Below are 72,089 nucleotides of genomic sequence, written 5' to 3'. Positions count from 1 at the left end.
ATCAGTTCCTAGCTGACCATCCAATTGCACAATATCCATTTCTTTCCACTATGCCATGGTTTGGTCCCTGGCATCCCTGCACTACCGATTGGTGCAAAAATACCAACAATTGAACTCTGGCTTAAATCTGCCTTCTTTCATGATTTGAGGCATTTTGTTCAAAACGGGCCACTCCTGCAAACTTTGGAAGCCAATTGTAGCCAATCAGGATGAAATCAAGTCTTGATCACATGACTACAACTATACAGATACTGTGTACCGATTTGCGTGATGTTTGGACAACATTTGTAGGAGTAACATCAAAACAGGCTAATGCGAACATTTTGTGGCAGAGGTTCTGGCCTCCAAGGAGTGTAGGCGCACAGTTTCATGTGGACCGGGCCAACGGTGCCGGAGATGATCTGTACACGGACACACACAAGAACGGACGGACGGGCGGGCGGTCAGACAGACAGGGTGCAAGACATAGTGTCTCCGCCAGGCCGAAATAAATATAATTTGGGAGAAAAAAGTCTGTCTATTGTGGCAGGAAACGACCCGGGGGATGGCCATGTGGAGACCACTCCAGGGCCTGAGAACAACACTGGAATGTCACTGTACCAATTCACAAACTACGCACATTACACAGCTGGGCCGAAAATAAACCTCAGATGGATCATAAATAAATATATAGGTTTATGTAAAGATCACTTGTTTTCCTATTTAGAAAATATACCTTATGTCCCAGGGGAATGGATATTTGAAGAACACAATGGTACTGGGGAGTCCTATTGGTCAGAGCAAAGTTCCCACAAGCTGCTATTGGCCATAGCTTCATATGGGGTGGCCACGCGATTAATCATGCTGGCGTAACGAAAGACCAGACCAGACCTTTCCAAGTTCACAATGGTCTCATGTACAGCACCCCATGCCCCCACCCCATCCCCACCCCAAGACCTCATTTCCCATTGTCTCCTCCAGCAAAAACAGCCATGTTATCTCCTGAATTGCTGATAATACTGGCCGAATAAATGCAGCATTGTTTGTTCAGCCATTACAGGCTAAAATCACTAGTAAAGCCTCTGTACACTACAGACACTATCTTGCTGAAACTTATTACACAAGTCTAAAAACAGAGCTGTTCTCCAAGAATCCATCTCAAGCCAGCAATAGTGGAGCTTGCTCCCTGCATTCATACCAAAGCCAGTTGAAAATCAGACATGCGTTGCATTTATGCTCCTGAAGTTGCATAATTCATTGACAGACATGCACGCACCACAGAAAGAGAACTTTCTCAGGGTGTCCACCCACACGGAAAGGCTACAGTATATGAGAAATCCAGAAGGATTCCTCAATGCATTATTATTTTATTTTTTTTGTGGAAATATATTCGATAGCGACAGCGGAGAGAGACAGGAAATGGCAGGAGAGGGCGAGAGAGGGGGAAAGGCATGCAGCAAAGGGCCTCGGTGGGATTCAAACCCATGCCGGATGTGACAAGGACATACTGTATAGGTATGTGCTCTACCACAGTGGTTCTCAACCTGTGTTTGGGGGTCATGTCCCCACATGACAGTGAAGTGACCATTTAAGACCCTTTTAATACCTGAAAGAAAGAAAGAAAGAAAGAAAGAAAGAAAGAAAGAAAGAAAAATAAAAGAAAGAAAAGAAAAGGGGTATTACTGCATCAAAGGTTATCAACAAACTACACTAGAAAACTGGTCAAACATTGGCCAAATTGTCAAATGAAATGATATAAGAAAGAGACAAACATTGTGAGAATAGCTAATGTACAAGCTCACAATGCCTCCCAACGCAAGGCACAATATTAATCTGTGGAACAGAATCAAATAAAGGGAGGGGGGGTCCCCAGCTCAAATATGATTAACTTGGGGGGGTCACGGCATGAAAAGGTTGAGAACCACTGCTCTACCAGGTGAGCCATCGGGGCACCCTCCACAATGCATTACTTGAGAAAAACAGCAATCAGCTAGTGCCCTTGTGACTATGACCTAATCACAGCCATACGGTATAACAGCAGTGTCTCTCATGTCAGTTCTACAATAAATATTTATCAAGTAACTGGGTTACAACCGATTTTGTCGTTTATTCGGCTCCACCAGCATATATACTGTAGTTACTTGAGGACTCCATCAACAAAACAGTCATTAAGCCACATAATAGTCAGCCCTGACTGATTGGGTAAATAAAAGGGTAAGCAGAGCGATACGTTACATCATGTTCCAGTCCTCTGCACTGGAACATTATGGAACTGGAACTGGAACTGAATCAGCACTCACTCATTACTCGAATGGAACTGTTACAATATGTACTGTATATAAATGAAAGAAATACATAATAAATCACAAGCCTGGGTTAAATGCTAAATTACTGTACTGTAAGGTATGTCATATACTGTAAGCACACATATCCTTTAAGCATGTATATAACATGAGCTTGGGGCATAGAAATCCTACTGTATTGTATGTATGCCATTCGAATTATAGCTATATCAGTGAAAATAATGTGTACTAAACACTATTCCTTTTCCTTGGCAATGAAATATAAACGTTATATAAATGTGTGCTGGTCGTCCTGACCAAAAGACAGGTGCGGAGTTTGGATGGGAATTTTGTACGCATATATACTGCATATCTGGTATATCTGGTTTGGAATGAAGGGGGGGGTCTGATGATCTGCTATGGCTATGCTATACTCTGTTCAGATTTAGAGCGGGCGCCTGACTCAAGCGGCATACCATCCCAGAGACCTAGTAGGGCACTCCCCGGGGGAGACGACACTTTACTACAAAGGAGGACCAGTGACCAGTCCGGACCCCAGACCACACAGAAAGTAGCTGCGTGCTTGCAGGAGGGAAGCGTCATCTCTCGTCTCCATCAAACAAATGCCATCTCCGCTGCACTAACATGAGGATATGTTACGCTGGATTGTATTACTAAATTCAAACAACAAGGCTCCAAGTTCCAAACAATAAAGTGGTTGTAATGGGAAGTGATATGTTTTTGTTAAAATAGCTCTATATACAGTGTACCAATAACAATCATTGCTATAGTATAGAGTGTTTGCTTAGTAACAGTGGGCTCTTTAGTAAACAGAAAATATATTTGCAGGTCAGGATACCAATTTTATCCAATCAGTATACAGGACGAACAATTGAAATTGGAAGTGATAAAAAAAAAGCTAGCAAAATTGTAAATAGAACACTATAAAATTGAAGACGATGAATGTTCTTTGTTCCATTTTCTCTCCAGATTAGATAATATTCGTAACTTCACCACCTATAACCATGTTCCAGTATTATTTTTTGAGCAGTGCTCCTAAAAGGAACTAAGCTCCAACACCTGGCTTTGTCCGGGCTCTGAAGTGTGGCCTACATCTGGCCTACATCTTGGCACAAAGCACTCAAAGTTTATTGTACGCACAAAAACATTTACAGGCTCTGAAGTGTGGCCTACATCTTGGCACAAAGCGCTCAACGTTTGTTGTACAACCAACCATACAGGGTCACATTGGCCAAGCCTCTCGGGACGCTTAATGAATTAACTCATATTAGCACCCCTCACATCACACTAGGTGTGATTTGTTATTTCTCCATCGCATAATGATGAAGCAGATCTACAAGCTCACAAATAGCGGCTATCTTCGGCACGTGGCACTGTCGTACGGCCAAGTATAATCGGGCATTTGACGTCAATGCAGAGAAAGCTTTTAGCTGACATTAAATGATTCGCTAGAATCAATCACTGTATTGTGTGGGTGTCTCGTTAGGCTGTTTTCGGGGGGTTATACATTGTTGAGGGTGTGAGGTTCCTGTTACGGAGAGAGGGGAGCAGGAGGCAGAGCTGTGACTGTTTGTTCAAGGCCCGCAGGGAAAAAGAGAGGCTAGTGTCTGCAGGGGTGTCACACCACATTCTGGGCCCTGGGTACAAGGATTCACTCACATTTTGTGCTTTAACTATTGAAAAATAGCAGATATACAAGCTCACAGCGTGGCACCGAGTGCCGCGCTGCGAGCTTGTAGATCTGCTATTTTTATTTTTGAGGAATCATTAAAATCTTTGCAAGTCTTTGAATATTTCAAATCCTTCCAAGTTTTTTTTTTAAAAAACCTATGTTTCTATGTCAGTGGTGCTCAAACCTTTTCATGTGAAGGACCCCCAAAATGATATGTATTTGGCCACGGACCACCATCTCTAAATATTTAGTTCCAGGGACCCCCCAGAAGCAAAATTTGAGTTACAAATGTATACACATTATATAAGATTTGCACACATTTTCACGACTTTTCAAAAATAGCAGATCTACGAGCTCGCAGCGCGGCACTCGGTGCCGCGCTGTGAGCTTGTATATCTGCTATTTTTCAATAGTTAAAGCATTAAATAATGAAGGGCCCTACTAACTCAGTCCCACTCTCCCCCCCCTTGTGACGCCCCTGAGTGTCTGGACGGCTTAGCAGCACTCCTATGCCAGGCTGAATGACTCACAGGCACTTACCTGCTCTCTTCCCAGCGTGTCAAACAAACATGAAGAATGTAATACACACAGTCAATCACGTCTCTTTAATGAAGCTTTCATGCCCATTGAAACCCATTTTCTGGGGGCAGGTTGAGGTTGTGTGGTGCAGTGGTTCTCAAAGTGGGGTCCTGGGGCCCCCAGGGGTCCTTGGGGGGGGTCCCCCAGCAAAATGTGTTAATATACTGTAGCATCATGGGCAGTTATACGCATACTGTAGGTTATTTGGAAATAGTCACCTACAAGCTCACAACGCTCAAATTATTTGGAAATAGCCATCTACTGTACAAGCTCACAAAGCTCACGATATGCCCCTTGTAGATTTTGTAGATCTGCTATTTGCAAAGAAACCTTGGAAAAATAGGATTTATGAAACATTCAACAATACAATAATTCTATGAGGGTTTGAGAATTACTAACTTAACAGTTTGGTGGTTTTGGTGGTCTGGGACATTGTGGTGATGGTGGGGGTGGGGGCTGTAGAGGGTCAAAGTGTGGTCAGTTGTAATGTCGCCATCTGTGCTGTACCTGCTACGACACCCACAGACGAAAGCCCAGTTTACACAGCACACACATAAAGGCATTCATTCAGCAGGTACATGTAGAGCACTGGAAATTTCCTTTGTGTCATGATCACACTAACGATGAAAAAACTGTGAGGAAACCTGATTTGCTGAACTTGTCAGACGGAAAAGGCTGAGAGTGAGTATACACCTCTAGCTTGTTTCATGATGTAGTAGCATTATTTAGCATTCATATATACAACTTTAGTCACTTTAAATCTGATCAGATCTTTTGGAGGATACCGGAATATTTGTTCCATCTCACTAAGCTTTCACAAAGTACAAGACTTGTGTACAAAGTGTGACACTGTTCTCAAACAAGGAGGAAGCCAGATAGAAGATAACACAAATGGCACAATATAGCACAAAGAATTAAGAGACATGTCCCCGCCTCCCATTAAATGTAATGCAACCTAGGTGAAAAAGCTAAAACCCAAAGACAACTAGAAAAAGTGCTCCTCGGAGCACAGGTCTCTGCTCTGCCAGGTCAGGTAGGTTATTGTGGTCCAGCAATGTTCGGAATTTGCCCATCAGGATGGAATATGAAAAATTGGACGGATCAGTCTTGATTACTTGACTATAGAGATTATGTGTACTACTAATATGGCTGTTCTTTTATAACACTACACTGAATGAGAAATAAGCAATGAGAAAGCAATGTCCTCTAGAGTTTTTATTGTTAATATGTGTGCATATGATGTGATACCAACTCATGCTTGGAACTGGGAATCATCCTTATAATATTCCCTGACTGAACCAGGTGAACTTGTCCTTGGTCACACGACACACGGATAAAACAACACACAACGGTCAGCACTCAGCAGGCAGAATTCACTGTTATACAGTACAGAAATACTTATAAACAGAATTATATACCTTAATACAAAGAGTGCTAACATCTTATGTCCCCAGCTCCTACCAGAGCGAGGGGGGGCCATAACAATGACGCATGGACGCTAAATGTACGTATATGCATTCGCCTTAAACCTGAAACAGTAGCTATAGCCTACAGTAGATGTCGCATCATGTGGTCAGAGTACCTCTTTACAAAGTCACAAAGAAGAACACATGAACAACGGCAGACTGTCTCACAAATAGATGTTCATACTTCACGTACACAAATCAAACTTCATGAAAGGTCCAGATAGAGATCTCTATATAAGAACTAGATGATATTGTTCCTGAGGAAACGACAACAAGGGGGGGGGGGGGGGGGGCGGAATAGCAGATATACAAGCTCTCAACGCATCACATTGTAGATCCGCTGTACAGTATGTGGTTACTGTAGGTTTTGTATTAATAATAAAATCTGCAAAGTAACTAAAGCTGTCAAATGCTGTAATTGTAGTGGAGTACCTCAAAATTGTACAGTGCATTGTAAGCACTTGTATAGTACTTGAGTAAATGTACTTAGTTATTTTGCAGGACCACTTAGCAGCCAATGACTGAGAGGGACATGGGTTAATAATATTAATGGTCTTAACTCAAAATGTATACATCACACAGCTTAGATTTTAGGATTAAATCGGAGAGCAGACCTGTGCGGGTGATGTAAAAAGAATATCTCTAAAAATGTAAAAACATGGGTCATTCATTATGTGTTCTCTCCTTTCTCCCCACTAGCAAAACCCTTTGGAAATGCATTGGGTGCTTAAAGTTAAATATTTAGAAAACTGTGAAACAAGTTTCTAGGTGAAAGTATGAAGGAATAGGAAGGGTCCAAAGTTTTATCAATTAAGGTTTAAAAGTTAAATACCGGTATATAAAAAAACAACAAAACATTTCTTGTACATGCGCACGATTCCACAGTAAGCTGAACATATTAAAGTGTGAATAGAAACTAGAAAATACTGTTCCTGAAGAATTCTGTCTTATATTATATATTGTGATGTCACGTGAAGCTTGACCGATCCTCCAATCCATTATATTTTCCAATCAGAACAGGGACATACGGATAGGGATGTACATACGCTTGAGTGTGTGCTGCCAAAACTGTGGCTATACAGCTTGAGAAACGTAATAATAATAATAATAGTTACCTACTTCCTCCCGAGGGGGAAATTCTGTATTTTCAGCCCAACCCAGCTGATTCGCTGCCCACAAGTAGCGCATGAGCAATTATAGAACAGGGCACCACTCGATGAACTTTTGGGGTTGCTCTAGAAACAACTAGAACTGCACTCTGCCGAGGTGCCAACTTCGTGTCTGCTGGCCTCATTGGCTGTTAATGAAGACATTACCAAGAATGCTCTTATATACCAAACTCTGCTGACATCACCAGTGGCATCATCAGGAATGCTGGTCACTCATTGGCTGTTAATGATGACGTTGCCAGGGATGCTGGTCCTTGATTGGGCTAAGGTCTTCAACAAGAGAAACCGACATACATACATACCTACCCAGTTGGTATAATATACTGGTCTCGCCTTTCAGCGAGCCCACAATCATACTGGTCTTGAGCCAACGTGTTGTTATTTATATCAGGTCGCACTTGTTGGTGATGATGTCACCTAGAACGCTGCTCTTCATTGGCCAAGGGCCCTGCCTTTGTACCGTCAGTATTTCTTTTGTGGAGAATAGACTTAACTAGAAATACTGTTCCTACGAAACAGCGTGGGCTCGCATGTAACACCATGTATGAGCACAAAGATCTACCCTTTGGCTGCACCTCATTGGCTAAGGGCCCTGCCTTTGTACTGTCAGTACAAAGGCAGTGTCTTACGTCATTTTGAGGAGAAGTTGACTGATAGATTACATCATTTTGAGGAGAACTTGACTGATAGCGAGCCCACAATAATAGCCGGTTCCATTCGGATCGGTGCTCGGTTCTCATATATTTCCAATAATAGACGGTGGACCCGTCTATTATTTGGGTCCGGGGCCATTTTCCCCAGGTACATTTGGGTTCGGGTAGTTAAAATTAGACCCGTGAAGACCTCTACTATTGACGACATCAGGATCTCCATATTTGAGTTACACAGACAGAAGGAAATACAGATAGATTTATGCCCGTACATGGGCCTGAAAGGGACACAGACAGTCGGACAGATATGGAGTATTTCGGTCAGCCGCCGATCTGACCTGCTGCCCACTCAGCACATCACTCACTCACTCCCACACTTTGGGGATTGCATTTCATGCAAGAGTGAAATCATCCACTGCACGTGATTAACCTAGTTTTACCAGAGCCCTGTTAGTTTGCAGTACCTGCTTCCACCTCTCACGGCGAGGACGTAGGGTTGGATATTGAGAGGCAATTTTTGGGGTATTATTGTTATTATTGGGCAGTGGGCCCCTTTTTATTTGCTTCTTTTCATATATATTTTTTATTTCATTTCATGTTTTAGAATTCACTTGGATCTAAAATCTCCTAACCAGATTTACTGCCCTCCCCTCAGACGCAGCACAAGATGGAGGGTGGATTCTTTCTGGATGTTGTAGTCAGAAAGGGTACGACCATCTTCGAGTTGCTTGCCAGCAAAGATCAGCCTTTGCTGGTCAGGAGGAATTCCTTCTTTATCTTGTATCTTCGCCTTGACATTCTCGATGTTATCACTTGGTTCAACCTCCAGGGTTATAGTCTTCCCTGTGAGGGTCTTGACGAAGATCTGCATTCCTCCCCTCAGACGCAGCACAAGATGGAGAGTGGATTCTTTCTGGATGTTGTAGTCAGAAAGGGTACGACCATCTTCAAGTTGCTTGCCAGCAAAGATCAGCCTTTGCTGGTCAGGAGGAATTCCTTCTTTATCTTGTATCTTCGCCTTGACGTTCTCGATGTTATCACTTGGTTCAACCTCCAGGGTGATAGTCTTCCCTGTGAGGGTCTTGACGAAGATCTGCATTCCTCCCCTGAGACGCAGCACAAGATGGAGGGTGGATTCTTTCTGGATGTTGTAGTCAGAAAGGGTACGACCATCTTCGAGTTGCTTGCCAGCAAAGATCAGCCTTTGCTGGTCAGGAGGAATTCCTTCTTTATCTTGTATCTTCGCCTTGACGTTCTCGATGTTATCACTTGGTTCAACCTCCAGGGTGATAGTCTTCCCTGTGAGGGTCTTGACGAAGATCTGCATTCCTCCCCTCAGACGCAGCACAAGATGGAGGGTGGATTCTTTCTGGATGTTGTAGTCAGAAAGGGTACGACCATCTTCGAGTTGCTTGCCAGCAAAGATCAGCCTTTGCTGGTCAGGAGGAATTCCTTCTTTATCTTGTATCTTCGCCTTGACGTTCTCGATGTTATCACTTGGTTCAACCTCCAGGGTGATAGTCTTCCCTGTGAGGGTCTTGACGAAGATCTGCATTCCTCCCCTCAGACGCAGCACAAGATGGAGGGTGGATTCTTTCTGGATGTTGTAGTCAGAAAGGGTACGACCATCTTCGAGTTGCTTGCCAGCAAAGATCAGCCTTTGCTGGTCAGGAGGAATTCCTTCTTTATCTTGTATCTTCGCCTTGACATTCTCGATGTTATCACTTGGTTCAACCTCCAGGGTGATAGTCTTCCCTGTGAGGGTCTTGACGAAGATCTGCATTCCTCCCCTGAGACGCAGCACAAGATGGAGGGTGGATTCTTTCTGGATGTTGTAGTCAGAAAGGGTACGACCATCTTCGAGTTGCTTGCCAGCAAAGATCAGCCTTTGCTGGTCAGGAGGAATCCCTTCTTTATCCTGTATCTTTGCCTTGACGTTCTCAATGTTATCACTTGGTTCAACCTCCAGGGTTATAGTCTTTCCGGTGAGGGTCTTCACAAAGATCTGCATGTTTGCGCAATTTGAGTTGTTACAGAGAACAGTTGAAAAAGAATATGTCTCCAAGTTATTATCAGTTCAGTTATATAACCTCAAACCTTTACTCACACGAACTGCAATTCTTGCATTTTGTCTCATTTTTATATACTGTAGGTGGTGTTGTCACAGTGATGTCAAAGTTCTTTTTGTGGTTATTGGCCGAGAGGCATTGTCAATGTTCTCCAAAATTAGAAATACTACACTGTAGCACCCACCTACTTGGGAATGATGTAAGTCTGGAACAATACAAGCCAAGAAAGCATGCCCCACTCGGTAGCCTATTGCAATACCCGTTGTATCCATTGTCAAATGACCCGCTGTACACATCTGTGTCCCATTTATGCTCTTATATAGAGATCTCTATTTTCTATCTGTCTGTCTGTCTGTCTGTCTGTCTGTCTGTCTGTCTGTCCCTTTTATGCCAATATATGGAGTGCCCTGATGTCATCAATGGAGGCCTATTGGTCGGTTTGGCTGTTCTGACCACATCCATATATGCTTATATATGGGCATATCGTCCATTTCTGGACAACGGCTCATCTGACCGACTCCCACTCCTTCGGGTTCTCACAGATTAACTAGGTTCACATACAGCTGTAAAGAAGGCTTTCATATCATACAGTTGTCAGCCTAAAGCGCCATTCCCACTGTTAACTATAAAGACTAGAGATACTGTTCCTACGAAACAGTGTGGGCTCGCTTGTAAAAAAAATGTTTTAAAAATAAATAAAATAAAAATAGAAATTCGTAATTATATAAATTGTTGTTATTCTTTTATGTTTTATGTTTAAAAGTTAAATAAATAAAAAATATGTTTATATAAGTGAGTGGTTGTTGTTGCTTTGTTGAATATAGAAAATAACATTGTTTAAAAAAGAAGGTCATTTTATAATTAATGAAAAATACTGTAAAGATAATGTATGTTGCCAACGTGACTATATTCTGCAGTGTGCTAACTGTCATGTGAAGCTCAACCAATACTCCAGCTCAACCAATACTCCAGCTCCCAGATCTTTTCCACTAATTGCGCCTCATTGGCTAAGGGTCCTGCCTTTGTACTGTCTGCGGCACAAAATATGCCAACTGTTTGCGGCGGAACTATGCGGCGGAACTCACTGTTTATAAATAATGAGGATAACATGTCCTCATTCACAGTGTCAGGTGTTACCCGTCCATCCGGACGGATACTGTCAAGCTGTGACAGTTCTGATAGTCAACTGCGACAGTCTACAGTACGGTCGCAATTAGCTCTATTTGCACTGGAAAAAGTGGGCGTTATGAGAAGACATGAGAGGTCATTCAAGCATGTCTAATAAACTCTTTATTTGAGGAGGTAACTCTAGTTGTGTTCCACTTTTAATAGGAAGACACAAGACCACCATTTGTGGATTAGTTTACAGGCCTTATCGTCCATCCTATTAAGGCTAAGTGGCCCACAACAATAGTCGCTTAATTTGATTTCCTCCACTCCACCTATGTCCATTTGGTGGGAATGAGTTCTGTTGTGGAATCACGCTACTCCAGAGACGAAAATGAAGATTGGTCCCTGAGCTCCAACAACCCCCTGCCCCCTCCTTAACAACATATCTGGTTCCTGACTTGGAAACTTGCTATGATTTCAGCAAAGCATGGAAAACCAGTCTATGGACACATCTTTTTTCACTTTGGCAGCAATTGCTTTCTTAATTTCTCTGTCTCCAGTCTCTCCACACAGAAATATTACATTGAACATCAGGGGTGTCACTACCAAACGGTTCCAGTAAAGGTGGCTTTCACAGGCATTTAAGAAAGATGCATGCATGCAAAAACCCACATGCATACATACATGTATATGCAATGTGCACATTGTCACACAAAAGATTACATCCATGGGTGCCCATTTTACCGCGGTCTGCTGTTCAGCTTAATCTTTGACCAGTAAGTACCGCAGAATGATGGATGAACCTGCAAACTGAGCACAATGGCAAGTGTTAGAGACGAAACAGACTATATTCTGACATGATTAGAAATCCAAACCCACAGTAATATTCCACATGTTGAACTTTTCCCAGTTTTCTACAGATGAACGGGTTCCACGAGGCCAATGGGGCAGAGATGGTAAAGTGCCACATTCAATTTAACCACTTGAAACCTTGCTTCCCTATTCTGGGGGCAACATTCACAGAAAATACAGAAGCAGATCTACAAGCTCACAATGTCTTGCGACGCGTTGTGAGAATACACTCCCTGCATCGTAAATTTGGTGTAGGGGGAAAGAAATAGCTGAATAATAAGAGAGCTCACCACAGTTAAGTAAATATTAGTTTATAGAGGGATTAGGTGGTTACTTCAGTATACAGTCGTACCAACCCCACTTCAAACTATTTTCACATCCTATAAACAGCACTAATTAAGTTCAGGAACACAATAACAATAATACTAGATCAGGCAAAAACAGGACAAGGCCCATATGACAGGAATGGGAAATTGCCGGCGGCATAATCTCTCAAGACAGATTTTCAATTTGCAATGACCAAATGGGTTCCCAGATTGCTGATGGCACAAAAACCTAAATTATAGATGTGGTTCATTCTTACCACAATGTTATTTCTGCAGTGCTGGAGTGGAAGAGACCTTTTTCTTTTTTCTACTTTAAAACTGTTAAGCAGTCTGATAAGCATAAGATACACAGAGGGAGTCCTAGAATCTGAAAAAAAGCAATTACCCCCATATCTCAGTAAATAACTTCCCCTTGGCTCTAAAGCAGTCATTTAGTTTGGCTCAGCTATTTGGCATCATTAGGATCAGTATACGAGGGGCTAATTCTCCTCATGACCCCTAGGCCTAATCTGTCATCACAGGCCTACAGCGGCATTGGGAAGCGGAGATGTCTGTCTGTCTGCCTGCCTGTCCACATGCATCCATGCGTGCGTGTGATGGGTGTGTATTTGGCATTTAAACTATGTCATGGTGTTAATCTGCATAAAACATCTCTTGATCTGTTTTGCTTGATTATAAATAGGTAGAGTTACAGAAGTGCTCCATCTTGTAATGAGCACTATCTATCCTATTTAGACACAATATTGTGTCAAATGTAATCATGCTGCTTTGGGATGTCACTTACATGAAACAATAGATCGCTGTTCGATGTGCATTACGAGTGATCTGATTTCTATCTTGGCGTCATCTACTATTGTACTTTATCCTCGGATCTATTTCTGAGCAATTCAGAAATACACATGATGGCCAAGTTGTGAGGTAATTTTGCCTGTGCAACTGATAGTCTACCAATGATAAGCAAGTAATTGGAGAGATAATCAGAGTCTCAGTGACATCTAATTCCATTACAACTCCTGCAGTGGCTGCTGCCCTCCATTGTAATGGACACTGACTAACCCTCGGCTGCCACAGACAATCTCCCACCTGTCCTCAACCCATTTAACTGGTGGTTGCGTCAAACTTGTCAGCCTGGGTGACCAATCTATACTATAATTTTGCGAATGTCTGAGTGAGTGTCTGAGTGAGTGTCTGAGTGAGTGTCTGAGTGAGTGTCTGAGTGAGTGTCTGTCACAGCGTTTCTCCTCAGTGGCTGGAGCAATTGATCTGAAATCGCATCACCATTAGCATATGAACATACCTGACATAACTGTGAAGCCCGTTTGTCACTTTCACAAATCATATGCTGTATATTAGCATTTTTATGGTGTATCTATATCTATTTAGCCTACAGTACCTTTTGTGACCACACATGTTAAGGGAGGGGCGCTGTTGTTCAGGCCATGCACAATCACACACAAACCCACACGCACACACACACACGGGGGGGGGGGGGGGGGGGGGGGGATTGTGTGTGTGTGTGTGTGCAGGCGGGCGGGCGGGGGGGGTTCTGGCCCTGTTACAGATGTTGTCCAAAAATCATGCAGATCGGTACACAGTATCTCTGTAGCCGTTAAATGGAACGGGTATTTCTTACATTGATGCTCCTACATATTAGCATGCAAGCACCAGTTAAAGTTACTTTCCATCCCTCATATACTGTGTGCACAGTGCACATCCCATAACCCACACACTGCACATCATTTCGGAGCTCATATCTTTGAACGGGTAAGGCTAGTTAGTTTAATAGATGAGCTGAATAAATCCTGTTTTACCCCAGTTTAAATCTCTGTGGTAGTTCTTGAATATGAGAGGATGTTGAGGACGATATACAATAGATCAGTGGTTCTCAACCTGTGGGTGGGGACCCCCCAAATTATTTTGGGGGGTCCCCAGATTATTAACTTAACGTTCAACATTGTTTTCTCTCTCAACAGTAAACAAACCAACATAACGTTTAAGTCTATAGAGGGTATCTGCACATTTCTAGAGTGACAATTTAAGGACTTTTTAATACCTCTAAAATGACATTGGCCAAATTGTCAAATATTAGGGGCAGAAATTGTGAAAATAGCCAATCTACAACGCGAGGCGTTGTGAGCATGTAGATCTGCTATTTTCACAATAAAACCGTGTTATACAAAATGTAATGCATAAACTCTTAGTGCTCGTCAGGGTGGAGGGGTCCCCAGTTAAAATATGATTATTTTGGGGGTCGCGGGCTGAAAAGGTTGAGAACCAGTGCAGTAGATGGGGGGTGGGGGGTGGGGGGAGTGAAACATGAGCCACCGAATCTGTCCTCAAGTGCTTTTAATTGATATCTAAAGATGGAGCTGGAGATGTGTTCCGTGCTCAGCATTATACAGCCTTCTTAGTGTCAGTAAAACATGGCAGCATGGACTTTGCCTGCGTCGACGCTCAGCGACAAAGCCGTTACGCTGCAATTGCTGATGGATGGCATGTCTTTCCAGGCCTGTTGTTTTCTTTTCCACGCGCGGATTGGTTTCCTCTGTACAACACGAGATGTCCTGTTTGCATTTTTTGAGCTGGCATTTTTTTTTACTGCTGGCCTCCCTGTAAAAGGCAGATCGAGTCAAGCACAGGCGCGGGCTGTTCTATTTTAGAAGTCAGGGGAACAGGTCTGAGCTCGCCGCCCAGCCTACATATACCATTAGCAATGTGAGCAATGTTCCAAAGCAGAAAGGAAGCGGGCCATAGCGATGCTATCACACGCCAAGCTCTCGAGCTTTCACAGCACCTCTCTCACCCATGGGTGTCGCACCAAATTCTGGGCCCTGGGTACAAGGATTCACTGCGGGCCGCCCATGAATGTTCTTCATAGCGGGAGGGGTTTTAACCCATTTAGACTGGGAACGTATTATTACGCATTATGTTGTGCTTTAACTATTGAAAAATAGCAGATCTACAAGCTCACCGCGCGGCACAGAGTGCCACGCTGCGAGCTTGTAGAACTGCAACAAAATCTATGTTTCTATGTCAGTGGTGCTCAAACTTTTTCATGTGAAGGACCCCCAAAATGATATGTATTTGGCCACACCCCCATCTCAAACTATTTAGTTCCAGGGACCCCCCCCCCAGAAGCAAAATTTGAGTTACAAAATGTTCGCTTAAAAACTACATATATTGCACACATTTTCACGACTTTTCAAAAATAGCAGATCTACAAGCTCACAGCGCGTAGATCTGCTATTTTTCAATAGCTAAAGTATAGAATAATTAGGGCCCCTCCACCTTTGGGCCCTAGTAACTCAGTCCCACTTCCCCACCCCCCTGTGACGCCCCTGCCTCTCTCACCCAGTCCTGTCTCAACCTAGAGACTAAAATCCCTCAGACCTATCTTCTCCTTAATATTACCTGGCTATCCCTCCTCCGCCCACCTGAGATATTTTGCATTCTGACATGCTCTCTTGCCCTCTGTCGCCTTTTGTAGCATCCGTCTCCCCAGTTTAGCTCAAGCGTGAACTGGCCAGTCCAGATTCTTTGCGAACGTGCAGGTAAACAAGCCGTGTTTGTTCAATACAAAAACGGCACTGAGGTGTGCCTTTCTGTCGAAATCCGAAAGGGGTGATTTACAAGCTCACGACATGTTGCCTTGCAACGCCTTGGGAGCTTGTAAATCGGCTATTTTCGGTGTGCGACCCGGCGCACGACCAAGTATAAATCAGTTTTAGTTTGACCGGCACGGGGGAGGTGAGCATGTCAAGGGAGTTGCGTGCAGTACAAGTATTTAGGAACAAAGAACGGCAGATGCCTCATGTCTCATTTGGCCCTCTTGTTATCTCTACAGCCCCCTGGGATCACCAAAAGGGCAATAAGAAAGGCTGGGGCTTTCCCAGGGACCTGCATAGACCCCTGCTTTTATTCTATGGAGTATTTCATTAAAGCTTTATTTAAACCTTTCGAAACATTATGAGACAGAACCCTCATTTTCAATGGTGCGGAGAAACAACAAAGATAAGAAATATATATTAAATGTATAGTGCTGTGTGTGTGTGTGTGTGTGTGTGTGTGTGTGTGTGTGTGTGTGTGTGTGTGTGTTTGTGTGTGTTGTACACGCGTGTTGTACACACACACACACACACACACACACACACACACACACACACACACACACACACACACACACACACACACACACACACACACACACACACACACACACACACACACACACACACACACACACACACACACACACACACACACACACACAATGCCCCAGTAGAGAGGGTACATTAGATTTTCCTAATTCAATATAACGTGATCTTTGCCGAAAATGCCAGTCATGTGTGTGAGAGAGTTAGAGAGTTTGTAAGTTAGATATATATGTAGATAGTTTGTTCCAGACCAACAGAGATGAGAGATAGGAACCCAATTTCTTAAGCAAATATGAAATATGAAAAACAAATGTAAATGAATAAATTAATACAGACAGTATGCCCAAAATATATAGGCACATAGGCATAATATGGGCACGATACTACAGTATGTCATGTCATGTTGTTCACCTGAAGGAGAGATAATTTTGTAATAGATTACATAATTCAATCTCCCTCCCTCTACATTTCCTACTCTCAAAGCCTTATCTCCAATCAGCATGTTAAGCCTTATTACAATTATGCAATGCTTGGCGCCAGAGGCAGAGAGACGTCAAACGCTCTCTTTTAGAAGAGCTGAGAGCAAAAACTCCATCGGCGCAATCAGCGAAGACAGCGGAAACAATGGGGGAGGAAGACTACATTATGGGCAAACCAGAACAATGCTCAATTAACCAGTGTTGTAAAGTAACTAAGTACATTTACTTAGTACAATTTTGAGGTATTTGTAGTTTACTTGAGTATTTCCAATTTTACTTCTACTCCACAACATCTCGGATCCGAATACTTTTACTCCACTTCATTTATTTGAAACTTTAGTTATTAGTTACTTTGCAGATATAAAATATTATATTATAAAACATACATGAACCACTTTAACTCTATTTTATACCTATAGGCTGTTAGAAAATAGCCGATCTACAAGCTCACAACTCGTCGCATCACGACACGTTGTGAGCTTGTAGATCTGCTATTTTCAAACATTTACAACATTTCAAACATTTACTTTTGGTACTTTAAGTACATTTTGATGCTAATACTTTCGTAGATTGAATTCGTACATTTTGAATTCCAGACTTTTACTACAGAGTATTTCTACATTGCAGTATTGGTACTATTACTTGAGTATTTTTTCCACCACTGCAATTAACAGACCACCTTTTCTCACTTCCCTCCACTGTAAATGTTCAATTTAACCTGTGTAGGTCAATTCTTTTTACAAACTTTTTTTTAGGATCTGATATGCAGAAACTATAATGACGACTCACTCTCCAGGTCAATCATTATTGTGATTTAACAAATACACAGAGGCCAAGGCCACGTTGTTGTGGTTTCTCAGCCTAGCTAGTAATAATATGCTTTGTAGTAAGCTAATGTTGTTTGATGGGCCACTGATAGGCCAAGGGTACGAGTGATTAGAGCTCAATACGGACCATAAAAGGAGTACATTATGGGTCTGCAAATGATAATTGTGAGACCAAAATAAAAAGTTTATGTAGGTAGAAAATAACAATGACCAAAAAGGAAGCTTGCACTCCATAATAGAATGAGAAGCAAATTCCGAAATATACACTATAAATCCTTTAACAACACAGCAGGCTCAATTCCAGGCAACCAGCCAGCACGTTGCTACATTCAAACTCTATCCTCCAAAGACACAAGTGTACCCCATAAGGGTGTAGTATACCACCACTGTAACAATATTTCTCAACAATGCTGCGCAGTAAAATCCTTTATTACATTTGCACACTCGCAAGTTAAATCCCTCAGAATCTTACTGTGAATGAGTGTTTGAGTTTGCAGCCTACACGTTTTGTTCAGAAAAAGAAGACCTACAGCACAGATTGGATCTGACTCTCTTCTCTCCAGCACCTTATACTGTAGGTACTAGGTAGCCTCTCCCTTACATAATGACTGTGACCCCCTGTATCGCAATTTCATAGGAAAGGCACCAAGGCGGTGAAGGCGCAGTTGGTTCTTTATCGTGGCCGAGCAAGAAGCTCTGGTGGTGAGAAAGATAAGACACCTCTGTCCACTCTCTGCTCCACTTGAGGCTTCTAGAAAGAACATGATAACATGTGTTCTGAGAGGCCCAATTTCTCCAGTAAGAATATTTTTGTAGTGTATTGCAGGGGTTTTCAAAGTGGGTGACGGGGCACCCTGGGGTGCCGCGACGGAAGTCCAGTGGTGCCGCGAGATCATTTGATAGTATTTGGAATTTATTTGGACACTTGAAAAAATATTTAGTATCATTTTAAACTTGAAGTACAAAGTTATTTTCAGTCAGTTCCAAACCAAAATGGCTATTATCTCAACATTTTCCTCGCAACATAATCACTAAAATATCGTCACTGTCGGGCAGAAACCTTGTATCTCCAAGTTTCAAATGTGTACGTCTTTTGGTAAAGCAAAGCCCTGCTTCATCATACAAGACTGTCGCACAAAACTAGTGAAAACAGCCGATCTACAAGCACACGAGGCGTTGTGTGCTTGTAGATCTGCTGTTTTCACTAGATTAGTACATTTTATAGATGAAAAATGCAAAACGAAAGGTTTTGGACATACAGGGTTTCCACCCGACAGCGACAATATGCTATAAATATAAGATGCTGGGAGTGAAAATTATAATGTAGGGGTGCCTCGGATTACAACAATATTTATGGGGTGCCCAGAGACAAAAAAGTTTGGGAACCCCTGGTGTATTGTAATATTCTTTTGGACCTAGAGGAAAAGTTCTGAAGATCTTTATGCAATGTTTTGCCTCTGTCTATCTACCTCTGCATCAGTTCCTTCCTGAACGCTCATACCGCTCCAGGGATAGGCTCAACTTTTGATACTTTGCTGTGAAACCAGTCCAGTGTCAACAGTTTGCCCTCTTGAAACACAATGACACTTTGTCGGAGGATTGGGTTGTGTAGTTACCATGCCATGATGTAATTCCAAGTATTGGGGAGAATCTTCAATAGTTCCTCTGTTTATTAGAAATTGATAATTCAAAAGATGCTCCCCATTGACTTTGCACAGTGAAACAGCTAGGTCTCAAAGTCTTTTAGCATGCAAATTAATGCAAACAAAAGCGATTCTGTTAATATATAACAATACAAAACCTGGCTCCGTAATTTGTAAATACAAATTTAGATTTTACAATTTCAAGTTCTAAATCCAGATCTGCATATCCAGTCTGGATCGTCGTCCTAATTCAAATGGTAAAAACAACTGGAAGTTGCCTTTTTTTGTTGTTAAACGAGACAGGTTTTATAATGCTATACATGGGTGAAATTAGCAATGTCAGCCAATGTAGTTTGGATTGGAATTTCTAGAATCAAGTATGCTATATTAAAATGGGCTAATAATGACCACTGCCACGTTACTCTGACATCACCATAAACAAACCCGATACGCCCATAAACAGGCATGTCACTCTATGACTCAGACATACTGTAACTACAAACAAATCCGATACGTTGCACATCAGAAAGTGTAGCAGAGTGACTCACAGCCTCAGCCTGATGGCTTCAAAAGTCTAGTATCTCCCTCGATCAATAGGGATCCCAGACGTTACATGCGGCCCGAACTTTAGATTTGGGGGCCATGCGGCCCGAACCTCTAGTTAAAGAGCAACTATTGAACTATGAAGCTAGAGTTACAGTACAGTACATCACTATGACTACACAATCCAAACCTTAATTTAGTTTAGTTTTACAAATAAAACAATGAAGTTCATAAACACATTTCATAGACATTTAATTTTACTGGAAAAAAAGGTATAGACTGAAGCTTATTACATCTACCATTTAGTTATTTTTAAAACATGTAATACACCTTGCCCAAGTATTCAAACAATTCATGTATCAAATGTCCACACGATAATACTATTTCATCTACCATTGTACTTCAAAATAATGTTTACATGTGGAGACATAAATGAAAGATTGCACTGTAGCACATACGGTATATTAGTGTAAGGGTAAGTGTTAAGGTTAAACAAGTTGTAGAGGGTCCCAAGAATGTGCAAGGGTGTATGATGGGTGTAAGCATGGTGGCAGTAAGATTGAAAGAGAGAGAGCAAGAGAAAGAGAGAGAGAGAGAGAGAGAACGGAACTGCTACAGATGGTTATCTGAAGTAATTGGGTACTTGTTTTACCTGAACGATATACAGTATGAAGGAGACTCCACATGCCGATCACAAGATCACAGAAGAATTTCCAGGTCACCTGAGCATGCGTGCACTTCACATTAACTCTGCTCTTACTGTACCTGATAGTCTAAATGGCATTTTTACCTGCAGAAAATTCTGTACGGAGCCAGTTGAATACAATTACTATAAATGACTTGGACTATAATTAGGCCACTTAATGTAGGTGGTGGGGTGCACAGAAGGCTACAGTACAAATCCCCACCCCAAAACACTGCGGCTTGTGCACACAAATACATATGACAAGTCAGTGGAAACATTTGGTTACTGCTGTGTGACCACTGAAAAGCCAAGCCAGTCAAAAGGGGTTCTGTGGGGCTGAATAAAGAGTTTTTATGCTCCCGTTGCAAAAAAACACGAAGTAAGCTTGATTGACGGGCCTCCCACACCTTAATTCAACTATTAGAAAGTTGGTGGTACTGCTTAGCTTATTAGGGCTGGGTCCAGGTTTCAATCCACTTGACTGTAATGTCAAGACCACACTGTTCTCTTGATGACTTGTAAGGCTTTGACAGTATAGGCCTGGTCTGGAAAAAGAGTGTCTATATCTCTTCCACTGTGACTGCTACATTTGTACGGGATCATGTCATCGTAGCAGGCTAGGTAATGTCTGCACAGTGTCTAATTCTTCACTGTAATGTTTACTGTATAAAGTAGTGTACGATCAGGAGAGGCTCAAGGACTGGACTCTGAGTGTGTCTGTACATGAAACTGCATGCTGGATCATGACAAGCCTGGATTATACGAACCCTGCCTAGAATACAAGATGGACTGAAAGGAAACACAACCAGTGGCGATGCAACATAATACCAAAGCTGCTGTATCTGACGATTGTGATCTCTGGGTGGATAAGAACGCACCGATAACAACTTAACAAGGCAATACCTCGAAATAGATTTATCTAGTCATCTCGAACATGAAATTCATAGTTAAGAATCTGCTCAAACCTGTCTTGGATTCATAAAGCACACACAGCACTGGCCCATCTCATTTCATCATTTTACAGCTAAACTGATACCAATCTATTGTAATGAACTCAACAAAGTCAGAAGTATTTGACAAGTCTTTGCTCTTTAGGGCTTTTTTTCCAATGGCAATTTTGCCTTAATTCTATGATATATTTTCATATGGCTCTGCTTTTTGGTCCACTATGCTCTTTACACAGATATGTTAGAGCCCCATTTTGCTGGAGTCCACAAGTCTATCTTTATTGTAAATTGCTTTTTGATTCACTGTAGTTAAGTGATAAGTCCTGCCATTGGCTATTTAAAAAAAAAACTATTTTAACCTTAATATTCTAGGCTTGACCTTTGAGATGTTCCTCCCTTGTTTTACCAGCATAGATGTGCCACTGCCTTTATTTTACTATTCTGCGCTCAATTAACAGAGTGCTGTTTTCAGCCTCGCTCATTTAGAGACTCATCACTCAAGCCTTTCCCTGGTAAATCCTTGTTTGTTATGAGGGGATCTCACCTTGACTTATATTGCCTCCCCATAATTCAGTTAGATCATGGATGATTATGATCTTTTATGATGATTAATGTCCAATATGGCAGCAGAGGCCCAGGCCAGCATCCTGCTGACACCAAGCCCAGTCATCTATCCCTGAGGACCAAATCCTGCAAGAAACTGTCTCCGCCACTACGCTCTCTCTCTGATGGCGCCAGACCAAGTGCACCCTGCCCTCATCCCTGTGACACATTCACTGACCTAGACTGACCTAGAGGAATAGCAGAGGCAACCTGATTCTCCTCCAAATCTTCCTGGAGCCAACCTTCAACAGACATTTGTCTCTGGACTTTAAACAGATGTGTAGAACCTGAGACAAGTGTCACGACAGTTTGGATTTATGGCTGTCTGTTGATGTATGACAGTTCGGATGTATGCCATACATGCAAACTGTCATACATCAACTCTGACAGCCATATATTGCACGGCTTTGTCTTTAATTTTGGCTGTTGGCCATAACTAACAGCCACCCCTGTGTATCATGGTTGTGACAGCCTTGGGTTATTTTGATGTTTAGATTTGGCCTCTGAGTAATACAAAGAAACAATGCATGAAACAAATTGAATGAATCTGGATCGCGCTAATCTATAATCAAGAATATAAAGTGACGTTGCTCCACATTCGGTCAATAGCTGTTTATCAACAATCAATGGAATGACCCCGCTTCCCTTCTTTTTTTTTATAAGAAAATAAAAGAGCAACATCTCCCTGACTCTGTTATCTGCACTGAGCTAAAGGCCCCTCTTGGTCATTAGAAGCTGTGAGCTTGCCCTAATGGGTACTCCCAAAGAAAACACAAGCAACGCTCCCTACATATTAAAGATTTAATTAACAGGTGGTTAAAGAAGAGAGGTTAAGGAGGAGGATTTCCGAGAAATGATTGCAGCTGGACACACTTCACATGAAGTCATCAGTCTTTGTTGCAAGCCCTCACACATGCACCCATGTACTGTATCCTGTACACACGTTTGTGTGCATGTACACAAAATATGTCCATTCAACGGAGAAGTGATGGCTGGTTACTGACTGGAAATCCCATGCAACTGTTGATGAAAAAAATTTGAACATTCATAAACTCATGTATCTAATCAAAATCTAATCAAAAAGTTGCGGGAAATAAAAAGCAACATTTAGTGGTTTCCAGTAAAATTAGGAAGTATTGAGCCAAACCATCTGTATGTATTTTATGTGGTCATCGAAAGAAAATGCTCAGATGGCCCCCAAAATGTCCCTGCTGCTTGACCTGGAAGTCTCTCTGGAGCACAGGGGCGTCACACCAAATTCTGGGCCCTGGGTACAAGGATTCACTGCGGGCCCCCCAAGAATGTTAACTATTGAAAAATAGCAGATATACAAGCTCACAGCGCGGCACCGAGTGCCGCGCTGCGAGCTTTTATATCTGCTATTTTTGAAAAATAGTTAAAATGTGTGCAAGAAACATATGTCAAGGACCCCCAAGATGATGTGTATTTGGCCACGGACCCCGATCTCAAAATATTTTGTTCCAGGGACCCCCAGAAGCAAAATTTGAGTTAGAAATGTTCGCTTAAAAATACATATATTCAAAGATTTTCACACATTTTCACAACTCGGTGCCGCGCTGTGAGCTTGTATATCTGCTATTTTTCAATAGATAAAGTTATTAGGGCCCCTCCACCTTGGGCCCCAGTAACTCAGTCCCACTTTCCTACCCCTTGTGACGCCCCTGCTGGAGCGTGCTGTGCAGAGAGAGACAGAGGGTATTAGAAGAACATCTACTGCATTGAGCCCACAGCGTTGCCTTGAAAGTCTTCTCACAAATCTTCTCACCATAAGGGTCTATAGAAAGCTCAGCATATGGTTCCACTCAGAGGATAATAAGTGTGATTTCCCCCACGATATGATAGTTGTGGAACACTGAACGCTACAGGACCACTTGTAGGCTATAATCCCCACAGGACACACACATGAGGAAAACATGCGCAGGTCATCTGCTTTTAGGTCAGGTGGACCTTTAACATCAATTGCTTCCAGAAAACTGTATCCAGAGTTGCAATGCATTATTGTGTTGTACTGTACGACTTGGCAAACCACTTGTAATTATAGTAACATGATATTAAAACTTACAGAGTTAGGTTTTGTGTTTGATATATTTAGGTGGCATCCCTTCTATAATTTAGCTTTGAGTTCTAATTAATCATGAAAGCTTCTGGCACACTCTAGTATGAGATACAGTGAGCTGTACTTTTCAAGTACAAGTAACTATTTTGCAATCACAGCCTTCCCCTCCGCTACCTCCCCACTTGATTGGCTTCTCTCACTAATGGAGAGTTTCCTGTGCAAAAGAAAAACAATACCATCAAACAAACTCATGGAGGGCATTTGTAAACTGGAGATAAAACAAAAGTCACGACAGTCCCAAAATGGAGCAGAGATTTGTGTGGAGAGAATTGCTTAGGTCATACTGTATAGAAAGTAGACAAAAACACATTGAAATAATTATCTATTCTCCGCCAGGGCGGAGATTATGTTTTTGCCCCTATTTCTGTGTGTGTGTGTGTGTGTGTGTGTGTGTGTGTGTGTGTGCGTGCATGCGTGCGTGCCTGCGTGCGTGCGTGCGCGTGCGTGTGTGTGTGTGTGAGAGAGAGAGAGCGCAGCTAATCTCTGGCACTGCTGGACTAATCAACCTCATGGTGGCACGGCGGGACCTCTAAAGTAACAACGTGGAGCCAAAAGTGATTTCTCTCTCAACCTGCATCACAAATGCTACAAATGTCAGCGTCTGTAGCAAGAATGTGATTTCCCCCCCACCTAATCAGTCACAAAATGGTCTCTCTTAGGAGTCGACAGCGACAGTCAAACAGGGAATTGCTACTCCATACGGTATGTTCGCAATTGTCTTCACAAATTAGTGGGCACACCTTTCTAGTTCTACATGTAGGCTATATAGTTAATGTGTTCTGATCTGAATCCTTCATGAGGTAAAAGTCAAAGTCACATATGGGATCACAGACATGACAGAAGGCATTGTTGGTGTTGGACTGAGGCTGTATACTGCAATACTTATAGATGGATTCCCTGACCCTTTTAGTGTTCTTATTTGCCCAAATCCATACCACTGGTATCTGTTTCCAGTTTTGTTTGACAGAACCAAGATATTACATTTCTCTCCAGGGTCCTCTTTAAAAAGCAGTCGCCGGGAATTCCCATCAAGGTCAATGCATTTAGCGCAACAGTTCATTGGTATTCTTAACTCTGTCCTAAATCTTGAAGTCACTGAGCTGAGCTTATCTTTTATATCAACTAGGTGCAGGGCTACAGACTCGGGCTCTGCCACTGACTGACTATGGATGGGAGAGTTTCTGTACTGCATGGGCCCACAGAATGCTGCGTTTCTAAGCATGGTGGCTGCATCAGGCTTTGGCCAGATGGATTGTGTTGGTGAAATGAAATGTAAGCTTTCGAAAGCCAGATGGCTCACAGAGCTGAGGCCAGTCATACAGTAAAGGAAGATGAACATGGGGGAAGTTTTGTTTCTACGAGATAAGGTTCAACTTCTCACATGTGAGCATAGCATAACATCTAAGGAGCGCTGTTCATCTAAAGTACCTTGACAGTCAAAATGAACATCAATGCTTTGCTTCTGATTAAATGCAAGCTGTGGATGATGATAAATAGTTTTCATTTCTATTGCCCCTTCATCCACAGCGTGTTTTCACATGATGTGGAGGCAACCATGAAAAGCGCCAGCCTGCACATTGAGAACAATTAGGAGATCCAGTGTCTTGCTCAAGCACACTTTCACATGAAGCCAGAGGGAGCCGGGAAATCAAACCGGGGATCAGGCAATCCCTGGCATCCCTTTTTGATGATCACATACCGTAAGAAAACCTGAAGGTGCTGGTTATAAACAGCTATGTAAAAACACTTATAAAACATGCCAGAGGTTGTTCTGGATGCAAATGAGTAATACAGCATGCAATAGAAATCAAATCACACTGAGACAGAGGCATGCCAGAGGCGTGCAGTACTTAATGTTGGCACACTGACTGAGAGTGTAACATTCATGTTGCCAACAATCTTTCTATGGTAACGGTGAGAAAGTAGGCAGGCAAATTCCTCTATCAACAGCTCAACTTGTGCCAGATGCCCATGACTACTAGACCAGGACCAGCCCCAGATCCATCAATGGCATCTTCTCACGCAAAGACAGAGGCGTCAATTGGGTATGGCAAGCTATGGCAGCTGCCATACCTTGGCTACAGGGGGAAAATAATAAAATGTACTTTTCATCGTGCCTGTTGCTAAGGTATGGCAACATGACTGGTGTCTTGCACCTCGCGCGCGTGCAAGACACCAGTCATGTTGCCATACCTTAGCTTTTGCTGAACTGACGCCACTGCGCTAAGACAAATGAGCAAGCTGTCAAACTGTCATCCCCTCTGTGATGACATAACAGTCTTTTGATGTTGTCGGCTGGGGCTTCTCTGTCGCCAATAGCACCCCCCCCCCCCCCCACACCCCAAAAAAAGGAAAGCAAGAATCCGTGGGATTTGCTTCTGTATCCCCCCTTCCTCCTCTTGAGTGGTCGCTCAATGCACGGCTTCCTTTCACATGATGGACAAAGAGACCTGGCAAGAACGTCCATTAGAGAGCCATTGAAAAGGGGAGAGAAGGCAGGTCGGGGAGACATCGGAAGCTCTCATATCTATGAATCAGTAAAGGAAAAGTACTTGTTTTAATATGTAGTTTTATTCAAATGTTGTCTTTTAGGTTGTCTCTTATAAACATTTGTAACTAACAACACTGTAATGCTCAGTGTCTCCAAAGAAATAACCATCCCCTCTGGGAAGTCCATACAGAACGTTACAGACATTATTCACTCTTTTCTTAGCACTGATACCAGTCAGTACTCCACAGATTTCGTGATATCTTCTTGCACGTATGAAGGTATGATAGCATATTGACAGATGTGTACTATATTACTACTAATATGATAGTCGTTTTTTTTTCCATATATTTTAAGATGTTGTGTGATGAGTGAGTATAATTATTGAGAAATGTAAAACTCTCCACCATGCCTCCAATTACTCTCTCTGATCAGAACAAATTGTCTTCCATAGAGTTTCTCAACAAGAATGAATTAACCACATGGACTCTAGCGTCCCTATTCTGGGGCAAACATTCGCTGGGAAATAGCAGATCTACAACCTAACAACGAGTCATATTGCAACATGTTGTGAACTTCTAGATTTGGTGTAGAGGGGAAAAAAGGGAGGGGGTTTAGAATAGACACCTGCAGGCACTCAAGTGAATGAAGTACATAGGGTTTAAGTGATTAAGCCTTGTCCACTTGTCAGCTGAAGTGAGGCTGTAATTAACTTGGGGGAAACGAAAAGACAAGTGACACGGTCAGTGCAAAAGAAAAAACATTGGCTCTCTAACAGCATTCAGCCACAGAGTGTTGGTTCAGTATTTATAAAAGCCCACAGACACACTTAACCACTTTGCAAAATGTTCACAATACCGGAAATGGCGATTACAAGCTCACACTCTGGAGGAATTGTGCACTTGTAGATCTAGTCTTTTATTGGTACTTTTGCATGACACTCTTGTACGACAACGTATAGGCATTCATAAAACATGAAATGTTGAAATATGAAGATACAAGGTTTCTTCCCTACAGCGACGATATGTTCTTCATAGCATTGATTGATCGAATACTTTATTAACAGTTAGCAAAAAAGGCAAGGTACGTGGCACAGATTTATACAAGAGAATGCTAAAAGGATAACCCAATAAGTCCAGGGCTTGTTTGGTCTTGTGTGAATACACAATTAATCGAGACATTTTAAGACAAACAATAAAATACAAATATAGCTGCAAGCAGCGATAAAGTGGCCAAGGCATAAAAAGCAGGAAAGCAAAAAGGCATCAAGGGAAAGCAAAGAAGAATATCAAAGAAAAACTAGAAGCAGTGTTCTTCCGAACAGGACTCCGGCAGGTCAGGTAGTTTTTTTTTGGCCTAGTGGTGACTCTATAATAGGCCAAAGTGAAAATGGTGCCACGTGTTCTTGGGCCTTTCACGGCAATCGGACGCTGCATGCGGGATTTGAATCTTTTTGTTCCAAAAATGTGTTTTGCAAAAATTGACCCGCTGGTGGCGCTATAACAGGCCAATGTGAGAAGGGTGGCATCTGTTCCTTGGCCTAGTGGGAATGTGTGTGCAAAATCTCACACACATAGCAGGCTGCGTTTGAGACATTGTGTTCAAAAAGGAGCAATCCTGCAAACCTTGGAATTCAATGTTAGCCAATTAGATAGAATATGATATCTGACAAATCCGTCATGATTACATCACTGTAGAGATACTGTGTACTGATTGTGATTTTCGGATAAAATCTGAAGGAGTAATATCGAAGAATGTGTTTTACATACTGTAAGTCGGCCTTCTGGTGGCGCTATAAATGGCAGATGTGAAAAATGCAGGGCACAGGTTTTTCCTTGGCCTCTGGGAAGTGTGCATACAAAGTTTTACACTAATCGGTGGTTATAGGTAAAAGCACAAATTGGCCTCTACACAACATGTATGCAAAAGACTGTAGGCCTATATGCAACAGACATAAAAAAAACTGGGATACTATGCACCTGGACAGTTTGATGATGTACATAGTAAGCTTTGCTGAGCTATGAAGACCATAAGACATAAAAAAAACTGTGATACTATGCACCTGGACAGTTTGATGATGCACATAGTAAGTGTAGCGAAGAATCCAATATGTAGGTTTAATATATTGAATATAGGCGCGCTACTCGCCTGCCAAGGTTGTAATTATTAAGAATGAGCCATGCGAATACCAATCGCGTTCAACAACATACATAAGGCTGGAGGACGGCCCAGGCCTTGATATTCCTTGAACAATCTCAGATCTAGTCTAGTCTGTAATCTCTAGTCTGATAGTCTGATGGTCTAATCCGACGTGATCTTATCTGTTCCTGATCTCGATCTGAGAAAGTAGGCCGATTCATCTATTCTTTATAGTCAATTGTGATGTCATTCCACATCGTGACATCATATTGCATTGTCTCCGAATAAGGTCGTATATTCTTTTCTACACTCCCCCCGTGACACCGTTAGGTTTCACTATCTATTCAAAAGATAATAAGACCGAATTCGTACTTGCTATCTTCCTTTCTGGAATCTTCATGATTCTCTTCTGGTGGTTGTGGTTGGTAATCTACGCTTATGCAGCCGCGCCATATATAAAGTGACTCCTACATTCTCCTCCACGGCGTCCCGTGAGAGAGGATGAAGAGACACTCCGGCGTGTACAGTAGTTTCTCTGCTTCTCTGCACGGCGTCCCGTGGAGAAAAGTAGAGAGGTACTGCTGTGACGTCGGGGGCTGACTTGAGAGCACAGTTTGTCCTGGATGGGTCCTGAGTAAGGGATCTGTCAGTTCATCTGTCATCTGTTTTTAGGGGTAGGGGGTTCCTTACGAAAGGGTCCGCCGCGCCCTACATTATCTCAATAGGTAATGTAGCTATGAGGGGATTGGGACATCGAATTCCTGGAAAGCATGTCTGGGCGCAGGGAGTATCAAGGGTCTCGAATAGAAACATGCTACCATACTGCAGGGTATTCCATATGTATGATGTATGATTTAATCCTTATCGCCTCTGCCACGCCGTGGCGATAGTGCCGTGGCGTCTTCTGTGGGGTCAGGGACCTCGCCTTAGCCAGTCAGTGGCGACTCGCTGGGTAATGGAGCTGGTTCTGTTCCATGCTATGTACATATCATCTGTACTTTGTGAGTTGTAAGTTCAGGTTTAACAGGCAACATAAGTCCACTCTCTTCTTCCAGTAACTGGGATTAGATTTACGGTGACTGGGAAAGACCTCCTCCAGTGAAAATGCCGGTGTACCTGTAGGGAGGCTGGTGGATTGTAGTTAGACTGTTGTAATGGGCAGGAAAGATCATCAGGGTAATGAGGGCTACGGTGATACTCTAATCCCCTGGTCCTAATGCCTGATGCCATTCCGGCTTAGGTCTTCGTCAGATTTATCGACGTCTTGAGTCTTGAATGATCTCTTGAATGAGAACTTTAGATTTGAAAGCTTTTGACAGGCTTTTATCTTTGCAATAACAAAGTTTCCACTTTGCTCAGTTTAGCTAGGCGATCTTTGATCGCGTACAGCTGGGATCAGTCAGGTGGCTCTTCAATAGCCATGTCTGACTGAGGTAACTTCCATTCGTAAGTACACCACGTCTTAATACACTACCATTGGCCATTGGTAGGTACGCACCACGTGGGTACACTGCGTAAACATACTAGGAAATCCTGAGTCACTAACAAGTCTAAGGATCCCTGGCGAATGCAGGAGGAATACTCACTGCTGCTATATGCGTCGAGCAAGCTTACCAAAAGCTTGTAGTCGAGGCTCACTGAGTGGATTTACTTAAAATCTCTTATCTCAATGATGGGGCACGCTGGAGTAAACTTACCAAAAGCTTACTCAGGGCAATAGGGGCACGCTGGAGTAAACTTACCAAAAGCTTACTCAGGGCAATAGGTGCGTCAGGCAAGCTTACTTAAAGCTTGTGGTCGAGGCTCACTGAGGTAGATTTACTAAAAATCTGCAACAGCGATGAAGGCTCACAGAGTTAGGCTTACTTAAAGTCTATATCTCGGTGGCAAGATACTGAGTGATTTACTTTTGCACCAGCTATCTTCTTCTCAAACACTTACTTCTCAAGCGTGGAATTGAATCGGCGAGGCATATAGTGACTTGAGGTATATTCTTCTCAAACACTTACTTCTCAAGCGTGGAATTGAATCGGCGAGGCATATAGTGACTTGAGGTATGTGACCATACAAGGCCTTGAAGATAGGCTTCTTAAGCTTCTATCTGAGTTTACACTTCGTAAACTATAAGTGAACTACGTAAGTACTTGGGATACAAACCACAAATACACTACGTGAACACTACTCTCATAGCAGACTGTAAGGTGATTCCCTTTGAATGCCGTCTTTAAGATTCCAGGTCATCTGGAATGCTGTCTCCGATGGTAGGCAGTTCTTGATAACAGCTCTACTTCTTGATTGGTTCTGCCACGTCCGGCTGAAGTTCAGTTTAGGAAGGGTAATGTTTGGACAAGGAAATCGGCTATGGCTGACCCTCGAGATTAGATTAATGGCCGCCGTCTCTCCCCCCATATCGAGGTTAGCCATCGATGTGTGGGGTATTTCCATGGTCCAGCCGATTACCACAACGCGGTTGAGGGCCTTATGTCATGAGGGCCTGCCGCAGGAGTGATGCAACATTCTACCATCTCTTCGGAGGTGGTACTGGTCCTGCGGATGGGTAGCAAGGGGAAGCTGGTCGCAGCCGGCTACAAAGTATCGTTGTGACTCAGCTTTGTCCGACACGAAGTCAGGCAGATCGGCTAAGGTAGGTTGCCGACGAGGTGGAGGTGGAGTTGGGCGGCTCGGCGTATCAGAGCTTGATCATGGTTCATCTCACGGCGCTCCTGAGCAAGGACGGATGTGAGTACCGATTGAAGGTTTGTGGTGTCCAGGTGCAGGATGGAACCACGTCTAGCATGCTCTGCTCAAACCTTAGGAGGTCGTCGTGTGTGACCGTGTCTCGCTTAAGTCCCTGGAGGTCGTTGTGGGTGACCATGCCGAGTTGGAAGGCATACATCCATCGGGTGTCCTGTTGTTGTCATTCGGTCATGGCGATCGGATGGCTCGTCGCGATTTGTACTGGCCACCAAATGTAGCGAAGAATCCAATATGTAGGTTTATTATATTGAATATAGGCGCGCTACTCGCCTGCCAAGGTTGTAATTATTAAGAATGAGCCATGCGAATACCAATCGCGTTCAACAACATACATAAGGCTGGAGGACGGCCCAGGCCTTGATATTCCTTGAACAATCTCAGATCTAGTCTAGTCTGTAATCTCTAGTCTGATAGTCTGATGGTCTAATCCGACGTGATCTTATCTGTTCCTGATCTCGATCTGAGAAAGTAGGCCGATTCATCTATTCTTTATAGTCAATTGTGATGTCATTCCACATCGTGACATCATATTGCATTGTCTCCGAATAAGGTCGTATATTCTTTTCTACAGTAAGCCTTGCTGAGCTATGAAGACCATATGAATCGGCCAGGCTATGAATCTCATAGGGCAGGAGCCTATCTCCTGTTTCTGTGGCGTAAGGTAACTTCTTGTACAAGTACACCCCCTGGACATGACGCTAGTATGTCGCAGGGAGTTACCCCCAATCCAACCCTAGATGCTGAGTTTCAAGCAGGGAGGAACTGGGTCCCATTTTTTAGAATCTTTGGTATGACGCGACCCGGGTTTGAACCCAGATCTCCCAGTCTCAGGGCAGACACTCAAACCGCTAGGCCACTGAGCTGGTACATGGTATCATTGCAATCCTTGGAAATCACAACATAGGTGTAGACATGACAGTTTGTATTATAATGCTTGTTTCAGGTTTCAGGATTTATGAAGCAAAATACATTATTTAGTAATGGCGGATATTAAAATACGCATCAAGGGGGGTTGGGGGACATTTTTAGGAAGGCTCCATATCAGACATTGTTCAAGGAACCAAACTGTAAAGTCTACCAAATGTCATGGTTTTATGCTTATACAAACCCCAGGTGGGATTCGATCCAACAAGCTTCTGCATGTAAGGCATATGCCCTGACCACTACACTAGGCAGCCACAGGATCTGTGGCTGCCTATGTATGCTGAGTGCCTTGATTTTATTGATTTCTTTTTTATATTTTGGAGGCTTGGGGTGAAATCAATCTGAGTAAATGTAATCTGAGTATTTCTGACATTTTCGAGTGATCATATTTTCTTTTACTCAGAACAGAAAAGAAACGGCCGGTAGAGAAGGGCTCATTTTAAACATGAACGTGATCTGGAGTTAGATCAGACGTGTCAACATTAAAGAGTTTGACATACGCACATGCCATGGGCATCCAGGATGTTAACATCAACTCAACCCAACGTGGGGTTCGAACTCACAACCATCCGAATATCAGGCACAGGCACTGACCACTACACTACGGCAATCACACATAATGGACCTGTCATTTAAAAAAAAAGAAAAGAAAAAAAAAAGTTTCATGTAATGTACTTGACGCCTTCTTTCAAAATGATATAGCGCCCCCCTTTGGCCAATTGGGGTAAGATTGGTTTCAGTGATATTTGGACTCTCATCATGAAATGTTACTTTGCATGTATGTTTTAGAGGCAGAAGAATAATTTGCATAAAACTTGCAATATTGATTGAATTATTAAAAAAGCATGTTTCAATTTTTAAAAGATCCGATCTGACAGATCTTTAGATATTGGTCCAAAGTTCATGTAAAAAAAGTTCTGTGCACATGACACGAAAAATGCGGAATAAAAGCGGGTTTAAGCGTTTTACGAACTGCTCAAAATGGCGGAAAATCGAAGGGCGGAGCTTACTTAACAAAGACACAGATGTCTTCCGCTTGAGTCAAGGCACGCGTGTAAGCAAGTTGCATGTCTTCAAACGAAACGAGGCATGACTTATGCCCCTTTAAAGTTTGAGTTTTCAAACGCTTTGTATAGCGCCCCCCTTTGGCCAATTGGAGTAAGATTGCTTTCAGTGATATTTGGACTAACCCTCTACATATTTGCCAAATGCCATGAACGTGTCACTTTGCATGTATGATTTAGAGGCAGAAGAATAATTTGCATGAAACTGCATTATACAGTGAATTATTAAAAAATTATGTTTCGCTTTAAAAGAAATCCGGCCGCTGTGTGATGACCGTATGGGTCCAAAGTTCATGTAAAAAAAGTTTCGCGCACGTTATGCGAAAATCCCAGGAGGAGATAGATTTTGACTGTTTGTCATATAATTCAAAATGGTGGGAGAAGTAAAGGTCAAAGGTCAAAAGTCAGAGTGTAAAAGTTGTTCGGCATGAGGAGACGCATAAGTGTATACAGGTTTCATGGCTGTACCTGAAACAGAGCATGAGCTTTACCTGTTCAAAGTTGGCATTTTTCAAAGGCTTCCTACAGCGCCACCCTTTGGCCGATTGTTGCGAGCTTCGCGTTTTAGCCGTTTGGCATAGTCCTCTGCCATACTGCTGAGTTTCGTAAAAAGCGACTGCACGGTCTAGCCGCTAGAGAAAAAGTGGCGGAAGAATAATAATAGTGCTGAAGTCCAATATCAATAAGTGGCCATTTGGCCACTTCGTGGCCTTGGCCACTAATTAAAAAAAACAAACACATACTGTATATATGAGTAGTACTACACAAATATATCATTACAAATAATTTACCCACACAGATTTCTCAAATAACAAAAAATCTAAGTATTTGCTTGAAGGGGAAGACTACCCATTTTCAATATTGAACTATGTCATTAATATACCTTAAGGAGTTGTGTGGAAATAATGTGTTGCCTAGAACTGGAGGATTGATTTTGGGGTTTGTATTGCAAAGTACACCAAGATGACATCACCACGGTGTACTTTGCAATACAAACCCCAGGGGGGGGGGGGGACTATTTTTAAATTTCCACACAACTCCTCTAAGGTATATTAATGACATAGTTCAATATTGAAAATAGGTGGTCTTCCCCTTTACAAGTATTTTTTCCCCTCAATGTTTCTTCTTGTAGATTTAAAGTTAAAGTTCTAAATCACAGGGAGGCCGCTGACTTTCTGTGCTCTATGCAGCTGAGCTGGGGGCAGTGTTGTATTGGTGATTCAATGTTTGGGGGGACGCTATTGTAATGAAGTCACACGCTTAACACCTACACTAACTGGAGTTAGCAGATCATTTATATGCATCCAGGCTTGTTCCTATGTTAATGCCGCTGGTTTGGGAAACTACAGCTTTTGTAAAAGTTGTTGAGGTGAAAACTAAGGGTTGTCGATGCATGTGTGTGCTCCTGTTCAAAAAGATTCGTCATGACGTGTACGCGGGTAACACGACCAATGCAAGACTGGCTGTGGGTATCTCATCATGTCTTGTGGTTTGTACAGCTGAGTCTGACCACAAACTGTGTTACAAATAAACCCTTAGCAATGCTCTGCACAACTTAACACAGGGACTGGGATGTGAAGGTGAATTTGAAAGTAACCACAGTCAACCCCCTGATATCTAGTTTACTAAAGAGCTGGAGAGATGGTGAAACCCTTACTGAACAAACACTCATTACAAACATGATTACAATAATATAGAGTTATAACTTTTTTAACAAGTTATCATCTATTATTTAATCTACAGCACAGTATATTCCAACGGTACATATTAAAACGGTCCTCTGTCACTCTTCTGAGAATTATGGAAATAGGTTGCATACGGTCCATTATCAGTAATAAAAAGGAAAATGTAATATGGAAATAAGTTGCCAACCTGCTGTAATGCAGTCATGGTTCCTTGACCGTGGTGACTGTAATTAGACTTTACTATATAATCATTATCCCATATTCCAATTTGGAGGTAAAATTGTGTGACTGTGTGTCTGCAATCTGCATGTGCGTGCATGTTTGTGTCTGCACATGCACGTATGTGAGTGTGTGAGTGTGTGTGTGTGTGTGTGTGTGTGTGTGTGTGTGTGTGTGTGTGTGTGTGTGTGTGTGTGTGTGTGTCTATGTGGCCATTGTTGTGCATACAGGTGTTTGAAGCTGTGTACCGGCATGTGTTTGATTATTGTGAAGATTATTTTGAAGTGTTAATATATTTATGGACTGGGAATTTTAACATGCATTCCTGGGTTGCCTGGGAATAAGGGTAGTAGTAACTCTTTATTGTGTGTGAAGAGTGTGTGTGTGAGTGATTGTGTTGTATTACGATACTTGTGAGGGACCCACAACTGCCACAATCTAACATATAATTTTCGGAATGTCTGAGTGAGTGTCTGTCTGAGACTCTGAGTGTCTGTCACAGCGTTTCTCCTCAATGGCTGGAGCAATTGATCTGAAATCGCATCACCATAAGCATATGAACACACCTGACATAACTGTGAAGCCCGTTTGTCACTTTCACAAATCATATGCTGTATATTAGCATTTTTATGGTGTATCTACTATCTATTCTGCATCTAGCATGAGGCATATCTATTCTGCATCTAGCATGGGGCAACATGTTTACACGTGTGTGTGTGTGTGTGTGTGTGTGTGTGTGTGTGTGTGTGTGTGTGTGTGTGTGTGTGTGTGTAGGCGGGTGGGGGGGGGGGGGGGGGTACACAGTATCTCTGTAGCCTTTAAACGAAACGGGTATTTCTTACATTGATGCTCCTACATATTATCATGCAAGCACCAGAAAGTGACTTTCCATCCATCATATACTGTGTGCACAGTGCACACCCCATAACCCACACACTGCACATCATTTCGGAGCTCATATCTTTGAACGGGTAAGGACTAGTTATAGTAGAATTTGAGAAACAGACATTGAGAAGACAATTTTCCTGGTCCTTGCAAGATAAATGGTTGTTTTTATGCGTGGCAGTGTTAAGGCTATTTGCTCCCTGTATGGCTTCGGTACAAAAAGCAAAAGCACACTCAACTCCTCCCCCCTCAGTCTGGGTGTGATTAGAGCCAATACATGCTGAGCGACCTGCACTTACAGAGAGAGAGAGAGAGGGAGAGAGAGAGAGAGAGAGAGAGAGAGAGAGAGAGAGAGAGAGCAAAAGGGGGAGTGGGTTGCCACTTTGTGCACTCTGGTGGTTTTTGCTGCAACGTCACTGTTGCTTGTGCTCCCACAGTGGCATCGCTACCACACAACATTCAGTGGAAAGCTTAATCCCAATGGACATATTCAACTGGACATGTTTGAAATTTCTCTTCGAAACTTTTTAATTCCTCTCGGATTTATTGAGGCAACACCATATCTATGAGCTAATATTGGTTTTGTGGACATTGGTGGATACAACTTTTTGGTTGTTGTTGAAAACAACAAAAAAACCTAAAACATGTTGCTTTTGCATACACCAGTGGGAACCTCTTAAAATGCTTCTTTTGATTTTTGGAAACGTAAGAAAAGGCCACCCAGGGACCATTGGTGGCGTCTGAACAATATACAAGTGAGGCTCCAAGGCTGTGTGAAATATGTAAGCAATTTCAACAATATACATTTAGCAGCATTTGTAGAGAGAAAATATTCAAAGATATTCTACAGACTTCTTGAGTGTTTGAGTTTGGACAAAATTATATTAAAAAAATGCTTCTAAGAAAGGCACTTCATTTTGTCAAAGTCAGCATTTAAAAACTTGACTTCATGTAACCGAGTTGAATATAATAGCTGTGCCCACTGGTGGAAGATGGACTATAATCTGACTGTTACGGCTTCCAATTTGGTCAACAGTACCTTAGAGGCCAAAAACAAGACAGGGCCCTATCACGACGCGGCTGGATCATGGATTCTGGTCATATTGGCTGTTATCATAATGACTATTGTAGTGGGCAACCTGCTTGTCATCATATCTATTGCACGGACCTCACAGCTGCAAACCATGACCAACATCTTCATTATGTCGCTGGCCTTTGCAGACCTTATCATGGGGGTCTTAGTTGTGCCCCTGGGGGCCACCATTGTGGTATCGGGCAACTGGCTGCTCGGCGACACAGCCTGCGAGCTTTGGACTTCTGTGGACGTCTTGTGTGTCACGGCGAGCATCGAGACGCTCTGCGTAATAGCAGTGGACCGCTACATAGCTATTACAAGGCCACTCAGACACAAGGTACTGATCAATAAGTGCCGTGCCAGGCTAATAGTTTGTGTGGTGTGGATTGTGTCTGCCCTAATCTCCTTTGTGCCGATCATGAACCAGTATTGGCGTGCAGCGGATGACCAGGAGGCAACTGAATGCTATCAGGACCCCACTTGCTGTGACTTTGTGACCAACAGGACCTTTGCCATCATATCGTCCGTGGTGTCTTTTTACATCCCTTTGCTCATAATGATATTTGTTTATGCCAAAGTCTTTCTAATAGCATCACGGCAGGTACAGCTTATAGATAAGAACCGGACACGCTTCCAGAATGAGTGTCCGTCAACGCTGACGCCCGGACACCTCATCACCAACATCCTGCCCACAGGCTGTGTGGGGTCCGGCAGCCCGGCCCGTAGGAAAAACTCCAAGCGGCGATCGTCGCGCATACTGGTCGTGGTCGTCAAGGAGCACAAAGCCCTCAAGACATTGGGCATCATCATGGGCACCTTCACCCTGTGTTGGCTGCCTTTCTTTGTCGCCAACATAATCAACGTGTTCGACAGACACATCCCAAGCGGTGAGATATTCCGCCTGCTCAATTGGCTGGGCTACGTCAACTCTGGACTCAACCCCATCATCTACTGCAGGAGCCCAGAGTTCCGTGCCGCTTTCAAGAAAGTGCTGGGCTGCCCCTGGGTGTCCACGCCACGGCTCAACACCTTTTACAAGGAGCTACGGATTCGCTGCCCCTGCTTTCTATGGCAGGCTGAGTCAGGCACAGCCGGCTCTTTCCAGAAGACTCCCACTGCCACGGGCGATGGGAACGACAGCCTGGGCAGCAACAAAAGTGAGGCCCCTTCCCCAGGACCTCCCCATTCCAATGGCAGCACACAGTTCAGTGACTTATCAGAGCCAGAAATGGAATTGTAAGTTTCCCCTGCCTCCTTCAATTTCCCAAACACTGACTTGGTTCATTTACCTTGAGTGATGCACATATTTAATATATTTGTTTTATCTCCAGTTTATATAAATTAATAAATTAAATAAACATATTTTTAGAAACATAAAGAGAATACGGTAGTCATTATTACTGAAATATTTATCATTTAACGGTAGAAAACGTGTCAAGAAAGCAGTAAGCACAATACATTTTAAGTGTATAGACAACATGTCTACTGCATGTTAACATAAAAGAATGCTGCTTTTTTTTTTTACATAATACATACATGCTAGCATTTATGAATTGCATGCATGAATTAAATTCCTATAAGATATAAAATACATTTCTATATAGATAACTATATCTTAATTTACAAACTCAGAAATTCAGAGAAGAAGAGGTGTTAGTCTAACCGTCTATAAGTTTGCCGGACAAAATATGTGATGTGTACTGACAATTATGTACAGTATTTAACAATTAATATACACTATGAACATGGGAGTTAAAAGAATCAAAGAGTCAAAGTCGGCACCTAAAAACTTGAATGTAATATCTATGTCCATTGGTTAACTTAAGAGTTAAAGAATCAAACCTCTGCTGAATCAAGAGACATAATACAAACTCTAGTTAAGTCAGCTTGTGTGCACATGCTGATATGAAAACAATTACACAATCTACAGCAGAATCATTTGTTCATTTGTATGCATCAATGGCATGATGATGCACTGATACAGCATTACTGTACATAAGTACATAAAAAGATGCTACACCACTCTCTACACTTTTAACACATTGACCGCCATTTTAACATACCTCCGTACTCCCACCTGCCATTCGTCTCCATAGACTTCCATGTAATTGGGTGTGCACGGATCATGCACACCCATGCCTAGATAATGCACCACGTGTGTCCACCTTGCTCACAGCTTTCAAACAAAAAAATCCGAATGGAAATCCGTTCAGGCATTCCTGAGATAACAGCCACTATGTTTAACAAAGATGGCTGCCAAAATGGCTGCCATGCTTGAAAGATGGGGTTGCTATGGGGGTTAAACATGAAATTTCGCGATTGCTATCATGCCTACTCCATTTTTTGGGGTCAAAATTTAAAAAAAAAAAAAAAAATTTTTTGAAAAAATTTTTTTTTTTTTTTTTTTTTTTTTTTTAATTCTCGGGACTATCGGGCCTGGCGGGGAAAGACATTGGAATAATCTCGGGACTATCGGGCCTGGCAGGGAATGAGTTAATGTACCATAGCAAATATCATTCATTTGACTGGAATTGAGTCCAATTACAAGGGTGACTTACTGCTACTGATTATGAACTAGTATGTACTGTAATGAAGCTGGAGTATAATGATGCTGAGGAAGAGAGAGAACAGGAATCATTTTTTATATTTATAGGCAAGACGTTATACAGCAAATTACAACAAATGAATGGTTGTAATGTCACTTATTTTAAAGGAGCTATATAACTTTTTCTTGAAAAACGGATGCTAAAATAAAAATAATGTTTCGAAAATATTTTATAAAAAAATAAGCTTCATATATGTGTTTCTATTCAAAAATGACCTAAAAAAAATGACCTCACCCCAGCTGCCTCCCCCTGGCCAGCTGGGGTGCTTGATGGAGGGGAAAGGAACTGGTTGGAATAACGTGTTCCTTCCACACGCTACGTCCATCCCGGGGAAATCCCCCCTGTCAGGTGAAAAGAAACAACTTGGACTACTCATGCATTGAAGGAAGCATGAGGTCAGTCCATTGTCTCCCCAGGTGCGGCAGAGGGAGAGCAGAGCCCAGGATTACATAGACAATTCGCACTGGGTGAAAATGGGTTGCAAAATCGTGGGATAAAAAAAAAAAAAAGACCTCAAAAAGCTTAAAATAATGATAACATAATCATTTTGGCCATTGTCAGACCGACACTTTGTTTACATTCTAGTCTATAGACTAGGATGTAAACAAAGCGTCGGCCCTACAATGAAAAAGTTGACTATAGCTCCTTTAAGTCACTCTCGATAAGAGTGTCAGCTTAATGAAATGTAATTAGGATATTTAATCCAATTCTTCCAAAAAAAAGGAAAGAAGTAAGATTTCTACCAGGCAAGAGTGAATGACTAAAGAGCTAAGTAATGTATAGCAACAAACCATCAACCCCAAACCATTCATCAGACAATTAATTTCATTGCATGCAGCACTGTATGTGACAATTTTAAAGTAGGAACTTTCTGACAGGATATAATGATTTAACGGATAGATAATACAAAAACTAAACTGATACAAAATACATTAAATGTGTAATATATGGTAGCTTATATTTGCATGATCACTTTACATATACCGGTATATAAGGAATATGGAGAACATGATTCCATATGCTACAGTGCTACATACAGTATATAGGTTTAAGTATAAACATTAGTAGTAAGTATCTTTATAGTGAGTGGTCAGGGACATGTTAAGAACTAGCGTTGGGGTCGCTACGCAGCCCTCACACCTACGATGCACTGCCGATCCAACCGACATGCCCATATATGAAGATCCCTGATGTCATCAGTAAATGCCCATATATGGGCATGCCCCCTTTTGTGCCCATATATGGATCTGATTGATTTGTTTGCGCCTCCTGCCATGGTGACACACTGGGCCTCATTCACTATGCTCGTCGTACATTTCCGAAAAAGGGTTGTGTATATTGTATAAGGCGATTCATGAAAGGGGGTGCAGAACCTTGATGTGTGTGGATCCTACGTCCATAAAAATTTAGTTTGTAAGTATCAGGCTCGCTCCCATGGGAATTATTTGCGTTGTCCCATGCCTGTTTCACACCTAAAAGGAGTGCAACGTCAAACCAACAACAACAAAATGAACAGATCTACAAGCTTACAACTCGTTGCATTGACACCTTGTAGATCAGTGCATTTTGGCCAGCCAGTGAGTCCTTCATGCGAAGTTTACAAAGTTTAACCTCACGACCAAAGGCTAATACAACTAGTCCAGTAATTTTAGGCCAAAATTAGGCTAAACCTAAGACAAATTGCAATAGTAGCAAACTCAACTGATTTTGTATCCTCAATATGTCCTTAGTGAGGGAAAAAAAGTCCCAAGGAATCCCATCAGGGGAAAGTTTTGAAAACGACCTACCTACCTTCACTCACTACACTATAAAGGAAAAAATGACTCCCGAAAAATCTGCTTTAAGTGGGATGTGAGGGGTCAAACTAGGGGTTTTTAATTATTATGAATCCATTGCAAGCATTTGTTTTGCACGAAAAATATTCCTTGGGCAAGAAATGGCCCCTCAAAACGATGGTTTAGTGATTTTCACAGTCTTTTGGGGTCCGTTTTTAGCCCAAGGAATGTTTTTCATGCAAAACAAATGCTTGCAATGGATTCAGAATAATTAAAAACCCCTAGTTTGACCCCTCACATCCCACTTAAAGGAGATTTTTTGGGAGTAATTTTTTCCTTTATAGTGTAGTGTATAGTAAGTGAAGGTAGGTAGGTCGTTTTCAAAACTTTCCCCTGATGGGATTCCTTGGGACTTTTTTTCCCTCACTAAGGACATATTGAGGATACAAAATCAGTTGAGTTTGCTACAATTGCAATTTTTTTTAGGTTTTTTCATATAACGACTGGACTAAACTGGGAAAGGATATTATACAGTATAAGCCCTTTCTAAAGAACAATTGCTCGCTAACCTTTGCTGAGTTAAAAAGATGATGCTGGAGTCTGACGATATCAGATCATTTTTTAACATTTATTGATTACTGATGGGAAATCTATCCTTTGGATGGATGCACTGCCCATTACTCCAAAATGGAGTAATGGACACAGCTACATCAGATGGTAAGACTTATTATAATGACGTGATGTGGTTATTATTAAATGAACAGCATGACATCGGAGTTGACATGAAAGTCCAGTACGCGAAACTGTTGCCACACGCAGCCACACATTAACGGCAAACACGCAAAGGGAACTAATAATTCAGCTCCAAATGCATCAACTGAAAATGAATCAAAATCAGCTGAATTTTCATCTTGTCTATAATATGCATCCAAGTAATAAATCGTTTGACATAATTTTTCTTTACTTTATGTGATGACAAATGTTGGGCACATAAATATTTGTATTTGAGGTTTGGCACTATTGTAATTTATTTTGCACGAAGAATAAGGAGCAGATGTGATCAGTGCAAGTCCAAGTGCATGTCCACTAAAGTCCACGGACAAACAGAATTGGATGAATCAGACTCAGTACGTGGAAAGGTGCGGATATGTGCATAAAGACAAATTATGCGCAAGTTTAGTGAATGAGGCCCATTGAGGTTCAACACACTCCATATTTGGAGTGTGTTGTCCTCTGTTATCCGGTCCTCCCATTAGCCAATTTAAAAAAAATTGTTTTTTTTAAACAAACCATTAGTCAATTTTAATATAGGACATATTGATTTTCTTTTAGTCCAAAACTCTTCCAATAGAAAGCACTTGTTGCATAGCTTGCTGCACGTGTCCAGCGAACAGAATTAATAACACATATTTGGATATATTCCGAACACATCGAGAGATTACGATTGATTGAGCAGAACAATGTACAAAAATAAATACTTATACTGAAACATTGGCTACTATTATGAATATTACAAAGGAACTAAACATAACCCAAAACCGAGTCTCTGCCTTCCACTCAGTGATTCAATAAACATATGGCAGATCATTTGATGAGAGAAGATCAACCAATCGCATGGTTTCTGCTACGCATTATGTTACCTGCAATCAATCTTTGCATGCAGCTGATGAACATTAAATTACTAACAGATGTCCATAGGTTTCTTCATAACCCATGACCCTGAGGTACTCTCACGGACACTATGCAGAGTCAGTATTGTATTAATAACACTGATAATAATCATAACATATTTACCTATTTTATTTTCAACATTTTTTTTTGTTTAATCATTTCATTTAATAATTTTATTTTAGATTATTGTGTGGACCTGTGATAAGATGGCAGCAACCGAACCCACAATGATAGCAATAACTAGTAATTGCAAGAACATACAGCCAATCGCCAAAGTGTAAAAGGTTATTCCAGAAGAGTGCATACAAGGTTTAAAATATCCTTCCAAATGAGTGCGGCTCAAGGAGATTCTGCCTCTTTCAGGGGCCTCTCTACACCCTCTCCAACACCTCTTAGTTGTAGCTGATAAATCTTTATCACTGAGGCACAAGACTTCCCCTGTAAATAGAGAGGCTGTTTACAGACCAACAACCAATAAGAATAGCCATGTTAGCATGTCTCAGCTACGGTTGGGAGGGAAAGCGTAGAATTCTCATTGCTTTTCTAATGTATAGCTGAACAAAATTGCAGCAGTCTTGCATAATTTCTGGGTGTAGTCATGATGATTATGATGGCAAAACAGATAACACAGGGAGGTGATGATGTTGTGTGATGTTGTGCAAACATACTAATGATACCTGTATTATCATTGTTAATCTAAATGAATTTAGGGGGTGTATTCTAACTTTTGTTATTTAAAATCCCACAGAGAGTGTGACTCTGTTTATGGTTAGATTTAAGGATGCTTCATTGGGTCATTTACTGTACTATACATTCCCAGTACTGTACATGCTGCCATCCGTCCCTGTGGGACTTTACAGATGTAATCAATTGTGCAGTAATGTGGGAGACATTTAGGAGCATATAAAAGTCTTCCTTAAAAGGAGCCCAGTGAGTGGTGCTGTAGTGTAGATCACACCGAGGGGAAGGCTCAGTGGACTCATGCTGTGCTTTGAACCGGATTACAAAAATGTAAGGGGGATCAAGAAGTTCAAAAGAGATGTTAGTCTAAGACAGGGCCATCCATGGCTTTGACAGGAGAAGTCTAACAAATGTTCTGTATATGACAAGGGCCAGGCATGTGCTCCCCGATACGTGCAGCCCTGGCAATGGAATGACTCAGGTGTCTGTCTGCTGTGCGTGAGTGGCTGGTAAACTGGTTGATCCACTCATGTGGATGATATTGCCCCATTTTTAGAAATCTATGAGAGACCATGACCATGAGTCCATGCCTTAGCCCTTATCTTCTTTTGAGCCACCCGATGGGATCGTTTGAAAAGTTATGCATGGAAACTTTGAAGTGAATGATCACCTGGAGATAGTGACCAGCACAGGGGTGAGGTGCACTCTAAATATAGCTATTATAAACAGACGACTTGTTTACAGTGAAATACTGTACATGCATGATGTTCTTGCCCACATCCATGTGTCACGCAAGCACCATACAGCGTACAGTATGTACTGTTCTATTGAACGACGCTTTGTCTGTTTGTATGTATGTGTACGTACCGTATGTGCCACACTTGTGCTCAATGGCCAAGCTTTGTGGGACGCTTAATGAAATGAACTTATACAAAGCACCTCTCACTTCACACTGGGTGTGATTTTTTTAAATAGTAGTATTAATAATAGTTTTATAACAGTGTTCCTAATTTATACTCTATTTAGGATATTCAGAAGGAACAAATCGAAATGAATTAGACATTTAATCAGTTCAGTGGCACTAATGTTATTCTTTTATTATTTCTTCCATATTTAAGAAAGCTTGGTTGTGCTTCATTCCTAGGTTTTCTCATGCATGTTGGCCTGAAGTGTGACAGCTGCTGCCGGATTACTTCTCAGGAGGGCAACGGGGGCATCTGGCTATAGTTTTAACCACTGACCTGATATGTGTTTTTGGGGTCAAAGATGGAGGGTGTTATGACAGTTTATTTGGCTGAGAAGACTAAAACCCATAGCTAATCTAATCTCAACAGACAGCTGAGTAGTTGATTTAAGAGGAGAGCACTGACACGACATGGCAATAGCTGCTTAACAAAAAGTAAAGCTTTCTGTTGAATCCAGTCTTTTTTTTTTTTCATAGTAGCCCTACTGTACATGCACGTCACCATGTCTTGCATGGTCAAGCCGGTTATGGCTTAAATGACATTTGTGCTGGAATTTAGACTAGAAGTGTGCTCTGTGAGAGGATCTTTATCAGATCACTATTAGACAGAACTAAACTTGGACAATTTGTTCTTAGCATGTAGTGTACATCAACATGACTGAAGAAAGCTTCCATCCCTCTACATCACAAGATGTCAAGGATTTGATTATTTATTTTACCTTTATTTTACCAGGAAGTTCCATTGAGACCAGAGATCTATTTTAAAAGAGAGTCCTGGCCAAGGTAGCAGTAGGGGGGGGGGGGGGGGGGCGATATGGAAAAATACAATATCACAATATCTTCCAAAGCTGTATCACGATACACAATTTTATCACGATTCCTTTTCACATTGTTTTTTATGGTTATTTTTCAAGTTACTTGACAAAAACTAGACTCTTTGGGTTCCTTTTGGGAGGTCTAAATTGAACTTAACAAGTATGTAACCAAATGGATTTGGTTTCATTTGTATGCTGTCAGAGTTAAGTGGACACCTTGACATTTTTAAAGTTTGAGAACTACTGATTTAGACCAAAATGCAGGTCTAAATTGAATTCTGCAATGAATCTCTGTATTAACGATTAAACAGGATTTTTTTACAAGGCTCTCTCAATTGTATCACGATATACTGTATATGATACCTCTAAAAATATTGCCCACCCCTAGGTAGCAGCCAGACATATAAAAATCACACCCAATGTGAAGTGAGCGGTGGTCGTGCTTGCATAACATCTTCAGACTAGGATTTAAGTCTAGGATGTACAGGCTATGCTACACACACATTTTGCTATGGCAAAACGCTGAGGAAAAAGGCTACAGACATACGACATATGATATCACTAGACAAACATGATGCTACGCACACACATTTTACTATGGCAAAACGCTGAGGAAAAAGGCTACGGACACGCGCACAGCTACGGACACACACACATTTTGCTATGGCAAAACGCTGAGGAAGAAGGCTACAGACATACGACATATGACATCACTAGACAAACATGATTCTACGTACACACATTTTACTATGGCAAAGGGCTGAGGAAAAAGGCTACGGACACACGCACAGCTACAGACACACACACATTTTGCTATGGCAAAACGCTGAAGAAGAAGGCTACAGACATACGACATATGACATCACTAGACAAACATGATGCTACGCACACACATTTTACTATGGCAAAATGCTGAGGAAAAAGGCTACGGACACATGCACAGCCACTTGTAGGAGCGGTTTGCACCGCTCAAAAACACAACATAAATCATCACACATTAAAGTAGAACACAGGACTCTAGACCCATATCACAAAAGGCAGATGAACAACAACTTGAGAGCAGGTAATTATACCTGCAGATATTACTGCAGGACTATGGTGACATTAAGGTAGCATGTTTCTACATACTACATCCGTGTGCCAGCATTACAGTGTAAGCATAAGGGTAGGAGACATATGACACCTGGGAATATTTACAATTTGTCACTGATGCTGTCTAACAGGGAAAACAAGGTCCACATACAATGAAACCGATACGTCGGCATTAAATGTATACTGTAACAACAATCTTAGGCTGCTGTTTATTTGTTTTTATTTTTGACAAATCAAACAAACACAAATATCCAATGAAGATTACAACCGCAGGCATAGATTGGCCGATTTGAACAATATTGGAGTGGTTTTGGGGGTTATTGAGGATGCTGAATACATTTCTGACATTCTTTAAATTCAAAATGGCCGTTTTAAACCGGAAATGGCCATATACCAACTTAAATTGGGATGATTTTGATACTTTTTTTTTATTTTGATAATGAATTAAATTATAAATGTGGTTATTTATATGCTTATACATTATCTGCATTTCAAAAGCAAAATATAGACAATCCACACAATGATTAGAACAATGACTGCCACAATAGCCTAGCAAAAATAGTCACTTCATCATTTGGAAAATCAACAAAAAAGTATCAAAATCATCCCAATTTAAGTTGGTATATGGCCATTTCCGGTTTAAAACGGCCATTTTAAAATTAGAAAATGTCAGAAATGGATTCAGCATCCCCAATAACCCCCAAAACCACTCCAATATTGTTAAAATCGACCAATCAGTTTTTGACATATTTTCCATTATTATAGGTGACTATGCTAATTAAAGCTAATTATGGAAATTATGAAAATTGCTCAACATATGCAAGTTAGCATCCGGCAGTTTCTAAATGCTGGGGACCCTTTCTCAACATTTCTAGCATAAAACATTGGTGTACTCAACATGTCCGGGTTCACAATGGGGCTCTATGGGCTGGCAAGTAGACTATGTGGTGGGCTTCACAAAACAGTGTCACAAAAACATCCAGATTTGATTGGCAAAACAAATCTCACAAACTTGAATGGCCAACAAATGTCATGAACAATTTCACACTATATCACTACTAGATGTTCAGCCTGAAGATGTCTGAACATTTAATACTTACAGTCAGAAGCTCTGTCGCCTCACAGCTAGAAGGTCCTGGGTTCGATTCCCGCCAGGGACGCTGTGGGTGCTGGGGCCGTGTTCCCTCCTCCACGTCATCAGTGCCCATACCCGAGGTGGGGTTGGCGAAAGGGCCTTTCTGTGTGGAGTTTGTAAGGTTTGTAATCCTGGTCTCCTGGTCAGCCGGGGCACCTGGTGGAGAGGAAAGGAACTGGTTGGATTAAGAGATCCTTCTTCGTCCTACTGGGGGAACTTCCCCTATCAGGTGAAAAGAAGCGGCTTGTACTCCTTGTGCATTGACGGAAGCACTAGCGCAGTCTGTTGCTCACCCCAGGTTGGCAGAGGGAGAGTGGCGCCCAGCCAGGGTAACAGTTTAGGCATTGGCACTGGGTGTGATCCTGAGCTTCAGTGACAGACAGAGAGAGCAATTGCAATCATGGTTTTTGCATGTATTCTCCATACAGGCCATTTATGATGACAATAATTATATTTAGCATGAATTGTTTCATAGGGATGCGAATTCAGATTTGAGCATCAGTGTATGATCCAATATGGTATTTGTATGCCCATGTCTATCTATGGTATCATATAACTTTAGCTATAAGTTCATATAGGTCTAAGTAAAGGTTGTTTATAGCCATAGTACATTTCACTTTCTTGTGTATAAAGTTAGGTGATCCTGGGGCACTGGGCCTGTCGCTGATGTGTTGCAACTAATTACGTGAGCACTTGTACTGCTCTGGTGTTGTGATTAGCAGTTATATCACCTAATGTGCCTCAATAGATATAGATAGAGAAAATATACAGTATACACACAGGCAAAGGAATATTATGGCACATCATATATTTTGTATGCAAGCAAGAATAACCAATAGATTACAAGTATGAACTATGGGATACATGAGCAGGAATAACTAAGACGTAATGCAGATGTAAGACAGGGGGGGAGAGAGAGAGAGAGAGAGAGAGAGAGAGAGAGAGAGAGAGAGAGAGAGAGAGAGAGAGAGAGAGAGAGAGAGAGAGAGAGAGAAAGCGAGAGCCAGAGAGAGAGAGAGGGAGATGTCTGGAAAATGTCTATATGAATCCTGAAGTTAAAGTGTCTCACTGCAGTTGTCACCAATGGGTCATAATTCCAAGTGGTTTTGTAAATATTTCTACACACATTACATGATAACACCCAGCAGTACTGGTGATTCATGACAATTGAGTGATGTCTCAAAGCTAAATACTGTGCAGACCACCATGGACTAAGGTGTAAAAATTTAATCAATGGCTCTTGCGAGTCATGGATACGAAACTGCGCTCATGGCGAGCCCCTAATTCATAGTTAAAAGAATCAGTTAGGACACTGTGTTTACAGTCCAAGCCGCTCGTGTTTATGCAACCAACAGTGTTTTACAGGAAGACGCAGTCCAATGGTATAATCATGCCATTGCTAGTATTATAATTCTATTTCCCCACTTACTACTCTGCCTTTTATTAATCATCACTGGACATTTTGTAATCACTGTGGAAGATTTTGTGGAAGTAATAGCTCACAGAAGGTATGCAATATACACAATGTATGGATGTGGGTTCATTGTAGTGCTTTTAGTGCTGCTTGTACTGCTTGTAATATAGAGGGACCTTACAGGGTCCAGTCATCTGTGACAGGATGTTGATCTGGTGACAACTGAATGATGCAGATTTCAACAGCCTGTGATTGACAATATTTGCATTTCAGTGGTGTTAAAAGTACTCACAAAACTTTACTTACAATAAATAAAAGTAGGGAAATAAACTCACTTTGAAATATGAGGTGGTGCACAGTTCTGCACACAGTTCCATGAGGTCCTAAACCTGCCAATATACAGACCTAATAGGTTACAGTGCTGCGGGGGGAAAAATCATTAGGCAGTAGGCTGCCTAATGTTTTGATGTAATCAGGTGGGGGCCTTTACAGGGTAGGCTCTCGTTGCATGGGCACAGTTTTGTCAATTTAACTGAGAGTGTAGCCAGGGGTGTCGCAACAAATTCTGGGCCCTGGGTACGAGGATTCACTGCGGGCCCCCCATGAATGTTCTTCATAGGGGGAGGGGGGCATTATTACGCATTATTTTGTGCTTTAACTATTGAAAAATAGCAGATGTACAAGCTCACAGTGCGGCACCGAGTGCTGCGCTGCGAGCTTGTAGATCTGTTATTTTTGAAAAATCGTGAAAATTTGTGCAAGTCTTTTTTTTTTTTACCCGTTTATATAAATGTCTTCTAAATCCTTCTAAGGGTTTTTGAAAAAACCTATGTTTCTATGTCAGTGGTGCTCAAACTTTTTCATGTGAAGGACCCCAAAATGATATGTATTTGGCCACGGACCCCAATCTCAAAATATTCAGTTCTAGGGACCCCCAGAAGCAAAACGTTTATTGTTCTCTTAAAAAAATACATTATTATATTCAAAGATTTGCACACATTTTCACGACTTTTCAAAAATAGCAGATCTACATGCTTGCAGCTCTGCAAGCTTGTAGATCTGCTATTTTTCAATATATAAAGCATAAAATAATTAAGGCCCCTCCACCTTGGGCCCTAGTAACTCAGTCCCACTTTCCCCCCCCTTGTGACGCCCCTGGGTGCTGTTGTGTCGCCTTCTAAGTGCTTTTTCCCTGAAATATGCCATCAGAGCCACTTACTGAACTCTGCATGCTAACGTCCATATGTGCCTTTACCTGGCTGAGGAAGCATGAAATGAGGACCAGGATGAAAACAGGACAGTAATGACACGTGGGAGATCTCTATCACTCCCTCTTAAAGGCGGTATCCAATCCATTAGAATCAAGGTCAGGGCGTTGAACAAACACTTCAGTATGGGACTCAACCAGATGGATGAGATTTCCACCGTTAAAAAAAGCACTAAAGCGATAACTTTATATACATTTTCCACTTCATTAAAACTGCAACCAAAATCAATTTGTGGGTTAACATAAAGGATTAAAGTGTATAGAACTCTAGCTACTGTACAACTAAATCTAATGGAAACTTAGACCTTTCAATCCGGGACAGTGTCTGTGTCATTTGGATAATTATCCAAGCAACTCATTTTTAGAGTAAAACTAGAAAAAGTGCTCCTCGAAATTTATTTTGCAAAGATTGGCCTCCTGGTGGCGCTATAAAAGGGAGATGTAAAAAACGCAGGGAATAGGGTTTTCCTTGCCCTCTAGGGAGTGTGTGTGCAAAGTCGGTCCAGTTAAAGGTAAAAACGTATTGGCCTGTTATAGTGCCACCATAAGGCCAATTAGAAACATTTAAGGTGGCATTTCTTCCATGGCTTGGTGCGTGCAAAGTTCCACTACAATCGCACACTGTGTTCATGATTTGAGGCATTTTGTTCAAAATGGACCACTCCTGCAAACTTTGTAAGCCAATCTTAGAAAATCAGGATGGAATATAAAATCTGTTGGAGTAATAGAAAATAATGTGCCTCGGGGGCACTATAACAGGCTGATCTAAAACATTAAGGGCAGAGGTTCTGCTCTGGCATCCAGGGAGTGTGCTTGCAGTGTTGGCCAACGGTGCTGCAATCGGGCCAACGGTGCATATATAGTCGACAATGTGATGTCAGAACATGAACATTAAGGGCATATCTGGGAAAGCCCATATGGGCATATTCTGACATGCCCATATATGGGCATTCCCAGATCACACTTGCAAATTAATTACGTCCTTGTCCGTTCTATGCCCATATATTATGGAGATCCCTATCCCGATGTCATCAATATTAAGGGCATATCTGGGAATGCGCATATTTGGTAATTCCCATATATGGGCATGTTCTGCCAATCTCAACAGGCACCGATACAGCCAAGAATTGGCGCGACCTCGCCCTTTAGGGTGATGTTGCATGTCGCCCTGAGGCGTCTTACTAGTATTCTGTTTTCTAGAGAAGGCTGAACTCAGCTGTACACCTACTGTAAATAGTGAACATTTTGTCAAAGACATGTATGTTTCTGTTTCTATATATGATGCCTGATATTCTCTACAAGCTCACAGACAAGCATCATGCATTGTGAGCTTTTAGACTGGCTATTTTTTACATGGAGCACCATCGTACGACTAACTATGTCTTCCTGTTTAGACATGTACTGAACAGCAGCGGTGAGGTGATAGCATCAGAATTCAGGGTATTTTGACAGAAAGTTAAAAAAAAGAAAAAAGAAATACAAAATTGGACCAAGCATAATAAATATGACATTACACAAAAATATTAGATAAGAAAAAGAAAGAAAGGTAGGAAAACAGCTAATTACTCAGTGAGTTATCGATATTCTAAAAGGAAAAAAATAAAAGGAAATGTCATGGAGCATGCGTATCTGACCCAAATGCCTCTGAGGGTGTGACCTAGTGTACAGACAGTTATTTCAAACCTTAACTAGGCAGCACATTCTTGTCCAGCAACAGTGTCAGAATTAGATCTGACAGGGTTAATGTAAAATTGTGTGAATGATACACAGAGAGTGTATTGATGAAACCGTGAGGCCTGTTTTAGTTCGCCATAAAGACAACATAGCATAACTTCTAAAAACTAGACCAGGTCAACCTGGTTGTGCCAGACCCCCTGTCTGTCATCATCATTTATGACATCATGCCTTTTGTAGGCATGTCATCATCATGTCATCATCATATATACCCTTTATATAGAAAAGGGACAGACCGACATTTGCTTATGTAGGCCTACCCATTTCATGGGTCTGGCAATTAATGATATAATATTGAGAAGCTGCTGATATTGACTATGGTTTCTGCAAAATTCAGAAAGAAAGCGTCGTCATTCAGAGAAGTCACTTTTATTATGTATCCATCATTATGATCCCTCATGATGACAATGCTTTTCTTTTTCTATCATAAGAAATGTAAGGAATGCCAATATATTTTCTGTGTTCAGCTTCACTTTGCAGGAAAAGGAGGGGTGAGACATAAAGATGGGGAGATCAAATGTCAAGCTACTGAAATGAACGAGACCCAACAGTTACTGACATTCCTGGGAAGCTTGGGACCACAACAGCACTGAGGACATCAGAGCGGGATGGCAGTCACACTGGCCCCTGGTGAAGGGTGGTTAAGTGAAGCTAACTCGAGGAGAAGTGGACAGACTGCAAAGACAACTGGTCTGGACGACTACACAGTGACTACATTGAAAACCCCATGGAAGGCCATGAAACAATGAAAAGATTGTTACAAGTATAGCTCAACACTTGACTGACATTTTGACATGAAAGCGGAACTTTTCTCTGTGCCAGTAACATACTGTGCACAAAAGAAACAACATTCTCTACTCCTGAACAAGGAAGCACTTATGTTAAGTTTGAATCCATTCCAATGATCCCTTGGGGCACAATGTATGTGACCTTCAGTTTGAAAGTGACAGTGTGGTATAATTATGGAAAATATTGAGTAAATTATCTATTTATGATATACTTAATCTGTAATAAACGTTTTATTTAATACAGGACTAATGTTCTAAAAAAGCTGTTTCCATTGTTATGTAGAGGAACAGGCACAAAGGCCTTCAGTATGCCAGTGTAAAGGGGTCTGTGTCGTAATCATCATGTTTAGGTGTGGAGTCCATGTGTTTGAGGGGAAACGGTCTATCACTCAAATCAATCTAAGACTATGTTAAAGCAACACCACGTCTTGCACTGAGAACTACAATTGTGTAAAAAAAAATAAAAAATAAGGAAAAGAAAAAAAAGGGTTAATAAACATAAATGTCCAGTTGTGTTCTCATAATGGTCATTGATGCATAGTTATAGTGCTCATATTTGAACTACTACTGATATGATTCTACTGATACCTTACACATTAAAATACTCAGTGTTAATTTATTATATTATATAATTAATAAATAGAACTATTGTATTATAATAATATACAATAATTAATTTGTACATTCTCAGAGTTAACGCTGAGACTTTTACTGTGTAACGAGTCTATGAACATGTCAAGACTTTTGGTGCTATGGTTGTATTATGTATGGAGCAGGCAGTGTGGGGCAACTGGTATATGGTTTGGTCTGCATTTCTATTAAAGTGAATCCTCATACTTGCTGGCTTATACAGGTCCATTTGGTTCAATTTGTACACTCTGAGGTACAAATGGATAAATTAACACTGAGGATTTTACTGTGTAAGGGAGAGGGGACTGCCCATAAGTCCGAAATCTCATTAATCCTACATCTCATTAGTCCGAATGTAGTTATGGTTAGGTTTTAGGGTTAGGTTTAGGCATAGTTTTACTGAGGTTAAGGTTAGGGTTTGGGTTAGGTTTAGGCATAGTTTTACTGAGGTTAGGGTTAGGTTTAGGTTTAGGCATAGTATTTTTCACCAGGTTAACATCACCAGATTCTGACTAATGGGATGTAGGAACAATTACATTTCGGACCAATGCCATGGCACCGAGTGAGATCTAAATCTGAAAATAAGCTACACTATGCAATAGTATACAGTAGCTACTGCAGGGCTTACAGTACATTAGTGGGGTTGGAAATATCCAGACAAAACAACAACTTGTAAACAAGCGTGTAAACAATTGTTCTGTCTCAGGTTTAGCTAGATTCTTATCAGGTGATACAATTGCGCTTTTCTACATAAGATATGAAGCAGCATAGCCACCACAGCATAAGGTTTGAAATATCCTCACAAAAGCAACAACTTAGCGTGTAAACAACTGTCCTGCCTCAAGTTCAGCTAGATTCTTATCAAGAGATTCTTGTTACAACTGCACTTTTCTACATGTGGGGGCAGTTTGGGGGACAAAACCTTATCAATCTTAAACAACTCCCAAAGAAAGCTGAGATGACATACAAAACAACCCTGAAGTGAAATATTCACCCCCAAAGACAAGAAAGAAAAGAATATTAATCATGGACTACAATAACAGTGTTGTACCACAATATGAACACAATAACTGTAATAAGAATCCTATACAGTGCTGGTAATGAATGCGGCTTGTTACTAATGGCCTGTAAGCCTACATTAGATAAATCAGAAAGGCAGTTGCCATTGTAAAATTAAGTCAAACCAATCTTTGCTAAATTAAATACATGAAATACAAATAAATAGTTAAATACATATATCAATCCTTGCAGTGTAAAACATAACAAAAGCCCAAACAAACAAACCAATTTTCTTATAAAGAAAAATGACTTGGGAAATTATCAAAGGATGTCTAAGTCTATGCTCAGCAAAAGCACATCATTTCAGATGAAAGTAGTGAAAATAAGCATGCATCTATTCTGGTTGGCTTGGCTGAGGCTCATACTGTTTTATCTGGCATGGACTCAGATCTGAACCATGCTTGTCACAAACCTTTGATTCATCAATAATGAACAGCTGTTGGATTAAGGAGCATCAGGCAGTGTTTTCAATAATGTTCCATAAGAGCAAAATAATCAGAAAAAGACAAAAACTAAAAAACACAGATTTCTTCACTACAGATAGATATAAAAGGGTTACATCGTATGACAGTGTCATGAGCAAAGATAGATGATAGCCAATCGGCTATTTATGTTGTACGGACACTGTTGTATGATGGAGCACAAGTCAGGCATTAGGTTATGCATAAAATACAAATTAGAGGATGCTCTCTCAGGGAATCAACAGCAGGCAGTAAGCAGAAATGTAGTAGTAAAAATGCCATATGCATGCATGTACAGTTGCCATAAAACGATCTTAAGGCTAAATCTGTCTGGGTGTGTTAAGATGCACTCCCATGGAGTTGGGGTCCAGTAAATGACATTTGTCATTTTCACTAATAATAATACCTTTGATGCAAGGAAACAGTGAGGACCTTCCCTTTTGATCACAAGTGGTTATTTTAAGAGATGAACTGCCTGGATTGGACATCTACTGCCATCTAGTGGTTTGTGGGGACTAGTCCTATGAAAAAATTTGATAAAGCCTAGCCTTTATTCTCTGCTGTATAACATGTGTATTATTGGCTTGAACAGACTATTCCTAAACAAAACAGTTAACAACAGTTGGCTATTTCATTACATCTCACAGTGTATGCCAATAATGCCATTGCTGACCAAACCTACACTAAAGGCCGGCAAACCCATCCATCCATCACAACCGTTGCCGTGAAACAGTATCCAAAAGCGTGTGGTAGCTTAGCAACAGCCCTAAACAAAGGCTTTGCAGGCTTGCGGACAAGGTACAAAATGAGGCAATCAGGTGGAAGCAGTGATGGAGTCAACCAAAGTCTCTCTGTGTTTATCGACACCCCACCCGCAACTGTGAACACTGAAACGAAATTATGTTCTGCCTTCAAGAAAGACAACCACGCCAGTAAGCTGTATCTGGCAGGTAGAGGTGAGTCCGCTCAAGTCAGAGTGCAGAGTTCTGCAGTGATCTCACCACCATGTTTGACATCAACCGTTCTATTTAACGGTTTGTGTGGGTCAATATCTTCAATATGCTGATCAGGGGCGCCACAAGGAGGGGAAAAGTGGGACTGAGTTACTAGGGCCCAAGGTGGAGGGGCCTGGAATTATTTTATACTTTAGCTGTTGAAAAATAGCAGATATACAAGCTCATAACGTGGCACAGAGTGCTGCGCTGCAAGCTTGTAGATCTGCTATTTTTTAAAAGTCGTGAAAATGTGTGCAAATCTTTGAATATATGTCTTTTTTAAGCGAACATTTTTAACTCAAATTTTGCTTCAGGGGGTCCGTGGCCAAATACATAAAATGTTGGGGTCCTTCACATGAAAGAGCACCACTGACAAACCTTAGAAGGATTTGAAATATTCAAAGACTTGCACAAACTTTCACGATCTTTCAAAAATAGCAGATCTACAAGCTCGCAGCGCGGCACTCTGTGCCGCATTGTGAGCTTGTATATCTGCTATTTTTCAATAGTTAAAGTACCCAGGGCCCAGAATTTGGTGCAACACCCCCTGATGCTGATCATGAAATTCTAAAATGTTTTGTAGTAAGTAATGTTGAGTGTTCTTTTTTTTATTCCTTAGAGTGTCTCAACGAGGATGGCCAACCTTTTGTGCTGCCCCTTGTTGGAAAAATAAGGCAACAGATAAGTGCAGATCCCACTTTACAATCAGGGTATTCATCCTCCCTTGGCCAGGCACAATTTTCCAGGAGAGTTATAGAACTGGCGTTGGGGAAAAAAGCTTGTGCTGTAGTGGAGAACAGGGTAATGACAATGTGCTTACTCAGTCTACCATGCTACGTTTAATTTAAGTCCTCCAATGGAGTTTATGTTTACAGCTAGGCCTGTCACAATTATTACATAATCGTCTAATCGCAATTATTTGAGGTAATCGCGATTATTTTGCATAATCGTCATAATCGTTTCCATGTTGAGAAATGTTAATATAGTTTCAAACACTTTTAAAAAGTAGTGGAAATAGCAGATCTACAAGCTCACAACGCGTCGCGGATGCGACGCGTTGTGAGCTTGTAGATCGGCTATTTCCACTATCAAAGTTATTTTTTAAGTAGTAAGTTGTCAAATATGTCAGTAATTTCTTGTGTAATTTCATGTGTAACTTTAAAGCCTAAAAGCCAAAAAGAAATGTAATTATCAACGACAAAAACACAATTAAATCGTTAATCGCCAGTTATTTGAGTGACAATTAATCGTCATGTAAAATGTCATATCGTGACAGCCCTATCTACCATGCTATATTTAATTTAAGTCCTCCAATCAAGTTTATGTTTACAGCTAGGCCTGTCACAATTATTACATAATCGTCTAATCGCAATTATTTTGTCATAATTGTCATAATCTTTTACATATTGAAACATTTTCATATAATTTCAAAGATTTCTTAAAATAGTGGAAATAGCCGATCGTTATTTTTTAAGTATAAAGTTGTAAAATATGTCAGTCGTTTAGGTTATGTGTCATATCTGTCATGTGCAACTTCAAAGCCTACAAGCCAAACAGAAATGTAAATGTCAGCGACAAAAACACAATTAAATCGTTAATCGCAATTATTTGAGTGACAATTAATCATCATGTAAAATGTCAAATCGTGACAGCCCTATTTACAGCTAAAACCTTCATAAGTCATGAACATAATTCAGCGAATTAATTCTATTTCTTTTTTGGCCAATGAGCTGTTAAATACCAACTGGTTAAGAAATGCTAGTCACAGACTGACGATACCCTTCCAGGTGTTGGGTGTCCAGACTGTTGGATGCACTGGGGCAGTGCGTTTGGGAGCTGAACTTTTGAGATGCTGGTACAATGTCAGTGCTGCTTGGTGTGGGCCAGTCTATCTCTCCTCGCCGTGTGATGGTGGGTAAAAAATGTTAACTAATAATAATTACAAACATAGTATCTGACATTAAAATATGGGGTATGTTTGTTCCTGGATCTCTTTCTCTCTCTCTCTAAAATCCCACACACACACAAACACACATAGTAGCCTACATGTATATGAATATATGTTTTTCTACAGTATTTATAACCTTTCAAAATGTAAGCCAAAAATCATATTTTTGAGAGAAATTATAACTTAAAAAAAGTTGTTGCTGCATAATTATTTTTGCATGAAGCTCATTTGGCTGCCACCTGCTGTTAGATGTCTGAACAGGCAAATACATAAATACAATAAAAAGAAATCAGGCTACACCTGAGAATAGCTTTTCTTCAATCACTACATTCATCAAATCAGTGTTGTGAGAAGCCATGTTAAACGGAGGTTACAATGCATACAATGCAGGCTTTAAGTCAGAGGTCTTGAACAGGGGGACCGGGACCCCTAGGGGGTCCTCAGAGTTACTACAGGGGGGGTGCCAAATCTTTGTGTGATAGGATCATTCTTTTAAATGAACAACTTGAACCCTCACATCCCTATTCTGCCAACTTAATCTGGCCAAAAATATAGCAGATCTATCTCAATGGTAAAAAATAAAGAGCAGACCAAGTACCGAGTGAGTATAGACAATTTAAGTGGTTAAATGTCTATGAAATCGATGAAAATCTGCAATACAATTTTATACAACATGTAGAGGGGGTCCCTGTTTCATCTCTTTTTCAGCTAAAGGGTCCTTGGCCTGAAAACGTTGAAGCCCCCTGCATTAAGTGTTGATGCAGATGAGTTAATACTGCAAGTATATAATGTAATATAACCCAAGCCTATTCGTTATCTCTACAGACTCACTGGTGAGTGTCTTACAGGCAGCAGGATTCCAAGATATCCGTCGATATCGTTACTGGGATGCTGAGAGACGGGACATTTGTTTGGAGAGGATGCTAGAGGATCTGGAGACGGCTCCAGAGCAGAGTGTTATCGTGCTGTCAGCCTCTGCCCACTGCCCTACTGGAGCACTCCTCTCCCACAATGACTGGAAACTGATTGCACAGCTCATGATGGTAACTGGCATTTGGCAGTCTAATGCAGTGCTTCTCAACCTGTCGGTCGGGACCCCCAGGGGGGTCCCCAAATTATTTTGGGGGGGTCCCCAGATGATTGAACTTAATGTGCAACATTGTTTTCTCTCTCTCTCTAAACATAAAGTTTAAGTAGAGGGTATCTGCACATTTCTAAAGTGACAATTTAAGGACTTTTTAATACCTCTAAAATTACAAATTGTCAAATATTAGAGGCAAACATTTTGAAAATAGCCGATCTACATGCTCACAACGCCTCGCATTGCGAGGCGTTGTGAGCATGTAGATCGGCTATTTTCACAATAGAATCGTGTTATACAAAATGTAACGCCTCAACTCTTAGTGCTCGTCAGGGTGGGGGGTCCCCAGTTCAAATATGATTATTTTTGGGGCTGCAGCCTGAAAAGGTTGAGAACCACTGGTCTAATGAAGAATAATATCACTGTTATCAGAATTAAAGCCAAATTGTGCTTTATTGCACATAAAAGCTGCTGGGTATGAATGAGCTCTGCTAACTATTCTTGCTATTCTCCCTTTTTTTCCGTTTCACTTCATTAGAGACGTAGGCTTTTTCCCTTTCTGTTACTGCCTGCACATGGATTATGTTATGGTGACCTAGAGCGAGATGCTTGGCCTGTGCAGTACTGTGCAGCACTGGGGATAGAGCTGCTCTGCGCCCAATCCTTTTCCCACTGCTTTGGATTGTACGGTGAGAAAGTGATGTTATACATGCAATTGAAGTGACTATATAGTAGAGTAGATGTTAGTCATGGTCCAGGACAATCAAAACATTAACTGTTAAAGACGCACTACCCGGGATTTGAACATCGTTTCCTGCAAGTGTTGACACATTTTGTTTACCACTGAGCTAATAGAGCCTGCCTGCTTGCTCAGGGGACAAATTTTATCTTGACCTTCAGGTCAAAATTCATGTCAGATCCTGTGTCTAGATGAGACATGACCTTTGACACGATCTAAATGTCTAAAAAGACGAGCGGGGAGACAAAATAAGTTATATTGTATTAACATACTCTACCGTACAGATTGGACAAACTGTAAATGTATTCATTAAAAAAAAAGTTACATAGTGCCACTTTAACATGAACAGGTGTTTACCAGAAAAAATAATGGGTGTTTTTAATTAATCTATCATGGTTAAAATGGAGTTTGGAGTTACAATGGGTGTGTATGGGGAGAAGCCCAGGAGGAGGAGGACCTGATATAACATCAAATATCTAAATATTGAATCAAGCAAACCAAAATCTGCCTAGGGTGTTCATAAAAGCCTGATTAGAAGAAAATGACCAATTTTTTTTTTAAGTGAAATATCCCTTTAAGCACAGAACAAAGCATTCTTTCTTTAAAGTGTTCATGTCCATAGTGTTCCTCATTAACCCATCTTTCTCCTATTCCAGGTTTTCACATTCTGACAGTCAAGAGACAAAGTATTGCATTAACCCTCTATTATTCCCAGAAAGCACGTCAGGACCTGGACTCGAATGGGGCCAGATCACAGCCCATATGGGGATGATCTTGACGTCATTACCAGGACGTCATATGGACTTTTTAGTTTGACAGGATTATTGTTATTGTTTGTAATAATGTTAATTGAAATATGAGCATATAAGGTTATATTCTGGGACATATCTAACTAGTTGTGATATTTATCTCGCCTAGAATATCACCTGATTTCAACCAACATCAATCCTGTCAAACAAAAAAGTCCATAAGACATCCTGGTAATGACGTCAAGATCATCCCCATATGGGCTGTGATCTGGCCCCAATCGAGACGCCACTGATTGGTCCAGGTCCTGACCGTGCTTGCTGGGTTGGGTCATATCACTTCATCTTATACTCATGTACTCCAGGTGAGGGTGTTGGACACCTGATATGTGTCCTAAAGCACAACTCCATCCTGTTAGCTGTGCAGTCTCAAGCAGAGCAACTGGTCAGTGTGCTAGGGGCCCAGCCATCTGCAGGAGGAGCGCGTATTGTTGCTACAGTGCTAAGTAACCCTGCCCACCTCATTGAGTGGTGAGTTATAATGAGTCTATGAATTACTACATCTTAAAAAATGTAACATTGTCCCGACATGATGCCCTATATTTAAATGCAAATTAATAAAAATATTTTAAAAGAATTACTACATCTTCACACTGCTTTAAGGTTGTTACACACGGCTGAGTTTTTTCGGCCGAATATTGGAGCATGTGAATAAAGAAATCAACCTCACGTTATGTCAATAACGTTTGCACACTGCCGCCTGTTTCATATTTATTTTCGGACCACTGGGTCCCTTGCTCTCTCTATCTCTCTCTCTCTCCTTGCCCTGAAAAACGCATTTCGTAACGAAAAAACGCAGCAGTGTGCAACCAGCTTTAATCTCCCAAACAGTCTTCCCGGGCCCATTACATTTTTTTAAGACAAATAAGAAAATATGAACCATGTTTTTGAGAAATAAATAATTATTTCATCATGTAAGTCAACTAATTTGTCTCTAATACAATCACTGCTGTCAACTGAATTCTGTAATAATAGAGATACTGTCTGCATGATGAACTCAAGGTAATGATATATTCATCATTCTGAAACTGTATGTTGCCAACTCTAACTCTCCTAGGCAGGAAGGACTTAAGCACATGGTGGAAAGGTGTATGCTAATCAGGGAGAGATTGAGAGAAAGACTGAGACTTCTGGGGTCTCCTGGCAGCTGGAATCACCTTACTCAACAAGGTGGACTGTACTGTTGCACCGGTTTGAACGGTAAGGTGCATCAGCTTTTATATCTAATGGCTAATGGCTATCAAAGGACCTCGGGACCATAGTTCAGTGGTTCTCAAACTTGGGTCGGGAGTCGGGACCCCAAGTGGGGTCCCCAAATTATGTTGTAGGGTCCCCAGATGATTAGCTTAATGTAATTTATTTTTCTCAATGTTAAACAAACCAACATACAGTATAAAGGGCCCTCCAGAGGGCTCCCGCTAGGATCAGCGGCGTTCGCGCCACTGTGAGACACAAACACACTCGCTCAGTGAGTAAACCCCCACGAGGTATTTCACAAAGATGAACACAATCCATCTCTCACAGCCCGCGTGCGCATGCAGGAACGAGCACGCTCGCGGGGATTTCACGCGACTGCGCCCGCTCGCCCCGCCGCCTCTTAAATTCTCAGCGCGGCCAAAATAGCCGCCCGCCTCTCATTGAAAATGAATTACTAGGAGGCGGTGACCGCGTACCGTCTATGATAACCAAGTACCTGTCAAAATACTTTATAAACATTAAGGATGTCCATAATTACAACACCAGAGGCAGCGCCACAGATCACTTTCAACCCAGAGTCAAAACCAACAAAGGGTCAAACTCTTTTTTCTGCTATACCACCAAAATGTGGAAAGCCTTACCGAAGGTCATAAAGGAGTGTGGATCACTAGCATCCTTTAAAATTGCCCTGAAAAACCACTTACAGGCAGCAGCCGTTCGCAACTGGTAAAAAAAAATAACCTAGCCCAACCCTACCCTCCCCTGCCCCTTCTTTGTATATACTTACTTACTTACTGTTTAGACTCTTTTTTTGTTCTCTATTTTTTATTTCTTTCCTTTACATATCTACTGCATAGTACTGTGTTCTATTCGTCTGTCATTCAATGTTATATGAGATACTTAAATGGTTTCCTGTGGAAATAAGCTTAGTCTTTTCATGGATCTCCTTTTAGTAGACCTTGTACCAGTGAACTGTACCGTCATGAAACTGTACCTTTTCCTATGCAAACTTCTAATAAAGTCTTCAATCAATCAATCAATCAGTCTGGAAGCCCCTTTAGTGTATACAGGGTATCTGCACATTTATAAAGTCACAATTAAAGACTTTCAAGACCGTTTTAATATCAAACTGGACAAACTGTCAAATATTAAGTAAGCAAGAGGTGAACAGCGAGGCGTTGTGAGCATGTAGATCGGCTATTTTCACAATATTATTTTTTTTTATCTGTGGAACCGAGTCACATTAAATGTAATACCAACAATTCCGAGTGCTTGTCAGGATGGGGTCCCCAGTTCAAATATGTTTATTTTGGGGGTCACAGCCTAAAAAGGTTTGAGAACCACTGGTTTAGTTGATGTTGAGTGAACAAGCATCTAAAAAGAACATCTGAAAACAGATCTCTTCTGTCATTGGAAAGTAAGTTTCTTTGTAAGGTCTAAGTAACAAATGGCATCTCAATAGATGCTCTAGTTTTTCTGCATTCTACCGATTAATCAGTGGCTACACGTGGAGAGAGACATTCGAACTGTACAAAAGGAGCATTCATTATTCATGTGTCAGCAAAGAGTTCAGGAGGGAATCATTTTCACATAACGTGTTCAAAACATAATCTGACATCCATTAGTCAATATTGAATGAAAGACACTAGTCCAGCTCATGAAATTATTGAATACTCAGCTACTTTAGTTTTTGAACCTTTGCTTTTAAATCCATTATTACAATATGAATAAGGTATAGTAAAAACTAAAAACATAGCACAATAAACACAGTCATGCTTTCTAATTAAGCTCAACAGGTGGATTTTCTATCACAGAGGAGACACATCTATCTGCTTCCTAATGGCTGCATCAATGTGAGCGCAATCAACAGAGGCAGCCTGGACTACATAGCCGAGTCCATCCACCAGGCCCTGACATCCCCACTCTGATCCCTGCCAGTGGGAGGGAGTCATTCTTTCATGTAATCACATCGGGGCAGGATATTTATGCGGTTTCAGGTTTGATGTAGCTGTATTAATTGCGCCCAGTCAAAGGTTAGCTGCAAGGTATGGTATAGTATGGTAGAACAAATCATGATGATCACGCTTGTCTGTCAATAGAGTAGTGTCTATCCAAATATTCATCGTGTAACAGACATGAACATGCCTTCTCTGTTCTGAGATGGCACGGTTTGGTCTCTAAGCTAAGGTAAAGATGCTTTTTAAATGTGTGTTAATGTGTCTAACTGTCTGTATCGAATACTGAGTATTTGTTAATCGAGAAAGAATTGCTGTCAGAATACAGAAGGTGAAGTAAAAAATGTTAAATGTTCTCGCTCTTATTTACCCTTACTGGTTTGTCTATAGCACTGCCTATGCCTTAACTTAAGTACATACTGTAGAAACAAAAGATCTGTAGGACACTTGTTACATATCATTTTGGATATTTTATGTTGATATATAAATGTTATTTTTGTGTGTGATAGGACAGTGGAATCAGCTGAGAGTATCAGCTCATTAAGATCCACTGACTATCAAGGCACACATACTGTATATGATATTTTTATTGGTATTACACTGTAAGAGTTTGTTTAAATTATTGCCAAAGCATTTTGTTTTGCACTTTATACTTTTGTTTATAATTTGTTGTGACATAGTATGATATTGGAAGTTCACAGAACTTTGGCTATCTCCGCCAGGCCTAAAGTGACCTGCCAGAGTGTGATTTGGGACCGCGGGAGTGTTTAGGCTATATGGGGGCAGTTTAGCCTGTCTAGGGCTGCTTTTATCTTTGTCAAACAATCAGATATGATATACATGAATATAGGGAATTACTATGTTAATAATATGTTTTTGATTTGTCTAATATGCCTGCTTAACGTGATAAACATGTGTTTCAAATAAAAGGTCTCTAAAGATCCTCAGAACATTATTTTACCTGTTCTTTTTTTTCTTTATTTTTTTTTATCCCACGATTTTGCAACCCATTTTCACCCAGTGCCAATTGCCTATGTAATCCTGGGCTCTGCTCTCCCTCTGCCACGCCTGGGCAGACAACGGACTGACCTCATCCTTACTTCAATGAGTAGTCCAAGTTGTTTCTTTTCACCTGACAGGGGGGATTTTCCCCGGGATGGACGTAGCGCGTGGAAGGAACACGTTATTCCAACCAGTTCCTTTCCCCTCCATCAAGCGCCCCGGCTGGCCAGGGGGAGGCATTATTGAGACCAGGATTACTGCATGTTTTTGTGAGGGTATCAACCCTAGGAGACACGGGGAGAACATACAAACTCCACACTATCGCCGACCCCACCTAGGGTGTGGGCGCTGTATTTGACCTGTTCTGCGGTAGATAATAAACAATCCGTTTCACCAGTCTAAATATATTTAATGTACCCATTGAAATACCTTTTGTAGTGTTCCAAACGTTATGTTACAAACATAATTTCCAACTAAGCCCACAAAAGTATAAGCCTGACAAAGAGGGGAAAAAGGGAAACATTTCTTTAACTTGACAAAAAGTCCCAATAATTAAATTACATCAAACAATGACAGTCATAACATAACACTGTCTCTCTGTAGGCGTTCAGCTCTCAACTGATCACTACATACTCAACTGGCTACTGGTGTAATTGGCTAATGACTTTAATGCTTCATTGGCTAAATTGGTTAATTCTATAAAAGCCTTAGATGTCCATATAAATATTATGTTAAGTGTAAATATAATACAAACAACACACAATACAATAACTACAATAGGCAAATTAGACATGTATCGCTCTTACAATACATGTTTCAATTATTTCATTCCTGAGCGTGATATTTCAAAGATATATATCCCATCCAGTCCAAGGTAGGTACCTTGGACTAGGTAGCCATGACATTGCATTTTTCTAGCTCAAGCTGCCAGAAAAATGTATTGCAGCTCCTATCTGCTGACTGATAGTATTTCACTGCCTCAAAGTTACTTGATTTAGCCTAATTCTTGAGGTTTATATTACATTTAAGCCAATATAAGCCATAAAATTACTATTTTTTTTAGACGCCTAAAAGTAATTGAACCTCCTCCCTGTTGTGTGGAAGGTATTTTGTGCATCAAAATGGCTTAGTTTCATTCTTGGGGGCTTTATTTCAAACATTATAGCCCAATCAGACCAATTTACTAGTGGTTACACATGTAAAGGCAAACACAATGCATCTATGCTGATTTAAAAGGATGCAAACCAATAGAAGTGAAAAGCTTTGGGCAAACACGCACCAACCGCTTAACAAAAGCATCCCTGTCTGCTCTCCAGCTCCATCAATGCTTTTAGTTACTGTGCGCATCACTCACATGTATAAACATATGTGCTTGCAACAGGACCTTGTGTACTTAGCAGATCACAGCTCCCAATTTTAAGACGACAAGGTTTACTGAGTAAATGGCCGTCCTTAGAAAGGAAAGGCACTGACGCAGACGTTGCACATACATCAAAGTCCATGTTATACAGTACAATTTCTAATTTTATCTTTAGCCATTGGCTATTCAAAAATAGCAGATAAGCTCACAGCGGGTCACTTTGTGCCGTGCTGAAAGCTTGTACATTTGCAATTTTTTTACATTTTTGAAAAATATTGTGTGAGAACAACTGATTTAGACGGCATTTATAGAATCGGCCTCAGATCTTAATGGGTTAAAACACTTCAGTTTTTTAAGTTGCTTGATTCAATATTTAGTTATCAAACATTCATTTAATCAGACACGCTATACTCCTATATACGCCCAAACTCCATTTACGCCCAAACTCATTGGAAACACACATCCCTGCTTCTGGTGACTGATATTGTCCTTCTAATGCGTAAGGGACCTTAACTAACCTAATTCTACAGGACCGTACTTGTTTACCTAGCAGATCACAGCTCCCAATTTTAAGACGACCGTTGTGACGAGTAAATAGTTGCCCTTAGAAAGGACGGGGACTGACGCAGAATAGATGGTGCAAATAGATCAAAGTCCATGATGTACACTACAGTACAATTTCATACATTTCCTCCTAGGTCTGTTGAGTATAAAATGCCCCTTCCCTACGTAATAGTATCCTTTTTTACATGAGCTAACTAATACACATACACAAGCTTCTCAATCAGGGTTATGTCCATGAGTGGCACTCTTGAAATTGATTGGAAGAGTCCATTAGGGGGGCACACAGACAAAAGGGGCAAAGATCTCAAAAGCAGATTTATTTTGATGAATAGTGCTTTCAGATTTCATGATCTAAAGAAAGTAGCTGTAGAGTAGGCTAGATAAGTGCTCTCCCAGTCACTAGGGAGGACTGTGCTCCACTAAATTGATTTGCAGTGGAGGACCATACCTGCATCAATACATTTCATAACTTTGGCCATAAAACTGCTTGGCCCCTGGAACTGCTGTTTTCAGCGTTGTTTCAGCGGCATGGCTACTTGCAGCTTTCGAGGACTGCTCATTCAATCAACTTGCTCAGCAATACTACTACATATCAAATGTAAAGTCGATTGCATGAGTGGGCTTCAAATATTTCTGCCTCGAAAGGCAACAATGTGTTTGAAGCCCAAAGAGGAACAAAGGTAATCTGGAATATAGAACATGATGTTCTGAATGTATTTAATGTATTTATTTAATACATCTTTTTAAAGAGAATAACAATTTTAACATTCAGATTAAATAATATACTGTACATATATCTTTTTTTAAAACAAGACATTGAATAAATTCAGAACATCTTTATTTTATGTCAATGTCTTCTGTGAGAAGTTCTGTCAATTGGGCTTGCAAAGCTGGTGTCATACTGGGATGCCCCTCCCCCGGCAGCCATTTTGAGAGGGTCGGGGGATATATACTAGCTATAGTAGCAGGGCTTGACATTAACTTTTTGAGGCACAGTGTCATCTGGACAAGTACATTTCCCATTCACTTGTCCAGGCACAAAAGTCACTGGTCAATTTGCCATTTCAGTCTTTTCTATTATTTTTTTCCTCTTTTTTTTTGGGACAAATAAATAAGACCCTCTTGGCCTCCTCCACTCCACAGTCCATAGTCTGCATACAGCACAAAGCTGCTAGGAGCGTCACAGAAAAAGTGAAACCAAAAGCCACAGCTATAGTAGCTTGCTTGACATTAACTTTTTGAGGCAGAGTGTCCTCTGGACAAGTACATTTCCCTTTCACTTGTCCAGCCACAAGAGTAATTTTGTTAATTTGCCATTTCACATTCTTTTTTATTTTATTTCTTTGGACAAATAAATAAGACCCCCTTGGCCCCCTCCACTCAACAGTCCATAGTCTATACAGCACAAAGCTGCTAGGAGCGTCACAGAAAAAGTGAACCCAAAAGCCACAAGTACATTTAAAAATGTTCCTTAGAGCTAGTACGCTGCATGCATGCATTGAGGCTCAACTTTATTTTTTATTTGTTTTTTTTGCACTGCAGAAAGGCTCTAGACATTAGGCTTGTCCTGTTGTCCGGGACAACTATTACATCCTTATGAACAAGTTAATTAAAAATGTACTTAAAAATGTACTTGACCCTGGGTGAAAAATGGGTTACAAAATCGTGGAATAAAGATTTAAGGAAAAATAATTAAATATACTTGTGGCTTTTGGTTTCACTTTTTCTGTGATGCTCCTAGCAGCTTTGTGCTGTATGCAGACTATGGGCTGTGGAGTGGAGGGGGCCAAGGAGGTCTTATTTATTTGTCAAAAAAAGGGGGAACAAAAAGAATAAAAAAGACTGAAATGGCAAATTGACCAATGACTTTTGTGCCTGGACAAGTGAATGGGAAATGTACTGTCCAGATGACACTGTGCCTCAAAAAGTTAATGTCAAGCCCTGCTACTATAGCTAGTATATATCCCCTGACCCTCTCAAAATGACTGCCGGGGGAGGGGCATCCCAGTATGACACCAGCTTTGCAAGCCCAATTGTCCAGAAAGCACAGCCTGCTCGTGATTAACCAATCAGGGTACTTCTCCTTGGATTGGTTAGACCTGTCTGTCAATCATTTTAGCTTCCGGGTCGGCTGGTTCATGCATCAATGAGCTGCTAGTGACAGAGCTCCTCAAAGATAACAGAGGCCCAATTCCAATCCGCTGACTTGCTTGACTCACTGACCTCAACGTGCACGTTCACGTTGAGGGCTTGAGGGCTGGAGGGTTGTTCCAATTGAAATCGGTAAGTCAGTGGGGCCTCGGGACCGCCCCTTTTTGTTGACTTTCCGCAAGTCCGCACCTATGCCCAAGGAATTACCCACAGTTCATAGCGTTACCAGGGGAATCCTCCAAATGTATGCAAATTAATCATGAATCGCAGTTAGTAATGTCAACAAACAGTAGTGCTTTCTCCCTGTTCTCAAAGGGAGACGGAATGGAAGATATATATTCCCAATCCGGAAGACCTTTACCGCACCCCGTCTCTCCCCATTTCCTGTCAGTCTACTGTCCTATCAATAAAGGCATAAAAGCCCGAACATCTTTAAAAAAAAGGTTATTCTCCAATAAAAAAGATTTATAAAATAAATACATTAAATACATTCAGAACATAATATTCTAATACCAGATTACATATCAGATCGAATACATTTTGCAACATAAAAAGCAGATATTTAAGCAGGTTTAAATTTAGCTCTGGTCCATACTCACTAACGCTATGGACCAGAGCTAGTTTAAAGATATACTGAGTAAGTTGCTCAACAACTGTTCAGTAGCGGTATTGCAGGTATTTTACAGAAAACCGGGGTCGCGTCTGCTTTTTTCGTCCGTTTTTCACCTGGGGCCGCCGTGGACCACCGCGTCCGCCTGCGCCTCGACGAGATGCATCCGTAGAGGGGTCTCGCGTCCCTCTACGACCAGGTGTTCGGGAGATACAGGCTACGACTCCTACACCAGAGTAAACACTGTTGTTGAGGCAAGCTACTTCCTGAGAAGACGGCAAGACGCGCTGTGATTGGCCGGTAGTGTATGATCCGCGCTGTGATTGGCCGGTAGTGTATGATCCGGGAGACAATGTATACGGAAGGATGCAGATGACGTAATTTTGCCGCGAAATCCGGTCCCCGGCCAGGATCATAGAAAACATATTTACAGAAGGCTTAGGGGCTGAAATTCACGGAGTGGGTCTTCTAAAACTTTAGTGATTTAATAGTTAGATCAAATTTAAGATTTGTTTAATTGAAAAGGTTACATAGTATAGCTTTAAATTGTGATTGAAATACATCACGACTCGGGCGCAGTGGTAAAGTAGCTGCCCAGGGGATTCGTATCATAAAGTTAATAGAATATATACACCGTGCTGCATCTGACTTTTGTCTATCTCTAGATGTTATACGAACATCATTGACACCATTCACAATGTATTTCCTTGCAATGCACAAATTATGTAAGCTTTATGTTGCTATTGAAACCTGGAACATGGAACATAATTTCACAGTTGAGGTTAGTGATACAGACTAGACTCGATTAGACTATTTTCGTGTTTCTCATGCCAAGGTTGGCACTCACATTCTGTTGTACAATCTTTATACAATCTTAATTACCAAAAGATTCAGGTATGAAAAGAGCTAAATACGTTATGGCTTATTTCTTAATCATGGCTTGTCTGTCAGCATCTTATATTTGAGCACACAACAGTAAAGAGGTCAGAGGTGTAAGGTGTTACATCACTCTGCTTTTCTATCCAATATGGTTCATGATGTACCCATGACACACGCACGCGCACGCACACGCACACACACACACACACACACACACACACACACACACACACACACACACACACACACACACACACCTTGTGCTTTACATAGTGTACAAATAGGTTTATGCATTGGGTTCAGGATGTCGACGATCAACAATAAACAAACCTGACATTTCCTGAAGAATCCTACCTGGGTAGGCATTAACAGGAACTGCACTCTTCATCAGACAATATCAGTCTGGACTCCATTAGCACCGCTTGAGTATTATCTGTGGAGACAATGAACAAGGGACAAATTAATAATTCATGTCAGAGAGAGAAAAGCTACGAGCATTATTATTTACAGACGACTGGATATTATTATAAAAGGTAGTAAAACCAGGAGCAGGGTTATATCACAGCTTGAGGTATTGAAGTCATTGCAATAACACCTAACTATTATATAATAAAGATATACCATGGTCACTTATGTTTTATTGCTTAATAGTACATGGTTGTGATTGGGCTTTTTCAATACTTTTCTTTGTGACTTTTGTTGATGTCCCTTATGGTTTTCTTTTCCCTTCAACTTCACTTATTTTGTGCAAGCTTCCTATGACTGCAGTTACATCTGTTAAAAAATTTAGACTAATGCATGATGTATTCATTATATTACATTGAAAATAAAACTTTTCATCTTAAAAAGGCAGAGAAATGTAATGTAATGTAATGTACTGGTCGTTGTCAAGCCATGGTCTATACAATATTAACGCACAGATGAAAGTGGCTAAAAGAGGCTATTTGTTACACTATAGGCTAGATGCATGCCAGGACTGGGCCTATATTTTGAGACAAAAATGTACATGAATAACGTCAGAGATAAACATTAAATGTATATACTTTATACAAGATGGCACTCACTAAACATAATGGTTGTCTAAAGTCATGTCTCCCATTTCTTTGTCCTTGATTTCCACCAGCCTGAACAAAAACTAACAATCCTTAAATTGATTTTTCTTGGCATTAAAAGAAATCAGGCATTAGTAAATGCCCTGCCTAGCACCGAAAACATGGATGTCTGTCTCCCAGCATGCATCTTCCTCAATTATTGTTTCGTTTTCTGTCACCTTAAAGGTCA

The 72,089-nt window shown here is 41.2% G+C and overlaps 2 protein-coding genes across 2 annotated transcripts; both read left to right on the top strand.

The window, feature by feature from the left end:
• Window positions 1-37,346: 37,346 nt before the first annotated feature.
• Window positions 37,347-53,078, top strand: adrb3a (adrenoceptor beta 3a; the record flags this gene model as incomplete). Its single annotated transcript, XM_080738540.1, has 2 exons — window positions 37,347-38,665; window positions 53,051-53,078. The coding sequence occupies 2 exons, from the start codon at window positions 37,347-37,349 to the stop codon at window positions 53,076-53,078; spliced, it is 1,347 nt and encodes a 448-aa protein (XP_080594666.1).
• A 3,248-nt stretch (window positions 53,079-56,326) lies between these two features.
• got1l1 (glutamic-oxaloacetic transaminase 1 like 1) lies at window positions 56,327-64,215 on the top strand (the record flags this gene model as incomplete). Its single annotated transcript, XM_080738539.1, has 8 exons — window positions 56,327-56,477; window positions 57,136-57,317; window positions 58,304-58,427; window positions 59,290-59,507; window positions 60,084-60,234; window positions 61,396-61,561; window positions 62,148-62,290; window positions 64,076-64,215. 8 exons carry the CDS (start codon window positions 56,327-56,329, stop codon window positions 64,213-64,215), a joined length of 1,275 nt encoding a protein of 424 aa, XP_080594665.1.
• Between the last annotated feature and the right edge of the window lie 7,874 nt (window positions 64,216-72,089).

Source organism: Nannobrachium achirus (assembly GCF_963921795.1).
Source record: "Nannobrachium achirus genome assembly, chromosome: 12".
Lineage (NCBI taxonomy): Eukaryota > Metazoa > Chordata > Actinopteri > Myctophiformes > Myctophidae > Nannobrachium > Nannobrachium achirus.
Note: the sequence above shows the minus strand (reverse complement) of the source record. Positions and strands in the feature narration are given on the sequence as shown.